The 70,535-nt window shown below is 46.8% G+C and overlaps 3 protein-coding genes and 2 long non-coding RNA genes across 16 annotated transcripts; 3 read left to right on the top strand and 2 right to left on the bottom strand.

The window, feature by feature from the left end:
- The first annotated feature begins 29,138 nt into the window (after positions 1-29,138).
- Positions 29,139-32,957, top strand: LOC125544728 (hexokinase-9-like). Of its 2 annotated transcripts, none has more exons than XM_048708474.1 (9): positions 29,139-29,536; positions 29,867-29,978; positions 30,097-30,279; positions 30,514-30,588; positions 30,680-30,835; positions 31,037-31,135; positions 31,220-31,350; positions 31,883-31,964; positions 32,055-32,957. In XM_048708474.1, exons 1-9 carry the CDS (start codon positions 29,274-29,276, stop codon positions 32,400-32,402), a joined length of 1,449 nt encoding a protein of 482 aa, XP_048564431.1. In that variant the 5' UTR covers positions 29,139-29,273; the 3' UTR covers positions 32,403-32,957. The 2 variants fall into 2 exon arrangements, with proteins under 2 accessions (XP_048564431.1, XP_048564430.1); XM_048708473.1 differs by having other exon boundaries at positions 29,140-29,536; positions 29,867-30,017.
- LOC125544729 (senescence/dehydration-associated protein At4g35985, chloroplastic-like) lies at positions 32,958-34,731 on the top strand. Its single transcript, XM_048708475.1, has 5 exons — positions 32,958-33,676; positions 33,758-33,894; positions 33,992-34,158; positions 34,256-34,340; positions 34,430-34,731. Exons 1-5 carry the CDS (start codon positions 33,104-33,106, stop codon positions 34,587-34,589), a joined length of 1,122 nt encoding a protein of 373 aa, XP_048564432.1. The 5' UTR covers positions 32,958-33,103; the 3' UTR covers positions 34,590-34,731.
- A 177-nt stretch (positions 34,732-34,908) lies between these two features.
- On the bottom strand, positions 34,909-37,082 carry LOC125544730 (40S ribosomal protein S24-1-like). The gene is made up of 5 exons (XM_048708476.1): positions 36,755-37,082; positions 36,621-36,662; positions 36,372-36,542; positions 35,277-35,363; positions 34,909-35,195 (listed from the first exon to the last, which is right to left on the bottom strand). The coding sequence occupies exons 1-5, from the start codon at positions 36,836-36,838 to the stop codon at positions 35,163-35,165; spliced, it is 417 nt and encodes a 138-aa protein (XP_048564433.1). The 5' UTR covers positions 36,839-37,082; the 3' UTR covers positions 34,909-35,162.
- Positions 37,083-37,684: 602 nt separating this feature from the next.
- On the bottom strand, positions 37,685-46,151 carry LOC125544727. Of its 11 annotated transcripts, none has more exons than XR_007299638.1 (7): positions 45,494-46,151; positions 44,906-45,352; positions 44,122-44,296; positions 41,665-42,449; positions 41,362-41,559; positions 38,395-41,281; positions 37,685-37,937 (listed from the first exon to the last, which is right to left on the bottom strand). It is a non-coding gene; the product is annotated as an uncharacterized LOC125544727 (long non-coding RNA). The 11 variants fall into 11 exon arrangements; XR_007299642.1 differs by having other exon boundaries at positions 39,226-41,281; XR_007299645.1 differs by lacking the exon at positions 37,685-37,937 and having other exon boundaries at positions 37,945-38,577; positions 39,226-41,281.
- A 4,239-nt stretch (positions 46,152-50,390) lies between these two features.
- Positions 50,391-51,545, top strand: LOC125548599. Its single transcript, XR_007301131.1, has 3 exons — positions 50,391-51,033; positions 51,122-51,286; positions 51,491-51,545. It is a non-coding gene; the product is annotated as an uncharacterized LOC125548599 (long non-coding RNA).
- The last annotated feature ends 18,990 nt before the right edge of the window (positions 51,546-70,535 follow it).

Genomic DNA, 70,535 nt, shown 5'->3' with positions numbered 1-70,535 from the left:
ATGAAAGGCGACTATAAGGTGTACAAATGCCTGTGACTAGCCACTCCCTAAACTTCCAATTTTTTGCAAATATAAATTTTTTATTTTTATTTTACATTTTAAAATATATGGCAAATATTTTTAAGTCTTACTGAATATTTTTTGCAATTGCACATTTTTTCAGTGCACAATGAAGATTTTGAAATACAGGAACACCTTTTGTGAAATATCACAACTAAACAAGTGCTTACTTTTCTTTTTTTAGTGAACATGGAACTGAAAGAGAAAAAAATGAACAAACAAAAGGAAAAAATAAAACAGGAAACCCAAGAAAAACTAACAAAAAACTAGACACGGGAAAATCACACAAAGACCTAACGATATGCTAGTGGCCCTTCTAGCGCGCTACATATACAAAATCATGTCCTCAAAAAAATTACAAAATTGTTGGCAGAAAACACTTGTCCTGCACTTTTGTGTCTCTATCCTGGGCCTATACTTTTTCTTCATCACCTTTTCTTTTTTATTTCAGAAACTTCAACACCTTTTCCTTGCGTGAGAAAACAAGCGAGGGAACATCCTAGCCCAAACACACAAACAAATAAAGAAACCCAGCTGAAATAAACAAACAAATAAGCAAGAAGGCCCAGAAGTTACATACGTGGATACAGGCATACAGCCCATCAGACGCCAAGTCAAAAAAGGGGCATATTCTATTGTTGGCGTCAGTCGACTTAGACTTCGCGAAGTCTAAGTCGACTGAGACCTAGACGGACCCTAAGATCACTAGTTAATGTGTACGTGCAATGTACGTTAATTTGAAAGTATATTAAATGCATGCAGATATTAAGTAGGATATTATTTATGTGTTATTATGTGGTTAGCACTATATTTGGCATGAAATTAACTGCACGCTAAACGCGTTGAGCGCTCGACATTGAAGCAGTCTAGGTCGTTGGATTGACATGATTTGATGGTCGAGATTAATTGGACCTGCCCCTTTGGGTCTTTTTATATATAGATGGACGGCTGGACTTGCATGATTAAATTTGACTAGAATAGAAGGTATCTTCGGACAGTGAAAAACTCAAGACATCAGTTAGCTGCTCACTTGCACCTTTCTTTAATAACTGCTCACTTCTAAGCGAAAGAATAAATTTTGGCAGAAACTCATTTGCCTCTTATGATGACCATATCTCCATATTTTCTTTCCAGTGGTTACGACTTGGCTACATAAATTTTAACATTTTCATATAGTTGAATAAATGCCTTTTTAAAGTCCATGTAAACCAACCAAGTGTCTTATAATTATTTCAATGGTTTTACAAGCTAACCTGAATAGATAGTGCTAAATCTTTGTAAGTTTTTACCAAAAAATTATTCTTTCAACATAAATATCAAAATTTCACTTAAAATATAGAAGACAAAAAGTTCCGCAGCAACGCGCAGAGCATCATCTAGTTATAGATACGTTGGAGACGTATTAAGGCGCCCAGGATCGCCAAGCGAGCTCCCAGTGGGGCGCGGAGGTAGTGTTGTGGAATTGACAAGATAGCATGACTGCGCTGAGTAGGTGACGTACGCGGTCTAGTGCCAACGAAGAACATCCGGAGTGTCAGAGAGATGGATTCCACGAAGCCGTCGTCGGAGATCAACGTATTCGACTAGAGTTGCCGAGCCGAGCGCGCCCTAGATGTCCCCGATCCACGCACAAAGCTGGAGGCCCTCATGGACTGTGCGGGACTTACGCCGGCAACAAGGCACCAGCGCCATGAGGGAAGGGGCATTGTCCAAGATGGCATGCCCGTCGAGCTAGTGATCATCCCCGAGACGACAAGCCTTGCCATTACCGAGAGTCCAAGCCGTGGCTGCTCGAAACACCGCCGACACCTTAGGGTCGCCAGGCAGATGCAGATGGTGTCATGCCCTGGATGCATCCGTCCGTTGGAAACCACATCCAGCGCATACGCAGAGCCACTCGGATGCGCTGCAGGTCCGGAATCCCTAGCCCTTCGAGTGACAGAGGGCGGCATACCTTCCGCCAATTAACCAGTGTAGGATCGAAAGTATGTCTAGAGGGGGGGTGATTAGACTACTTGACCAAATAAAAATCTAGCCTTTTTCCAATTTTAATTCTTGGCAGATTTTAGCAACTTAGCACAAGTCAAGTAAACAACCTACACATGCAATTCTAAGAGTATAGCAGCGGAATGTAAAACAATTGCATATGAAGGTAAATGGAGGAGTTTGGAGGGAGCAAACGCAATGTAGACATGGAGATTTTTGGCGTGGTTCTGATAGGTGGTGCTATCGTACATCCACGTTGATGGAGACTTCAACCCACTAAGGGTAACGGTTGCGTGAGTCCACGGAGGGCTCCACCCATGAAGGGTCCACGGAGAAGCAACCTTGTCTATCCCACCATGGCCATCGCCCACGAAGGACTTGCCTCACTAGGGTAGATTTTCACGAAGTAGGCGATCTCCTTGCCCATACAAACTCCTTGGTTCAACTCCACAATCTTGACGGAGGCTCCCAAGTGACACCTAACCAATCTAGGAGATACCACTCTCCAAGAGGTAACAAATGGTGTGATGATGATGAACTCCTTTCTCTTGTGCTTCAAATGATAGTATCCCCAACACTCAACTCTCTCTCATAGGATAGGATTTGGTGGAAAGATGATTTGAGTGGAAAGCAACTTGGGGAAGGCTAGAGATCAAGATTTATGTGGTTGGAATGAAGTATCTTGACCTCAACACAATTGTAGGTGGTTCTCTCTCAGAAAATGTATGTTGGAAGTGTAGGCATGTTCTGATGGCTCTCTCCAGGAATAAAGAGTGGGTGGAGGGGTATATATAGCCTCCACACAAAATCTAACCATTACACACAAATCACCAAACTCGCTGGGACCGAATCATACAACTCGGTCAGACCGATTTAGTTCATAATGTGACCATTAGGGTTTTCCGTGGGACCGACTTGATCAACTCGGTGGGACCGATATCATTAGGGTTATGGCATAACATAATCTCGGTGAGACCGATTACACAAACTCGGTGAGACCGATTTTGTAATAGACTAACCAGAGAGTTGTTCAGGCACTCTCGGTGGGACCGATTCGCTCTCTCTATAGGACCGAAACGTTACGAAAGGGAAACAGAGAGTTTGCATTGCAATCTCGGTGGGACCGATCACTCATCTCGGTTGGACCAAAACGTTATGAAGGAAAACATAGAGATTACAATCCCATCTCGGTGAGACCGAGATCCCTATCGGTGGGACCGAAAAGACTAGGGTTTGTGGCAGTGGCTATGTCAAGTGAACTCGGTGGCGCCAGATAGAGCAAATCAGTGGGGCCGAGTTTGACTTCTGGTTTGGGATATATTTGGATATGATAAAGTGATTAAGGGTTGTGGAGCATATCACTGAGCACTTTGAGCAAGAACCTCATTAAGCAACACCTCATCCCCTCTTAATAGTATTGGCTTTTTTCTATGGACTCAATGTGATCTTGGATCATTAAAAATGAAATGTAGAGTCTTGTGCTTTGAGCTTGAGCCAATCCTTTTGTCCTTAGCATTTTGAGGGGTCCACTTTCTAATCCGTGCCATGCCAATCATTGAGCTTTTCCTGAAATATTTATCTTGAAGTAGCATTAGCTCAATGAGCTATATGTTGTTAGAAATTACCAAAACCATCCAGAGATAGTTGCACTTTCAATCTCCCCCTTTTTGGTAATTTATTACAACATATAGATCAAAGCTTCGACAAATGATTGAAAAACATCGTCGCTTTGAGATGTATGTGATAAGCAAGAGCTCCCCTAAATTTGTGCATTATTTAAAATTTGCTTTTGAATGCAAATGCACAATCGATTAGGATCATGGGTTACTCTTCCATGTCACATACATCTTGGTGGAGCGCTCAAAATGATAAAAATTAAAAACATGCACTCATCACCAATCAAGTGAACAATCATATATGGGATATAAAGGATAGCATCATTCAACCAAACATTAAGGTAGCATACGATCAACCACATGATCATATAAGTATCTCACAAGGACATAAAGTATCTCACACAAGCACACAATAAAAGTAGTTCAACCAAAATAGCAAGAGAGATAAAAAGCAGCAAACACTCTCTCTCGAAGCCTATGATCTATATATTTTTCTCCCCCTTTGGCAACAAGTTACCAAAAAGTTTGAAAATGCATAGTGATATACGTCTCTCGGGCTTGATCTTCGGGAGGTGGTGTAGAGAGAACTCCAAGGACGAAGGCTTCCGAAGATGTAGTTGGAACTGATGGAGTGGGTGCTGGAGGTGGCACTGGAGCTGTAGCTGCTGGTGCTGACACTGAAGTTCTGGCATCTGAGACTGGCACTGCAGCAGACCTTGGACCTCGTGGCACACACTTGAAAGCATCAGTGGTTGCTGTTCCTCTTCTCTCCTCTGCTTCCTCCTGAAGCTGCTCAACTGCAGTCTAAATCTCAGTCATCTTCAGATCGAGATCTTAGAATTTTGTTTCCACAATCCTCTCCAGGCTCTCCTGATTCTGAGTCAGGGTGGCCAAGCCCTTCTCAATCCTCAGTGTAGCTTGAATCAAATATCCAAGCTGATCTTGCTTGCTCTTCAGGAATACTTGAGATGCCTCTTCAGCAGTTGGCATCCTTGCGGCTTTCTCTGCCCTTGCCTTTTCTCTCTTCTCATGTGCTTGCACTGACGATGGATCTTCCTCAGTCATCACAACGGTATTGTCTTCAAAATCAAGATATATGGGTAGATGCTCCTTGTCTAGCAAATAAGTTCTTGCGCCCATCTTAGAGTTGATGAGCTCCTGAATGTATGGAGCATACCCAGAACTTCTCTTCTGGTCAGCAGCAGTCCTCTTGATTTTTTCTACCATTAAGCTCATAACCTTGAACTTCTGAGGGACATCAAAAAATTGCAGCATGTTGATGGAGTGTCCTCGGATCATCTTGTGATCTCCTGACTTGGGTAGCAATGTGTGCCTTAAGATCCAATTGATCTTAGGCAAACCAGACAATAGATAGTGTACAGATCCAAACTTATGTGTTTATAAAGCCTTATCAGGGATCTCCTTGTACATGTTTGCCATTGAGTTGTGGTCTTTCTTCTTGGTGGCATATACATCCAAGTCATCTCCATGCTCTGCAGGGGCATTGATCAGCTTAGCCCATTCATCAACTGTGAACTGGTACCTGGTACCCTCAGACATCCAAACTATCCTCCCATCTGGATAGAAGTGGGCAGTGGAGTAGAACTTCATGATCAACTCATCATTCCATTTGGTGAGCTTTTGTCCAACGAATTCATCAACTCCACATGCCTTAAAGCTGTCATACACTCCAAGGAAGTGATCTTCATTTTCCCGGATGAACTCCCAGTCCACCCATTTCATGTCACACACTATGGGCTTCTTGTCAAGCAGAATGGTTTCATAGAAATCTTGTTGTTCCTTTGTATGGAACCTGTAATCCACAACAGTTCTCCTCCTGACAGCATATGGGCCAGATTGTCTCCATAACCTCAATCCTGCATCTTTCCTGATGTGCATGTCCTCAGCGACTGGGTAAGCATCATTGTGGTCAGGAATTTTGGGCTTCAACTTCCTCAAGACAAGAGAATCATCATCATCTTCTTCAGCTTCAGGCACTGGGGCCTTATTCTTCTTCTCAGCAAGTATACTCCTGGTATTTCTCTTGGGATTTGGGGGTTTCTGAGTGTAACACCACGGATATGACTTTCCCAATTTGTACTCCAACTCTTGCCGTTTCCGGCGTTAAGTTATTTTATTTTCTCGGGTTCGGGTTTTTGTCTCCGTGTGTTGTTGTCGTTGTCATGCATCTCATATCATGTCATCATGTGCATTGCATTTGCATACGTGTTCATCTCATGCATCCGAGCATTTTCCCCGTTGTCCGTTTTGCATTCCGGCGCTTCGTTCTCCTCCGGTGGTCATTTCTAGCTTTCTTTCGTGTGTGGGGATTAAACATTTCTGGATTGGACCAAGACTTGCCAAGCGGCCTTGGTTTACTACCGGTAGACCGCCTGTCAAGTTTCGTATCATTTGGACTTTGTTTGATACTCCAACGGTTAACCGAGGGACCGAAAAGGCCTCGTGTGTGTTGCAGCCCAACACCCCTCCAATTTGGCCCAAAACCCACCTAACCCTGCTTCATAATCTAGAGCGTTCAATCACGATCACGTGGCCGCAAACCGCACTCCATTTGGAGCTCCCTAGCTCCCTCTATGCCTATTTATACCTCCCCCATTCCCAATTTTCGGATCCTCTCCCCCCTAACCCTAAATTTCGGATCCCCGACGCCGTCGGACAAAAACCGCGCCACCGGACATTGTCCGTTTCCCCACCAGCCACCCATGGACCGCCACGTGGCAGGTCGCCGCCGCCACCGCCCGCGGCCCGCCGGGCCCGAGGAGAGCCCCCGCGGCCCGGGATCCGCCGCCGCCGCCCGGGGCATCGTCTTCCTCCGCCCCGCCGCCTGGATCTTCGCCCCGCCGCCCCGAAAGCCCGACGCCGGCGACGCCACCTCGCAGCCCCCCCCCCGACGCCTGCCACCTTGGCCGCCGTCGCCGGCTGCCGCCCGGCCTTGCCCGAGCCTCTCCGCGCCGCCTCTCCACCGCCCGGCGCCGCCCTCCGCTGCCCCGCCGTCCGGCCGGCCTACTCTCTCCGGCGAGCTCCTCCGGTGAACAGTCCGGCCGGTGAACCTCGTGCAACGTGCAGATCCAGATCTGGTGAACAGTAACCCTAGGTCGTTTTTTTCTTCTAAGTCCCTAAATTTTCAGATCCATGTGCCCATGTTCATAGTATCGTATCTCCGCATCCGTAGCTCCATTTTTGGCTTATAGCATATCAAAATGTTCGTCTCAGAGAGTACATCATTTCATTCCATCATATCATTTTCATTTGAGTTCATCTTGATGCCCGAAATGCTGTTAGAAGAGGGCTACTTGAGATTATTGTCAGATCCGATACTCCATTTGCATATTTATCATTTTTGCCATGATTATTGTGTGCATGCTATGCCCGGATGCTCTACATATGTTTTGTTAAGGGTTTTGCCATCTTTCCAGAGGTGCAACCCATGTATTTTTGTGATGTGTGTGGTGACTAGTGCAAGCTTGCAAAGTGAGGCACTTGGTACTGCTGATTTCAGGGACTTAGCAATTTCCACTAAGTCCTTGGGCTGTTTATTTCATATGGCCATATGTTCTTGTTGTTTCCGAGTGATCCGTGCCTCTTTTAAGGATGATCAGTAAGGATGTTATGTTAATCTTGTAGTGCTCTATCCATCCATGTCTTCGTTTGCAATTATGGAGCACCCTAGCTTGATTCAATCGAGCTCTACTTTTGCTACTTTGTGAATCTGGGCAGATTGTCAACTTGTTTGCAATTTTGCCGATGATGTTGTAGTTGATCCGTGCATGCTATGCTATTGTTCTTGCCATGTCTAGCTTGCATTTGTGTATTCTTGATGGGTGTATGCTTAGCTTGTCATGACTTGCTCCGTAGCGAGTGCATCGAGCTCGTAAACATGCCTACTTGTTATCTGTTTCCAGCATGCTCCAGTTTTCACTAAGTCTGTGATCTGATTATGTTTTTGCCAAGTTCACATGCTTGCAATTGTATTTTCTGATCCCTTGTGGCTCAAGGTCACTAAGGGACTTTTGTTAAGCTCTTTGAGTAGCTCCATGCCATGCTTTACTTTGCCATGTTTAGGTCCTGTAGCATGTAGTTTTGTTGCTCCGAAGAGTGCTACCTAATCTGAAATTCCAGACAAGTGTTAATTTCACTAAGTCTGAGATCTGTTTGCCATATGCATTTTTACCATGCTTGTTTGAACCTGTTAATGGATGATTTGGCCGTAGCTCAATGCTAGACTTTTTGTTAAGCATCTTGAATGCATCCCTGCCATGTATTTTGTTGTCATGTTTGGGTGCTGTAGCATGTTCATCTCATTGCATTTAGATGGCTACTTGCTGTAAATCGCAGACCGGTGTCATATTTGTTTCGCTTGCCATTTCCAAACCGTAACTCCGATTCCGGTGATCTTTATATCGTTTTCAAGCGATTTCCTCTCATCTTTCCAGTGGCACATTTGTATTTCCAAGTTGAGGCCAGGTCCATGCATCCCTTGTCAATTCTCGCATATGCATCCCGCATCGCATCCCGCATAGCATACCATCCTTGCATCATATTGTTTGATCCTTGCACGTGGTTGATTGTGTCCTTGTTGCTTGTTTGTCTTGTTTGAGTAGAGCCGAGAGACGAGTTCGCTAACGAGGAGCCCATTGAGTTTGTTTTCGAGGATCCAGTCAACTCTGACAACTTTGCAGGCAAGATGATCATACCCTCGAAATCACTACTATCTTTGCTATGCTAGATTACTCGCTCTTTTGCTATGCCAATGCTACGATGCCTACCATTTGCTTTCAAGCCTCCCAAAATTGCCATGTCAACCCTCTAACCCACCATGTCCTAGCAAACCGTTGATTGGCTATGTTACCGCTTTGCTCAGCCCCTCTTATAGCGTTGATAGTTGCAGGTGAAGATTGGAGACCGTTCCTTGTTGGAACATTTATTTACTTGTTGGGATATCATTATATTATCTTGTTATCTTAATGCATCTATATACATGGTAAAGGGTGGAAGGCTCGGCCTCTCGCCTAGTGTTTTGTTCCACTCTTGCCGCCCTAGTTTCCGTCATATCGGTGTTATGTTCCCGGATTTTGCATTCCTTACGCGGTTGGGTTATAATGGAAACCCCTTGATAGTTCGTCTTGATTAAAGCTTTTACAGCAATGCCCAACCTTGGTTTTACCATTTGCCACCTAGCCTCTTTTTCCCTTGGGTTTTCGGAGCCCGAGGGTCATCTTATTTTAAACCCCCCCAGGCCAGTGCTCCTCTGAGTGTTGGTCCACCTCGTCAGCCGCCGGTGGCCACCAGGGGCAACTCTGGGCTGGCCTACCGGGAGTTTGGACAATCTGAGTGTGCCCTGAGAACGAGATATGTGCAGCTCCTATCGGGATTTGTCGGCACATTCGGGCGGTGTTGCTGGTTTAGTTTTAACCTATCAAAGTGTCTTGAAGAACCGAGATACCGAGTCTGATCGGAACGTCTTGGGAGGAGGTCTATTCCTTCGTTGACCGTGAGAGCTTGTCATGGGCTAAGTTGGGACTCCCCTGCGGGGATTTGAACTTTCGAAAGCCGTGCCCGTGGTTATGGGCAGATGGGAATTTGTGAAGGAAATATGCCCTAGAGGCAATAATAAAGTTATTATTTATTTCCTTATATCATGATAAATGTTTATTATTCATGCTAGAATTGTATTAACCGGAAACATAATACATGTGTGAATACATAGACAAACAAAGTGTCACTAGTATGCCTCTACTTGACTAGCTCATTAATCAAAGAAGGTTATGTTTCCTAACCATGAACAATGAGTTGTTATTTGATTAACGGGATCACATCATTAAGTGAATGATCTGATTGACATGACCCATTCCATTAGCTTAGCACCCGATCGTTTAGTATGTTGCTATTGCTTTCTTCATGACTTATACATGTTCCTATAACTATGAGATTATGCAACTCCCGTTTACCGGAGGAACACTTTGGGTACTACCAAACGTCACAACGTAACTGGGTGATTATAAAGGAGTACTACAGGTGTCTCCAAAGGTACATGTTGGGTTGGCGTATTTCGAGATTAGGTTTTGTCACTCCGATTGTCGGAGAGGTATCTCTGGGCCCTCTCGGTAATGCACATCACTTAAGCCTTGCAAGCATTGCAACTAATGAGTTAGTTGCGGGATGATGTATTACAGAACGAGTAAAGAGACTTGCCGGCAACGAGATTGAACTAGGTATTGGAATACCGACGATCGAATCTCGGGCAAGTAACATACCGATGACAAAGGGAACAACGTATGTTGTTATGCGGTCTGACCGATAAAGATCTTCGTAGAATATGTAGGAGCCAATATGGGCATCCAGGTCCCGCTATTGGTTATTGACCGGAGACGTGTCTCGGTCATGTCTACATTGTTCTCGAACCCGTAGGGTCCGCACGCTTAAGGTTTCGATGACAGTTATATTATGAGTTTATGAGTTTTGATGTACCGAAGGAGTTCGGAGTCCCGGATGAGATCGGGACATGACGAGGAGTCTCGAAATGGTCGAGACGTAAAGATCGATATATTGGACGACTATATTCGGACATCGGAAAGGTTCCGAGTGATTCGGGTATTTTTCGGAGTACCGGGTAGTTACGGGAGAAGCAATGGCCTTGATGGGCTTTAGTGGGAAGAGGAGAAAGGCAAGGGCTGCTGCGCCCCCCCCCTCTAGTCCGAATTGGACTAGGGAAAAGGGGGCCGGCCACCTTTCCTTCTCTCCACTTCCTTCTCCTTCCTCCCCTCTTGGTGGACTCCTACTAGGACTTGGAGTCCTAGTAGGACTCCACATCCTGGCCGCACCTAGCCTTGGCCGGCCTCCTCCTCCTCCATCCTTTATATACTGAGGCAAGGGGCACCCCATGAACACAAGTTGATCCACGTGATCTTTTCCTTAGCCGTGTGCGGCGCCCCCAGCCACCATAGTCCTCGATAATATTGTAGCGGAGTTTAGGCGAAGCCCTGCTGCAGTAGTACATCAAGATCGTCACCACGCCGTCGTGCTGACGGAACTCTTCCCCGACACTTTGCTGGATCGGAGTCCGGGGATCGTCATCGAGCTGAACGTGTGCTAAAACTCGGAGGTGCCGTAGTTTCGGTGCTTGATCGGTCGGGCCGTGAAGACGTACGACTACATCAACCAAACGCTTCCGTTGTCGATCTACTAGGTATGTAGATCACACTCTCCCCCTCTCGTTGCTATGCATCACCATGATCTTGCGTGTGCGTAGGAATTTTGAAATTACTACGTTCCCCAACAGTGGCATCCGAGCCTAGGTTTTATGGTTGATGTTATATGCACGAGTAGAACACAAGTGAGTTGTGGGCGATATAAGTCATACTGCTACCAGCATGTCATACTTTGGTTTGCGGTATTGTTGGATGAAGCGGCCCGGACCGACATTACGCGTACGCTTACGCGAGACGTTCTCGACGTGCTTTGCACAGAGGTGGCTTGTGGGTGACAGTTTCTCCAACTTTAGTTGAACCGAGTGTGGCTACGCCCGGTCCTTGCGAAGGTTAAAACGGAGTCAATTGACAAACTATCGTTGTGGTTTTGATGCGTAGGTGAGATTGGTTCTTGCTTAAGCCCGTAGCAGCCACGTAAAACTTGCAACAACAAAGTAGAGGACGTCTAACTTGTTTTTGCAGGGCATGTTGTGATGTGATATGGTCAAAACGTGATGAGATATAAGTTGTTGTATGAGATGATCATGTTTTGTTGAAGTTATCGGCAACTGGCAAAAGCCTTAATGGTTGTCTCTTTATTGCATAAGATGCAAGCGCCAAATAATTGCTTTACTTTATCGCTATGCGATAGCAATAGTTGCAAGAGCAATAGTTGGCGAGACGACCGTGTGACGACACATTGATATAGATCAAGATGATGGAGATCATGGTGTCATGCCGGTGACGATAGAGATCATGACAGTACTTTGGAGATGGAAATCAAAGGCGCAAGATGATGATGGCCATATCATGTCACATATTTTGATTGCATATGATGTTTATCTTTTATACATCTTATTTTGCTTAGTTTGACGGTAGCATTTTAAGATGATCTCTCACTAATTATCAAGAAGTGTTCTCCCTGAGTATGCACCGTTGCGAAAGTTCTTCATGCTGAGACACCACGTGATGATCGGGTGTGATAGGCTCTACGTTCAAATACAACGGATGCAAAACAGTTGCACACGCGGAATACTCAGGTTATACTTGACGAGCCAAGCATATACAGATATGGCCTCGGAACACGGAGACCGAAAGGTCGAGCGTGAATCATATAGTAGATATGATCAACATAGTGATGTTCACCAATGAAACTACTCCATCTCACGTGATGATCGGACATGGTTTAGTTGATTTGGATCACGTGATCACTTAGAGGATTAGAGGGATGTCTATCTAAGTGGGAGTTCCTAAGTAATATGATTAATTGAACTTAAATTTATCATGAACTTAGTCCTGGTAGTATTTTGCAAATCATGTCGTAGATCAATAGCTCGCGTTGTTGCTTCCCTGTGTTTATTTTGATATGTTCCTAGAGAAAATTGTGTTGAAAGATGTTAGTAGCAAAGATGCGGATTGGATCCGTGATCTGAGGTTTATCCTCATTGCTGCACAGAAGAATTATGTCCTTGATGCACCGCTAGGTGACGGACCTATTGCAGGAGCAGATGCAGACGTTATGAACGTTTGGCTAGCTCAATATGATGACTACTTGATAGTTTAGTGCACCATGCTTAATGGCTTAGAATCGGGACTTCAAAGACGTTTTGAACGTCATGGAACATATGAGATGTTCCAGGAGTTGAAGTTAATATTTCAAGCAAATACCCGAGTTGAGAGATATGAAGTCTCCAACAAGTTCTATAGCTAAAAGATGGAGGAGAATCGCTCAACTAGTGAGCATGTGCCCAGATTGTCTGAGTACTACAATCGCTTGAATCAAGTGGGAGTTAATCTTCCAGATAAGATAGTGATTGACAGAATTCTCTAGTCACCATCACCAAGTTAGTAAAACTTCGTGATGAACTATGATATGCAAGGGATAACGGAAACGATTCCCAAGCTCTTCGTAATGCGGAAATTGATAAAGGTAGAAATCGAAAAAAAACATCAAGTGTTGATGGTAGACAAGACCACTAGTTTCAAGAAAAGGGCCGAGGGAAGAAGGGGAACTTCAAGAAGAACAGTAAGCAAGTTGCTGCTCAAGTGAAGAAGCCCAAGTCTGATTCTAAGCCTGAGACTAAGTGCTTCTACTGCAAAGGGACTGATCACTGGAAGCGGAACTCCCCCAAGTGATTGGCAGATAAGAAGGATGGCAAAGTGAACACAAGTATATTTGATATACATGTTATTGATGTGTACTTTACTAGTGTTTATAGCAACCCCTCAGTATTTGATACTAGTTCAGTTGCTAAGATTAGTAACTTGAAACGGGAGTTGTAGAATAAACAGAGACTAGTTAAGAGTGAAGTGACGATGTGTGTTGGAAGTGGTTCCAAGATTGATATGATCATCATCGCACACTCCCTATACTTTCGGGATGAGTGTTGAACCTGAATAAGTGTTATTTGGTGTTTGCGTTGAGCATGAATATGATTTGATCATGTTTATTGTGATACGGTTATTCATTTAAGTAAGAGAATAAATTGTTGTTCTGTTTACATGAATAAAACCCTTATATGGTTACACACCCAATGAAAATAGTTCGTTGGATCTCGATCGTAGTGATACACATAATCATAATATTGAAACCAAAAGATGCAAAGTTAATAATGATAGTGCAACTTATTTGTAGCACTGCCGTTTAAGTCATATTGGTGTAAAGCGCATGAAGAAACTCCATGCTGATGGGATTTTGGAATCACTTGATTATGAATCACTTGATGCTTGCGAACCATGCCTCATGGGCAAGATGACTAAGACTCCGTTCTCCGGAGCGAGCAACTGACTTATTGGAAATAATACATACTGATGTATGCGGTCCGATGAGTGTTAAGGCTCACGGCAAGTATCGTTATTTTCTGAACTTCACAGATGATTTGAGCAGATATGGGTATATCTACTTGATGAAACATAAGTCTGAAACATTTGAAAAGTTTAAAAAATTTCAGAGTGAAGTGGAAAATCATCGTGACAAGAAAAGTTTCTACGATCTGATCGCGGAGACAAATATTTGAGTTACGAGTTTGGTCTTCAATTAAAACAATGTGGAATAGTTTCACAAACTCATGCCACCTGGAACACCACAGCATAATGGTGTGTCCGAATGTCATAACTGTACTTTATTAGATATGGTGCGATCTATGATGTCTCTTACCGATCTACCACTATCGTTTTGGGGTTATGCATTAGAGACAGCTGCATTCACGTTAAATAGGGCACCATCTAAGTCCGTTGAGACGACACAATCTGAATTATGGTTTGGCAAGAAACCGAAGTTGTCGTTTCTTAAAGTTTGGGGTTGTGATGCTTATATGAAAAGGTTTCATCCTAATAAGCTCAAACCCAAATCGGAGAAATATGTCTTCATAGGATACCCAAAGGAGACTGTTGGGTACACCTTCTATCACAAATCCGAAGGCAAGACTTTTGTTGCTAAATTCGGAATTTTTCTAGAGAAGGAGTTTCTCTCGAAAGAAGTGAGTGGGAGGAAAGTAAAACTTGATGAGGTAACTGTACCTGCTCCCTTATTGGAAAGTAGTTCATCACAGAAATCTGTTCCTGTGACTACTACACCAATTAGTGAGGAAGCTAATGATGATGATCATGTAACTTCAGATCAAGTTACTACCAAATCTCGTAGGTAAACCAGAGTGAGATCCGCACCAGAGTGGTACGGTAATCCTGTTCTGGAAGTCATGTTACTAGACCATGACGAACTTGCAAACTATGAGGAAGCGATGATGAGCCCAGATTCCGCGAAATGGTTTGAGGCCATGAAATCTGAGATATGATCCATGTATGAGAACAAAGTATGGACTTTGATGGATTTGCCCGATGATCGGCAAGACATAGAAAATAAATGGATCTTCAAGAGGAAGACGGACGCTGATAGTAGTGTTACTATCTACAAAGCTAGAATTGTCGCAAAAGGTTTTCGACAAGTTCAAGGTGTTGACTACGATGAGATTTTCTCACTCGTATCTATGCTTAAGTCTGTCCGAATCATGTTAGCAATTGCCGCATTTTATGAAATCTGGCAAATGGATAAACAAAACTGCATTCCTTAATGGATTTACTAAAGAAGAGTTGTATACGATGCAACTAGAAGGTTTTGTCGATCCTAAAAGTGTTAACTAAATATACAAGCTCCAGCGATCCATCTATGGACTGGTGCAAGAATCTCGGAGTTGGAATATACGCTTTGATAAGTTGATCAAAGCATATAGTTTTATACAGACTTGCAGTGAAGCCTGTATTTACAAGAAAGTGAGTGGGAGCACTACATCATTTCTGATAAGTATATGTGTATGACATATTGCTGATCGGAAATAATGTAGAATTATTCTGCAAAGCATAAAGGAGTGTTCGAAAGGAGTTTTTCAAAGAAAGACCTCGGTGAAGCTGCTTACATATTAAGCATCAAAATCTATAGAGATAGATCAAGACGCTTGATAAGTTTTTTCAATGAGTACATACCTTGACAATATTTTGAAGTAGTTCAAAATGGAACAGTCAAAGAAAGAGTTCTTGGCTGTGTTACAAGGTATGAAATTGAGTAAAGACTCAAAGCCCGACCACGGCAGAAGATAGAAAGAGAATCAAAGTCATTCCATATGCCTCAGCCATAGGTTCTGTAAAGTATGCCATGATGTGTGCCAGATCTATTGTATACCCTACACTGTGTTGAGCAAGGGAGTACAATAATGATCTAAGAGTAGATCACTGGACAGCGGTCAAAATTATCCTTAGTGGAATAAGGAAATATTTCTCAATTATGGAGGTGACAAAAAGGTTCGTCGTAAAAAGTTACGTCGATGCAAGTTTTGACACAGATCTGGATGACTCTAAGTCTCGATCTAGATACATATTGAAAGTGGGAGCAATAAGCTAGAGTAGCTCCGTGCAGAGCATTGTTGACATAGAAATTCGCAAAATACTTACGGATCTGAATGTGGCAGACCCGTTGACTAAAATTATCTCACAAGCAAAACATGATCACACCTTAGTACTCTTTGGGTGTTAATCACATAGCGATGTGAACTAGATTACTGACTCTAGTAAACCCTTGTGGGTGTTGATCACATATCGATGTGAACTATGGGTGTTAATCACATGGTGATGTGAACTATTGCTGTTAAATCACATGGCGATGTGAACTAGATTATTGACTCTAGTGCAAGTGGGAGACTGAAGGAAATATGCCCTAGAGGCAATAATAAAGTTATTATTTATTTCCTTATATCATGATAAATGTTTATTATTCATGCTAGAATTGTATTAACCGGAAACATAATACATGTGTGAATACATAGACAAACAAAGTGTCACTAGTATGCCTCTACTTGACTAGCTCATTAATCAAAGAAGGTTATGTTTCCTAACCATGAACAATGAGTTGTTATTTGATTAACGGGATCACATCATTAAGTGAATGATCTGATTGACATGACCCATTCCATTAGCTTAGCACCCGATCGTTTAGTATGTTGCTATTGCTTTCTTCATGACTTATACATGTTCCTATAACTATTTCACAACGTAACTGGGTGATTATAAAGGAAACAGGTGTCTCCAAAGGTACATGTTGGGTTCGTATTTCGAGAAGGTTTTGTCACTCCGATTGTCGGAGAGGTATCTGGGCCCTCTCGGTAATGCACATCACTTAAGCCTTAAGCATTGCAACTAATGAGTTAGTTGCGGGATGATGTATTACAGAGAGTAAAGAGACTTGGGCAACGAGATTGAACTAGGTATTGGAATACCGACGAGTCTCGGGCGTCATACCGATGACAAAGGGAACAACGTATGTTGTTATGCGGTCTGACCGATAAAGATCTTCGTAAATATGTAGGAGCCAATATGGCATCCAGGTCCCGCTATTGGTTATTGACCGGAGACGTGTCTCGGTCATGTCTACATTGTTCTACCCGTAGGGTCCGCACGCTTAAGGTTTCGATGACAGTTATATTATGAGTTTATGAGTTTTGATGTACCGAAGGAGTTCGAGTCCCGGATGAAGATCGGGGACATGACGAGGAGTCTCGAAATGGTCGAGACGTAAAGATTGATATATTGGACGACTATATTCGGACATCGGAAAGGTTCCGAGTGATTCGGGTATTTTTCGGAGTACCGGGTAGTTACGGGAGAAGCAATGGGCCTTGATGGGCTTTAGTGGGAAGAGGAGAAAGGGCCAAGGGGCTGCTGCCCCCCCTCCCCTCTAGTCCGAATTGGACTAGGGAAAAGGGGGCCGGCCACCTCTCCTTCTCCTCCACTTCCTTCTCCCTTCCTCCCCTCTTGGTGGACTCCTACTAGGACTTGAAGTCCTAGTAGGACTCCACAATCCTGGCCGCACCAATTGCCTTGGCCGGCCTCCTCCTCCTCCATCCTTTATATACTGAGGCAAGGGGCACCCCATAGACACAAGTTGATCCACGTGATCTTATTCTTAGCCGTGTGCGGCGCCCCCTACCACCATAGTCCTTAATAATATTGTAGCGGAGTTTAGGCGAAGCCCTGCTGCAGTAGTACATCAAGATCGTCACCACGCCGTCGTGCTGACGGTATTCTTCCCCGAAACTTTGCTGGATCGGAGTCCGGGGATCATCATCGAGCTGAACGTGTGCTAGAACTCGGAGGTGCCGTAGTTTCGGTGCTTGATCGGTCGGGCCGTGGAGACGTACGACTAGATCAACCAAACGCTTCCGTTGTCGATCTATGAGGTACGCAGATCATACTCCCCCCTCGTTGCTATGGCATCACATGATTCTTGCGTGTGCGTAGGAATTTTTTTGAAATTACCTACGTTCCCCAACAATTTGTTAATGTCGGTTGTAGATAACTTGAACCTTAACTTACTTAAAATGAATCAACTGAGTGTGTTACCGTGATGGCCTCTTCTCGGCGGAGTCCGGGAAGTGGACACGGTGTTGGAGTAATGCTTGCGCAGGTTGCTTCTCTAGTTTCTCGCTCGCGCTTTGCCTCCTCTTCTCGCTCTCTTTTGCGAACAGGAGTAGCCACCATATATTGCTAGTCGCTTGCTGGCAGCTCCACTTATATTTACCTTGCCTTACCTATATGCTTAAATAGTCCTTGAATCGCGGAGGGTTGCGAGATTGCTTGAGTCCCTGTGGCTCACAGATTACTATTACACCAGATGCAGGGCCTTGACGATTCCGCTCCAGGTGACGCGCTCTCGAGCTCAAGTGGGAGTTTCGACGAGGGACTCTCAACGTTAATTATGTTTCTTTTCCTGATGAATCAGTAGTGGTGCCCAGTTGGGGGTGATCGGGACCGTGGTCGCAATGTTGGGTTATCTTTTATTTTTGGCGCCGTAGTCGGGCCATGAGTGTTTGGATGATGTAATGTTATTTAGGTACCTGATTGACGTGGCGAGTGGTAAGCCAACTATGTTATCTCCCTTTATTATTATATTAACATGGGATGTGTAAAGATTACCTTACTTGCCGACATATGCCTTCAATGCGATTAATGTCTCTAAGTCGTGCTCGACAAGTGGAGCTATAGTCGCATCGAGGTGTGACACTGAGCTTGAGTGTTGGGAGCAGAATTGGGCTTAGATGTTGCAGCCCCTGATTTAATTGCATGTCGCGTGAGCTTCTGAGCCTTAGGAGCTGGTGCAGCATCCTCTTCCTCTTCTTCTTCTTCTGGATCTCTCATTATGGATGATCTGCCAAGCACTCTGGCAGTGGTCTTCTTGACCCTTTCCTTCCTTTTCTTTCCTTCTCTAGCAGCCTCTTCAGTTGGCTTGGAGGTTTCAGCAGTTGAGGCTCTAACCTTTAAGGTTGGCACCCTCTTGGCAGGGGCCTTTTTGTGCAATCCAGGCTTAATTGATGCAACTGTGCCATACTCTTTCTTCAGCACCTTTTTCTTGGAGCTGACTTCTTCCTCAGCAGCCATATAATCCTCATCCTTAGAATCTGAGGTCTTCTTCTTCCTTGTTCTGATGGCTGCCTTGGGCAAGTTGCTTGGTGTGCTCCTGCTGCCCTCATCAGAAGTGCTAGAGGGACTAGTGCCCTCACTCATATGAACCTGCTCCTCAGACTTGTTCTGGCTATCACTTTGATCAGACATGTTGCAGGCAAAATGTTAGCAGACCCTGTGAATAGATTGTAGATGGGGTAGAGTAGATGAGCATCACAAAGTGCAGAATTTTTGCAAAACAGATGACTTAAAAACTTAGTTTTAGTTCTTCATAGAAAGCATTTCGGATCTACCAATTTGTAAACTCAGTGATACCGAAGCAGGTTTTCGAACCTAAACTAGTGAACTCGGTCAGACTAAGTGTGACGCCCGGATAATTAAGCTACAGTAAACCCTTGCTAATCATGCCAGGTCATCATAATTAAACTTTTGCTAAACCTCACTTGTTTCAAACCGAGATCAAATTCAAATTCAAATAACAAGTCAAATTATTATTTCATTAAACTATCAAATAAAAATGTTCGATGGGTGGAAAATATTCACTAAATAATGAACATGTTGGAACCAACCTCATTTGGTTTCCCAAATTGCCCCTGGAATTCATTTAGTAGAATAACAAGATTAAATCAGAGCATTTTAATTCAACTATAAATTAGAACAGTTCCAATTGGCCTCAAACTTTTCGCGCAACCTTATAGTGTTGGATAGGAATTATGTGCAAAGTTTCATAATCAACAACAATCACTTGACAGCTAAAAATAAATAGAAAATTATAAAGAAAAAGAAAAGAAAAAGAAAATAACAAAATAGTAAAGAGAGAACCCCCCCCCCCCCCCCCCCCCCCCCCGGGCCATGGCCCAGCTGGCCTTTGGGCCAACCAGGCCGGCCCGACCGGTGACTACAGCCTCGCTGGGGCGATCAAACCCTACCGACCCCCTCCCCACGCCCCCCACTCCTTCCCCCGATCCCCACTCCTCCCGCCCCCACGCTCCCCTCTCCCTCTCTGGATCTCGGGGGCGCCCGACGCGCCCGCGCCCTATGAACCGCCGCCTTCGCCCCGCGACCCCTCCCTTCATCCTTGCGCCGTCGTCCTCGCCGGACCGCCCCACTTTGCCCCCGACGCCGGTAACCGAACCCGGGGTCGTCCCGCCCCGAACGGTCGCTCCCGTTCTCGCCCGGAGCCGTCGTCGACCACCACCTCGCCGCCCGTCCTCGTCCTCCTCCTCGACCGGCCTCCTCGTGCCTCGTCGCCCCCTCTCCCCATCAACAATGGTGAGGCCCGGCCCTGTTCGCCTCTGCCCCCTCTCTTCCCTCGCACACGCGACCGCTGCGCGCTGCACACCGCCACCCCCGCGTCCTGGTCGCGGCCAGGACCACCACGGCCGCGTCCTCGCCCGCCTGCGCCTCACTACTGTCAAACCCGCATCGCCCCGCCGCCCGACGTCGGCACCGGCGCCCATTCCGGCCTCTTCCAGCCACCATGGACCGCACCACCGGACGCGGCCTCGCGTGCATGTTCAATGGAGCCAAAGAACGCCCGATTTGGTGCACCATACGAGAAACCTGAGCTCGCCGGAGTTGTCGCCGGAGTTCGGACTCACCGGAGAACTCCAGTGGCCGGCGTCCTACGTGGCTACCACCTGGCGCTGCGGGCCCCGCCTTTGTGCCACTGCCACTGGGACCCAATGGGCCCAGTTGACCCGGTCAACCACTGACGTGGCATGCCCGTGTCGCTGACATGCAGGCCCCGCCGTTTAAAATGTTATAAAAATAAATAAAATTGTTAATTAGGAAGTTAATTAAACTATTAGTTAAAATGATTAATTAGTTAGACACTGACAGTGGGTCCCACTGGGTAATGAGATTATTTAGTTAACCTAATCTTCTGTTAATTAGTCCAGCCTATGACAGGTGGGTCCCACCTGCCAGGGTTGACCAGTCAACAGGTCAGTTGACCTGTTGATGTCATGGTGATGTCATAATGACGTCATCAGTCACTATTCTGGATAATGTTGAATGAAAATATTTAAATAAATGCTAAAAATGATTTCAGTCTTTTAAAATCAATATAAAATAAACCGTAGCTTGGATGGAAAATCTTTGTACATGAAAGTTGCTCAGAATGTCGAGACGAATCTGGATACGTAGCCCGTTCGTCCGACACGCATCCCTAGCATAGCGAACACGTAACTTTCCCCTCCGATTCATCTGTCTGAAAACGCGAAACATCGGGGATATTTTCCCGGATGTTTCCCCCCTTCACCGGTACCACCTCATACCACGTTAGGGCACCCCTAGCACCGCTACTTATCATGTCATGCATCGCTATGCATCTTTTTGCTTAATATTTATTATTTCTTCCCCCTCTTCTCTCGCTAGACACCGAGACCGACGCCGCTGCTACCCAGTACGACTATGGTGTTGACGACCTCTCTCTCTTGCCAGAGCAACCAGGCAACCCCCCCCTTGATCACCAGATATCGCCTATTCTTCTCTACTGCTTGCATTAGAGTAGTGTAGCATGTTACTGCTTTCCGTTAATCCTATTCTGATGCATAGCCTATCATTGTTGCTACAACTGTTGATACCTTACCTGCAATCCTAAATGCTTAGTATAGGATGCTAGATTATCATCAGTGGCCCTACATTCTTGTCAGTCTTCCATGCTATACTATCGGGCCGTGATCACTCGGGTGTTGATCATGGGTATATACATACATATACACATACTATACAGGTGGTGACTAAAGTCGGGTCGGCTCGTTGAGTACCCGTGAGTGATTCCGATGTTGGGGGTTGAAGGGGCAGGTGGTTCCACCCAGGTAGTGGTGGGCCTAGGTTCCCGACGGCCCCCGACTGTTACTTTGAGGCGGAGTGACAGGGCAGGCGGAGACCACCTAGGAGAGAGGTGGGCCTGGTCCTGGTCGGTGTTCGCGGTTACTTCAAAATAACACGCTTAACGAGATCTGGGTATTTGATCTGAGTCTGGCTACTGGCCTATACGCACTAACCAACTATGCGGGGACATTTATGGGCACTCGACGTCGTGGTATCAGCCGAAGCCTTCGTGATGGCAGCGACTGAGCGGGACGCGCCGGGTTGGACTGGAACGCCTGCTCTTGTATAAGGGAGGCTAGGTCTGCTCGCCGGCCGCGTTCGCAACGTGCAGGTGTGCAATGGGCGATGGGCCTAGACCCCTGCGCCATAGGATTTAGACCGGCGTGCTGACCTCACTGTTGTGCCTAGGTAGGGCTGCGACGTGTTGATCTTCCGAGGCCGGGCATGACCCAGTAAAGTGTGTTCGGACAAAGGGGATCGAGCGTGTTGGGAAATGTGGTGCACCCCTGCAGGGAAGTTAATCTATTCGAATAGTTGTGATCTTCGGTAACAGGACGACTTGGAGTTGTACCTTGACCTTATGACAACTAGAACCGAATACTTAATAAAACACACCCTTTCAGGTGCCAGATACAACCGATGATCGCTCTCTAACAGGGCGACGAGGGGAGGATCATCGGTTAGGATTATGCTATGTGATATTACTTGGTGAACTTACCATCTACTCTCCCCTTCTGCTGCAAGATGGAGATTACCAGAAGCGTAGTCTTCGATAGGATTGGCTATCCCCCTCTTATTCCGGCATTCTGCAGTTCAGTCCACATATGTTACCCCTTTTCAATTTGATACCAATGCATACATATGTAGTGTAGCTCCTTGCTTGCGAGTACTTTGGATGAGTACTCACGGTTGCTTTGCTCCCCCTTTTCCCTCTTTATATACCCGATTGCTGCGACCAGACGTTGGAGTCCAGGAGCCAGACGCCACTGTCGATGACGACTGCTACTACTCGGGAGGTGCTTACTACTACATGCAGCCTGCTGACGACGACCAGGAATAGTTTAGGAGGATCCCAGGCAGGAGGCCTGCGTCTCTTTCGATCTGTATCTCAGTTTGTGCTAGTCTTCTTAAGGCAGACTTGTTTGCTTATGTATGTACTCAGATATTGTTGCTTCCGCTGACTCGTCTATGATCGAGCTCTTGTATTCGAGCCCTCGAGGCCCCTAGCTTGTAATATGATGCTTGTATGACTTTTTTATTTGTAGAGTTGTGTTGTGATATCTTCCTGTGAGTCCCTGATCTTGATCGTACACGTTTGCGTGTATGATTAGTGTATGATTGAATCGGGGGCGTCACACCGAGTCACAGTTCGGTGGCACCGAGACTGCTAGGGTTTCACAGAGAATCGAACTCGGTCACACTGATTTGCAATTTTCGGTCAGACCAAAAACGTGTGTGCAATGGCCTAAGCCAAATCGGTGAGATCGATTTCTACAACTTGGTCGGTCCGAGATGAGTTCGGCGGAGACCTAACCCTAAATTTTTCAAATCAAATCTAATCTACGGGATGCTTTCGCTAGACATGATAATTTCATACGTGACAAGAATCATGGCAAAGCAATGTGCTACGAATCGGAGTTAAGGAATATCACAAAGATCAAGTTCATACCCTACTTCGGCGGTGAACTTGCTACGGCGACAACGGCGGAGCAGATTGCCGTTGACGGCGGCGGAGACCAGCGGCGGGAGGTCGCTGGCGGTGAGAGGACGATCCAGAGACCCGAGGAAGCAGAGCAGTTCATGCACGGGTGAAAGGTTTTGGAAAATTTTCCAAAATTTGACCCGTCAGTATATATAACCTGACCCTATCGGTGTGACCGAGTGGAACAACTCGGTGGCACCGAGATGCAGAACTGCAAGCGGTTACTGCAACTCGGTGTGACCGAAAAGTTCTAATCGGTTGCACCGAGATTGAAAACCTAGATCAACTTAGTGATCTTGGTGTGACCGAAATGGATGACTCGGTCATGCCGAAATGCACAAAGAGGTTTTGGAAGTTTAAGTCTATGACGAATCGGGGACTCCGAGTGCTCCTCACACAAAGTGGTTCAAATCTGCCTTGATCAAACTTTGTGATGTAGCATGAATAGAGTTTGAGACGAGGAAAGTATAGATAGCTAGAGGGAGTTCTTAGGCATTTTTGTCCATCCATTTGGCAAAGAAAAAAGGCAAATAATCAAATAAACAAATGGATGTCCTTGAATGAGTAAAATATGCAGCCAACATGCTCACACAATAAGATGACAAATGAAATATGTGACAAATCATGCACAAACACTCTAGCATCTATCAAGCAATTTGGCGATGACTAGGTCATCTATATATGAGTATATTGACTTAGGAGTCAAATGAGAACATTTGATGGTAGGTCATACTCATCGTTTAAGCACAAGTGGGGTTGCCACTTTTACATAAAGCATTGTTGTGTTCACACCATTTGAGTTGCTTTAGCTCAATTGATTAGAGTAAAGTTCCCCTAGATGTGATATCCCCCCTAACAGGGATGAACTAACCTTGGGTTTTGTCGATGATGACTTCATGTAGGTGTTGAAGATGTAGATGCTCAATGTTGATGTAGATCCTTTGGAGCAATCCTTTGAAGTGAGTTGCACTTTCAATACCTACACGGGTTAGGCCCACAGGGAAGATACAAGGATATCCATAGACGTAGAGTGATATTCACATGAGATGATGTCCATGAATGCATTAGGTTACCTTGTCCCTTGTCTTACCAACAAGAGGGTTTGTGACTCCTTGAACTAGTGCAAGATATGGAAGTTGTTTGCACTTGTCCTCTCCAAAATGATATGAGTGAAGTGTGTTGGCGGAGTCTCCCTCAAGAACTCTCTAGTTATTCTTCTTCGGAATCCACACCATCTTGATGGGAATCCTTGGAGTTGTAGTCGTACTTGATGAAGTGGAACTTGATGTAGTCTTGGGAACCCACTTGACCAAGGCTTTGGGAGCTTCTTCAAATGCATCAATCTCCTCTTGAAGCTTGTACTTGCCTTTTTGCTTGTGGTCTTGTGGTGGAAGATCATCTTGAGCTTGTGTTTCTTGGAAAGAAATAGGATCATACTTCTCTTGTTGAGGAACAAACTTCGTCTTGGGGTATTGAGCTTCTTCCCACTCAACTCCATTGACATTGAACTTTCGTTCAAAACCAACACCTTGATTCTTCCGGTGTCTTCCTTGCTTGCGTACAATTTCCTCAAATTGCTTACTTCCGACAAGGCTCTTGTAAACACCTTTCTCTATAATTCCCTTCAATAAGATATTTTCTTGCTCAAGTGTAACTTGGCTAAGAGAATCATTAGTGGAATCAAGAGAACTACTAGAAGCAACATCATTGGGTTTAGCATGATTATTGTTACTACTAGAAGAAGAATCTTTCTTGTTCTTGTTGCTAGATTTAACTTGTGGCATGTAAGTAGACAAGAGTAAACGCTTGGCAATGTAAGAAGAACTTTTCTTGCGAAGATCATCATTGATCGCTTTTAAGAACCCATGCTCTTGTTCAAGGTTGAGCTTTTCGAAGCGTAACTTTTCATTAGTCTTTAAAAGCTCTCGATGATTTTCCAAGGTAGTTTCATGAGCTAACTTAAGAGTGTTTAGCTCTTTAGTTAGACGCTCAATCTCCTTCTTATCATTGTCATTCATTTTGTCTTGATTAGCATGATTAATAGCAAGTTCATCATAGTTTTCATCACTAGAATTGTCAACAAGTAAATCATCATCACCTAGCAAGTCATCTTCATCATTATTGAAATCAACATACTCGGGGTGTGATACCTTTGGGCCTTTAGCCATGAAGCATCTTCCAATCCCTTCATTTGGTGACTCAAATATGTCGTAGGAGTTGGCTGAAACAAGTGCTAGACCGGCAACACCTTCATCTTGAGTATATTCAGAATCAGAGTGATAACTTCTCTCGGAGTGATCGTTGGAGTCGGAGCCGGATACCCATTCACCAATGTGAGCTTGATGTCTTCGTTTTGTGTAGCCCCTTGATGATTTGTCCTTCCTTTCCGAATCCTTACTTCTTCGTGATGTTCTTTGTTCATAACGGTCATCTCTACTCCTTTTCTCTCTTGGTGGTGATTCTTCTCTCCTACTCCTTCTTTTGAGAGAACCTTCTCTTCTTTTGTAGGGAGCCGTACACTCATTGGAGTAGTGTCCGGGTCTTCCACAATTTTAGCAATTACGTTCACAACTTGAAGATCTTTTGTCATTGTAGGACCTTGACTTGGAACCTCTTTCCTTGCTTCTACTTTTGTAGAACTTGTTGAAGTTCTTCACCATTAGGCTCAATTCTTCATTGAAGTTTTGTTTCTCACTTGATGATGTGGGAGCATCACATGAGGCTTTGTAAGCACCACTTGACTTGTTGTGAAGCTCTTCCTTATCCTTAAGTGACATCTCATGAGCAACAATCCTTCCAATGACTTCCGTTGGCTTGAGATCTTTGTAATTGAGCATCATTTGGATCAATGTGCACACGGTATCATATTTTTCATCCAAGGCTCTTAGGATCTTCTTGATGATGAATCTATCGGTCATCCCTTCACTTCCTAAGCTCGCAATCTCATTTGTGATGAGAGCAAGCCTAGAGTACATTTCAGCGACACCTTCACCATCCTTCATTTTCAACTTGTCAAGTTGACTTTGAAGCACATCCAATTTGGATTCCTTGACGGAGTCGGTACCTTCGTGCATATCAATCAAAGTATCCCAAATTTCCTTTTGCATTCTACAGACGGCTGATTTTGTTGAATTCTTAGGGGCACAATCCGTTGAAGAGAATATCACAAGCTTAAGCATTGTATTGCAGCATCTTCAACTCTTCCGCGCTAGCTTCACGGTTCGGTTCTCTTCCATCAAAGAATTCACCTTGCAAGCCAATACACACAATAGCCCAAACAGCGGGGTTATGTCCAAGAATATGCATTTTCATCTTATGCATCCGACTAGCAAAATTAGTACCATCAAAGTAAGGACCTCTACGGCGGTAATTTCCCTCGTTAGATGCCATACTCTCCTAGGTTGTGAAACCAAGGCTATGACCACCAAAAGTTATGAAAATCAAAGCAAATGAAGACCAAAACTCTGATACCACTTGTAGGATCGAAAGTATGTCTAGAGGGGGATGATTAGACTACTTGACAAAATAAAAATCTAGCCTTTTCCCAATTTTAATTCTTGGCAGATTTTAGCAACTTAGCACAAGTCAAGCAAACAACCTACACATGCAATTCTAAGAGTATAGCAGCGAAATGTAAAACAATTGCATATGAAGGTAAAGAGAGGAGTTTGGAGGGAGCAAACGCAATGTAGACACGGAGATTTTTGGCGTGGTTCCGATAGGTGGTGCTATCGTACATCCACGTTGATGGAGACTTCAACCCACTAAGGGTAACGGTTGCGCGAGTCCATAGAGGGCTCCACCCACGAAGGGTCCACGAAGAAGCAACCTTGTCTATCCCACCATGGCCATCGCCCACGAAGGACTTGACTCACTAGGGTAGATCTTCACGAAGTAGGCGATCTCCTTGCCCGTACAAACTCCTTGGTTCAACTCCATAATCTTGACGGAGGCTCCCAAGTGACACCTAACCAATCTAGGAGACACCACTCTCCAAGAGGTAACAAATGGTGTGATGATGATGAACTCATTGCTCTTGTGCTTCAAATGATAGTCTCCCCAACACTCAACTCTCTCTCATAGGATAGGATTTGGTGGAAAGATGATTTGAGTGGAAAGCAACTTGGGGAAGGCTTGAGATCAAGATTTATGTGGTTTGAATGAAGTATCTTGACCTCAACACAAATGTAGGTGGTTCTCTCTCAGAAAATGTATGTTGGAAGTGTAGGCATGTTCTGATGGCTCTCTCCACGAATGAAGAGTGGATGGAGGGGTATATATAGCCTCCACACAAAATCTAACCATTACACACAAATCACCAAACTCGGTGGGAGCGAATCATACAACTCGGTCAGACCGATTTAGTTCATAATGTGACCGTTAGGGTTTTCGGTGGGACCGACTTGATCAACTCGGTGGGACTGATAATATTAGGGTTAGGGCATAACATAATCTCGGTGAGACCGATTACACAAACTCGGTGAGACCGATTTTGGTAATAGACTAACCAGAGAGTTGGCCAGGCACTCTTGGTGGGACCAATTCGCTCTCTTGGTAGGACCGAAACGTTACGAAAGGGAAACAGAGAGTTTGCATCGCAATCTTGGTGGGACCGATCGCTCATCTCAGTTGGACCGAAACGTTACGAAGGGAAACAGAGAGATTACAATCCCATCTCGGTGAGATCGAGATCCCTATCGGTCGGACCGAAAAGACTAGGGTTTGTGGCAGTGGCTATGTCAAGTGAACTCGGTGGTGCCGGATAGATCAAATTGGTGGGGCCGAGTTTGACTTTTGGTTTGGGATATATTTGGATATGAGAAAGTGATTGAGGGTTGTGGAGCATATCACTAAGCACTTTGAGTAAGAACCTCATTAAGCAACACCTCATCCCCTCTTAATAGTATTGGCTTTTTCTATGGACTCACTGTGATCTTGGATCACTAAAAATGAAATGTAGAGTCTTGTGCTTTGAGCTTGAGCCAATCCTTTTGTCCTTAGCATTTTGAGGGGTCCACTTTCTAATCCATGCCATTGCCAATCATTGAGCTTTTCCTGAAATATTTATCTTCAAGTAGCATTAGCTCAATGAGCTATATGTTGTTAGGAATTACCAAAACCACTCAGGGATAGTTGCACTTTCGACCAGGCAATTACTTCCATTCGCGTCGCGCCGTCCGTGCCAAAGAAAATCGTGCATGATGAGGATCACAGGGCATAGTGCCATGGTCAAGAGAAGGTGCAGGGGCATCGCGGCTAGCACGTGTCAGACAAGCGCCAATCGTTCCCCACGAGAAAGCAGTGATGCTCGCCAGGTGGAAAGTCTGCTCTCCATATGCTCCACCAGTGATAGTAGAGAGGAGTCCGAGCCCTTGCACATAGAGAGCGGCAAGCCTAGATAGAAGACCCGAAAAGTTGAGACGGTTGAGGCGAGCTCCATGGAGATATCGTCAATCTCGGACTACAATCAGCCTTTTAAAAGCCACGGCCCAACCAAACACTCACTAAACACAAACGAAGGAAAGTACGCTCGTTACAGTGTTTGATCGAAAGTAACCATGTACTTCTCTCTATCAAAATATAAAATGTTTTTCACATTAACGTCTTATTTTTTATGCAGATGGAGTATTTTGCAACGAAGGTACAATGTGCAAATCAATTAGCTTTCTCCCTGCAATTTCTTTTTATCTTTGTCTGAAAAATACATTAAACGAACCAATCCGACGAAACGTCCCAAGTCTCGTCGTTGTTGTTTAGACTTCAGATTCAGGCCGATTGGCCGAACGACGAATTGGACCAGCTTTCAGTTTACTGTAGAAGTCAACGGTTGACTCTCACTCTTTCACGAGTATAGTCACAACTCACGAATACCACCGAGGGCGAAGCCGCGAAGGGCAGGCGAACCCAGCGGCATCGATGCGGAAGGCAGCGGCGTTAGCGGCTGCGGCGGTGGTCGCGGCCGCAGCTGCCATTGCCGTGCGCCAGAGGCTGCGGGAGGCGAAGCGGTGGGCGCGCGTGGCCGCCGTGCTGTCGGACCTGCAGGAGCGGTGCGCGGCGCCGGCGGCGCGGCTGCTGCAGGTGTCGGACGCGATGGACGTGGAGATGCGCGCGGGGCTCGCCTCCGAGGACGGGAGCAAGCTCAAGATGCTCGTCACCTACGTTGACTCCCTCCCCTCCGGGTAAACCCCCCCCCCCCCCCCCCCCCCCCCCCCCCCCCGGGAGAACCCCCCCCCCCCCCCCCCCCACCTCTTCGGTCAAGATCGATTATTACGAAATGTGCGTTTTTTTAGGGGAAATGTGTGCTTTCCTGTTCCTTCTTGTGCCTGTAATTATACAAAATGGTGAAACAGAACTATATCAAGAAATTTAATTGTACAATTGCAGCAGAGGCATTCACCAATATTGCATAGCATTAGCATATGTACTTGTGTGACTGTCCTATGTTGCAACTGTTGAATTGAGCTGCATTTTCAGTACATCATTTAATCTCACTTATGCAACCATTTTAGGGATGAGAAAGGGCTATTTTATGCACTTGACCTCGGAGGAACAAACTTCCGTGTTTTACGAGTTCAATTAGGGGGCAAGGAACAGCGAGTTATCAAGCAAGAATCTGTAGGGGTATCCATTCCGCAGCATTTAATGTCCAGAAGCTCGCATGTAACGATCATGTCCATTTGCCATAATGTTCATCTCTCCTTTTTTTTGCTAACCTTGCATACTTGGCGTAAATTTTCAGGAACTATTTGATTTTATCGCCGCTGCTTTAGCAAAGTTTGTTGCCTCTGAGGGTGAAGATTATCATCTTCCGGAGGGCACTCTAAGACAACTCGGTTTTACATTCTCCTTTCCAGTGAAGCAAACTTCGATTTCATCCGGCACACTTATCAAGTGGACAAAGGGTTTTGCAATTGAGGAAATGGTCAGTTTATTGTACCTAGCCTATTTGAAAACCAAATCAAAGATGCTAACACATGAACGTGATTTTTTTTTTCAAGTTATACAAAACAATGTCCAGTATCATCCCGTATCAAAAAGTTTAAATGGGGAAAATCCTGTAGTTTCTTTGGACTTTCAGTTTGGCGATATGCTTATATGATTTGTCACTGTATAAATAGCTATGAATAATGTACCTGCATGTTTACTTTGAAGTCAGGTTGGCAAGGATATCGTGGCTGAATTAAACGAGGCTATAAAACGTCAAGGACTTGTTATGAAAGTCTCAACATTGGTTTGTTTCTTCTTATATGTACATTATGCTTACTGGGTTAAATGTCAGGTCTATCTGTTAATATAGACTGAAATATAGGACTATTCTGTAGGTGAATGATACCGTTGGGACTCTGGCTGCTGGAAGGTATGTAGATGATGATACTATGATTGCCGTAATACTGGGAACTGGTACTAATGCAGCATACACAGAGAATGCACATGCAATTCCTAAATGGCATGCCCCCCTGCCCATGTCCGGAGATATGGTGAGTGTCTGTTCTGTACCCATGAATGCAACTTTGCAAGGCTGCATAGATCGCACAAACTATTTTGCTTCTATTACTTACAGTGTCACAAGAACAAGAAATGGTGATAACAGTGAAGAATGGCTTTTACCCCATTGATATGATGATTTTAATCCCCTCGAAAAAAAGATATGATTATTTTAATTAGTTGGTTTGTAACAGGTAATAAACATGGAGTGGGGAAATTTCAAGTCCGCTCATCTTCCACTCACTGAATTTGATCAAGCTTTGGATGCAGAAAGTTTGAATCCTGGAGAACAGGTATGTGGTGTCGCCCTTGATATAAAGTAATGGCACTTCCCTGTTTTATGGTTGATGAGCGTGGATAAGACAATTTCCTTCCAGAATTATGAGAAGTTGACCTCTGGTATGTATATGGGGGAAATTGTCCGGAGAATCTTGCTACAGATGGCTCAAGAAGCTGCTCTTTTTGGTGATAATATACCTCCAAAACTAGAGACCCCATACATTCTGAAGTATGTTGTTCCCGTTATCATCCACTACTTTATCATGCAAAGAAAGTCCTTCTCCTGAATTGCTTACAAATATGCTTTGTTGAATTTATTTCTTAACTGTAGTTATTGATGAGTAAAGCTGTAAATTCGACAAAAAGAGCACCTTAAACAAGAAAATCGTGGGACCTTATATTTACTGTGTCTTGTATGGATATGCTACTAGTAAAACTACAGTCACTGCATTTTTTTTCGTGCCAATGGCTAAACTAGAAGACCTCTGACCAGAAATATCTTGCTAGCCAATTCCATGAGAGTATATCTTCAGTTTTTGATTCAGCCTGCAGTGCAAACTTTGCAGAGTACTAAGCGGTCTTAATTTCAAAAAAAGCAAGTCAATGAAAATGAATGGAATGGTTCTTCCCTTAGCGTTTTTTGACTAATTTTCCATCTCACTTTGCGTTTATACATGAGCTGGCAGCTATTCAAACCAAACTTAACTGCTCAGTATTCGCACAACTGTCATCAAAAGGCTTGATTTCTTTTGTGCTACCAGGACATTTCACATGTTGGTGATGCATCATGATGTATCACCTGATCTCGAAACAGTTGGTATCAAACTAAAAGAAATCTTCCAGGTACCCTCGTCAATGAAAATTAAGTGACAGTGCCATTCTTTTTAATCCCTACCGCCAAACAACTCCTTTTCTGACTTGTATGGTTTTCAGATCGAGAGCACCTCAAGAAAAACAAGAAAACTGGTCGTGGATGTTTGCGAGGTCATTACCACACGTGGTGCACGGCTTGCTGCTGCCGGGATACATGGCATTCTCAAAAAGCTCGGTCGGGCTACTGACAGCCCCGATAAGCGAAGGACAGTAATCGCCGTGGACGGCGGAGTCTACAAGTACTATACTTTCTTCAGCGAGTGCATGGAGAGGACTCTGAGTGATATGCTTGGGGAGGACCTGGCACCCTCGGTTGTGATTAAACCGGCCAATGACGGCTCGGGCCTTGGGGCCGCTCTCTTGGCGGCTAACTATTCTCAGTACCTCCAGGCTGATGAAGATTATTAGCTCAATCCGATAGTTCCTTTGATTCAGAAGCCATGGCAGCAGTATACCACAACATTCATCAAACTGCCTCAGTGTGATGCTAATTCGGTTATGAAGCTGAAAATAGACATTGCATATGGAATTCGTGGACGATTCGCTCATGTCAGCAACTCAGCATCGCTTCCAAAGTTCGCACTGGAGTCATCGACAGAGTGTTAGAACCATATGGAGAAAAACTTTCATGTTGTGGTAGAGAAGACGAGGAATCGAAGGAGCGCACTCTGACAGCTTGCATCTGTTCTTCATTCACGTCGGCAAAAATTGCAACCCTCATTCCGTTTCGTTGCTCGCTCTCGCCTGTCGACTCCTCGCCTTTGGTGGGAGTGCAACTGTTGATGCGATAGCTATCTTCATACTTTTATTATTCCCTTTTCTTGTCAGAATATTATTGTGTACATATATGTGTATGGCTTGTGCAGACAAGGAATGTGTGTCCAAGGTGTCTCCGAATGTATTAACCCTGAAGAATGGAATAAAGGCGGCCGCAAAGGAGTGAGAAAGTTGCAGAAAGATTTATTCCGTGCGCGTCCTGTTCGTTCTTTCTCCCGGCCGACATGATATATATGCATCTCAGAGCCAATGCGTCCCGGGCAGCCAGCTTGCTTGCCAGTTCTCCACAGCCGAATCGCTCATCTTAATCTGTAGCGGCTAGATAGAAGTTCATGGGCTGCTGCGGTGGGGGCGCCATGTCGTCGTCGTCGTCGTCGAGGCCGAGGGGCGGCATCCGGGAGGAGACGCTGCTGCGCGTCCCGGGCGCGGCGGTGCACCTCGTGGCCGGCTCCGAGGGACCCCTCGAGCTCGGCCGCGGCGAGCTCTCCGTCGTGAGGATCTTCAAGGACGACGTGGCGGTGACCACCGTGGTGCGCGTCGGCCGCGACCTCGGCTGGCCGCTGGCGAGGGACGAGCCCGTGGTCAAACTCGACCGCCTGCACTACCTCTTCACGCTGCCGGACAAGGACGGCGGGCTGCTCAACTACGGCGTCTCCTTCGCCGACGCCGCGCTGCTGCCGTCCTTCGACGCGCTCCTCAAGTCCAACTCCTGCTTCTCCACGCCTTCCGCGCCGTCGAGGGGCTCGAGGCCGCCGCCGCCGGCGTCGGCGTCGCCCGACGCGTACTGGAACGACTTCTCGCCCAAGGTGGAGAGCTACAACAACGTGCTCGCCAAGGCCATCGGCGCCGGCACCGGCCACCTCGTCAAAGGCATCTTCATGTGCAGCGAGGCCTACGCCAGCCAGGTACGTACTCCCCTCTGCTTCGTCCCTTCTGTCGTTGTTTATCTACCACAAGGTGACCGCTCTGAATCCACTGCCGTGCAGGTTCAAAAGGGAGCCAACCTGATAAACCCTCAAGCAGCCGGCGGCGCGAGCAAACGCTTCGGCGGCACCGGTGGAGCTGACGGGAGCAGCCAGGCAGGTCCGGCGAAGCGTGGAGGAGTCAACAAGAGCCTCAAGAGGTAGTAACTCGACTAACAGTATCTCTTTCATCCTGGTGTGAGTTGCTCACTTGTTCATCACCCATTCATCACTACTGATCTGATCTTGGTTGCTCAGGGTGAGGAAGCTGTCGGAGATGACGGAGAAGATGAGCAAGACGATGCTGGACACGGTCATCTCGGTGACAGGGTCCATGGCCGCACCGCTGCTCCGTTCCAACCAAGGGAAAGCCCTCCTCTCCACCGTCCCCGGAGAGGTCGTTATCGCCTCTCTCGACGCCATCAGTGAGTACTCTAGTGCCCTGGAAACACCCACGGGACCTCGCCGTAACGACCAAATCTTTTGAGAGATTACATCGGTTGCCTTCTTCCTGTGTGACAGATAAAGTTATGGACGCGGTAGAGGCTGCCGAGAGGAGGTCGCTTGCTGCAACCTCCAACGTTGTTTCCGGTGCAGTGTCCAAGAGGTAACAACATCAGCACCTCAAGCCAGGCCATATGGAAAATCAGATCAGCATTTGGAACGCAGCAGTTGACTGACTAGCTTCTGCTGCAGGTATGGAGAGAGCGCAGGGGAGGCGACCGGAGACGCGTTCGCGACGGTCGGCCACACCGTCGGGACGGCGTGGAACATCTTCAAGATACGCAAGGCCGTCACGCCCTCGTCCTCCCTTCCGGGGAACATGGTCAAGAGCGCCGTCAGGAACAGAAACTGAGGCCGACTCCGCACCGCAGCACGGCCAGCGTACCAATACGTACATAGGCTGTGCTGCCTGCGGAGGACCATCAGCATACCTAATGAAGACATGTAATGCTACTCCACAGTTATGCAGTGTAATAATATTTCTACTTTGGCAATTTCGGATGCACTGATATGTCATAAATACCAACAACCAATGCGAGAAATCATAAATCAGTTGCTTACTACGAATCAGGGATGCTGCGACAGCATGCCCTAGCCAAACACGACTTCAATTAAGCATGCAGGGAGAAAGTGCATAATCAAAATGAACAAGTGCATAAATGGAGTGGACAGACAACAAAAGAAACTGCATATTACACACTAATTTGGACGAGAAAGCTGCCTTGTTAAAGTTTTCATGAACACTTTAGCTCTAACCTCAAAGCATGGATGTAAATGTCAAAAGGCGTTATTCCAAACCAGCTAGGTTCACATCCAGGAACGAGAAAAACCTCACTTCAGTGAGGAGGAGAAAAAAACTAATAAGGACATAATGATGCCGCCGCCACTAAACCGCCGAGAGTGTAGATCTAATGTGAATGAATGTTTACTTCTTCTTCTTCCCGGCATCAGCCTTGGTCTGCACAAGCCAAAAATATCAACACAAACGATCATAGTGAGCACTAGAAAGTAGCCAACAGATCATGCATAAGTAACTCACCTTCTTGACACCACGGATCTTCTTAGATCTGTTCTTACGCTCCTTAATTTGCTTGCGAGACTTTTCAACCTTAGTAGCAAGACCATTCTGGGAAAGGGAACAGAGGAAGTTATTTAGTTACAGGAATAACATTCGTGGCAGAATATAAAAATAAATACCACCATGCATTGAAAATTCAGAACCAAACACACCAACAGCTGTTTTATTCCTCTTCATAACAATTACAAATCCAGCAACATCAATTAAAAACTGCGTAACTAAATATTTACATGCCTTTTTTTATTGTCATGTATTACTCTTTAACACCATCGATCAACAAAGGAATATCAGACCTAATTGTTGTTGCCGCATATATACTAGTCCTAGGAGATTGAGACTTACCTAATTGATGATTACTCTTTTTAGTGTTGCAAATTTGCGTTAAATGGAATATCCGCACTCTACATCTGTATGGGCTTTAACTAAAATGTGGAGACAACAGAACACAGAGCGGTTCAATGCAAGAAAACATGATACAAAATTATGCACATGTATCCCCCATCCATAAATTTGTTTCTGAACATCACAGACACCATACCATAATATAAATCTATGATGCATGGCAGTCACTATGCTGTTGCAAACAGGAGGCACAGAATACAACAAGTCAGGAACACAATTTACAACAAGTCAGCAGTGCCCCAAAGAAATCTAGTGCCGCAGCAATAAATTTGTCATCTAGATACGCACATGAAAACAGTATGACCAACCTGAAACATCTAGGCAGTGAAAGCCAAATAACTACTACTCCCTCCGTTCAGGCCGTTCACTATTATAAAATGTTTTGAATATTTGAATATGGACTAGATACAGACTGAAATGAGCGAAAAAACACACTGAAATGTGTCTACATACATCCGATTTATAAAAAAGTTAGAACATCTTATAATAGTGAACGGAGGGAGTACTATTCTTTTAGCAGATTAGCATGCATTGCTACACATTGTGATAGCGATACTAATGATGATTAGGGCTGGACTACACGTGGCAAAGAACGATCGAGCCTGATAAAAAAGCATCTGATTCCATAACTAAATCAGCGCAATGGCAACATACCCTGATCAGGCGGTACTTGGGCTCGAACTTCTTGGCTGCTTCGAGGTTGTCGTAGATGAGACCGAATCCAGTGGACTTGCCGCCCCCGAAATGCGTGCGGAACTTGAACACGAAGATGCAGTTGGCGTCCTTCACGTCGTACATCTTGGCCAGCTTATCCTTGAGCTCCGCCTGCACAGAGAAACCCAGACGATGAGATCGCTAGATCGCCACCTGAACAGCCTCCATTTTGTGTGATCGATGTCTCGCCTTGGGGACGTTGGCCTTGCCGGGGTGGATCACCTCAAGCACCTGAAAGTGAAAGGTGGAGCGCCGGAAAGAGTTAGGGATTTGAGAGATGCGATGGATCCTGGGAGCCCCGGTGACGAGGGCAGGGTGCGTACGAATTGCTTCCGGGAGAGGAGGCGGTTGGTCATGAACTTGCGGGTGCGGAGGGTGACCGCCGCGCTGGCCTTCGTGTCCGCCATGGTTGGAGTTGGCCGCCGGCGGAGAGGTGGGAGACGAGAAGGTGTGATCCACAGGATGCGTTCGGGTTTGTTCCGCCGCTGGAAAACCCTATGGGGGCACTTGGCTTATATAGCGTGGCACTGTGGGCTTCGCTCGGATAATAGATGGGCTCGAGGAGTACAGTTCGAATGAACAACACTCAGAATCCCCTCAGAGTTCTCAAACAAAAAAAAAACTTATAATCACCTCAGAGTTACCAAAAAAAACTTAGAATCCCCTCATCCCCTCAAAAACAAAAGAATAAACACTTAAAAATTAAAAGCTTCGTGAGATTGCCTAAAAAAACTTTAAAAAATAAAAGAAAAAAAATGGAAAATGAGAATAAAAATAAAAATAAAAATAGAACTAGTAGATAAACAAAAGGAAAAATTGGGCGTGACGTCAATGCTATACTGGGCCAGCCCATGAATCGGCTGCCTTCAGGCGAAGCAAGCTACTGACGTCAATGCTATACTGGGCCAGCCCATGAATCGGCTGCCTTCAGGCGAAGCAAGCTACTGCCTCACGGTTGGCGGGACATAGCCGCGCCACTGCCCGTGGGAGTTACGAAATCAGTAGTTAGTTATGGAGTGCCCTTTGCAAAGGTCACTCCTATCTTCTTCGATGGTGACGAATGATGAATTACATGCGCGACACTTGTCACAACTTAGGAGTTTCAACATAGATTCGTTTTTCAAAAAAAATTATCACTTCAGCGTGTGTCCAAGTCACTAACCATTGTCACTAGTAGAGTGCCCGTGCGTTGCCACGGGCTCTTGAAATAGTATGCAAGAGTTGCATGATAAATTTCACATGTACAAACAATATAACACAAACACAATTATTAAATAATTAAAGTCCATTTTTGCAATGTAAATTGATAACAAAAAGAAAGATTAACAACATGTCCATGTAACAAACTGAGCGATGTTCCAACTAAACATCTATTACAAAACTATTAATATCTAGATGATGCGCTTAAGAAATTCTTTCATAAATATCAAGAAAGTTGCCTTTAGCTTCATTCCCACGATGTTTTAGCAAGTATAATAAAAACCGCTTCCTCAACTCATACCCATCCTACACAAACAATATATGTAGTTAGTATGAAAATTTCACGCAGAAGGTCTTAAAACATGTAACAAATGTGTTGCCACTGGCATTTCAAAAAAATACTGGTTGCATATATAATCATAAGGCATATCAATTTTCCAGCTTGGCATAGAAAGTGAGTCTAAAATAGTTGCTTAGTTATTCTGATAATCTTGCTAGTACAATTATGATAGTTACGATAATCACCAAGGAGTTTTAATTTTTGAAAGGAAAAAACAACAACAACCATTAGACCCTTAAGAAATTACGACATGATTCTAAATCTGACCAGCCACAAGATATATCCTTCCTAATATTCAGTTCTAGTGGGAAAATCTACTACCCAACAATATACATATAATATAATCGACAATATTTTCTGCATTTGCTAAATAATCATGGGAACAAAAAATGACTTCAGGCTTCAAGATCCAATAGTATATACATAGGCTCGATGTGATGATGCTGGCGAAGAACATCGAGATGGTTTGAATGTAGGATTTGTCTTGATCCAATAGTATATACATAGGCTCGATGTGACGATGCTGGCGAAGAACATCGAGATGGTTTGAATGTAGGATTTGTCTTGATTAGAAGCAACATAAATGGCTATGATGCCAGCTGCTACCTTTTTGTGATCATCATGCGGAATTAGATCATCATTACAAATAAGCATTATAATGTTCACATAAATGATGCATTCCAGTAAAGGTTCTGTGATTGTCACAAGAACATAATAATAATAGACGTGCATATATTTCCATGTGATAGAATACTACTAATCTACACTGGACCAACAAATTAAGGGAGGACAAGACAAAGAAATATATCTAGCGTTGCATATTATAATTAAACGTCCATGGTTATATCTATTCAAGCTATACGTACGAAGACGCCATCTAGTCAAGCACTACGAACTGAGAGAAATAATTACATCTTCCAGTATAGCTTCAGACACTTAACCTATCTTTAGGGCCTGTTCGGCAACAGCCTAGCTTCCCAAACTCCTCAACTTCTACTCCTCACTTCGGTTTTCTAGTTTCTCACAGTGATGGGAAAACGTTCGGCTGCGCACCTCATGCTTCTCATCGCTGGCATGGGTTGACAACCCATTTAGATGGGCTGAAGCCCGTTTGGGAGGGAAGGGAGCAAAGCCCAGCTCAGTAGGCATACAATGGCACCTTTCTTCTAATTAAAAAATGTACAACGACCACTACGGAGAGGAGATATGAGCTGTTGGGGGGAGAGACAAAGCGAATCGGTACGCATAGCTCACTTGGCGATGGCAGCAAATCATAATAACGCTCAACTCCAGCTTCTTCGTTTTCATAGAGCCGGGAAAAGGCAGCTTCCCCAACTCCTTCAAATTTGCACTAACAGAATAGCAAGCTTCTTGATTTGAGCTCCACGGAATTTGCTCGTTCGCCTGAACTTCACTGCGGAGTTAATGGAAGTTGAGAGCCGGAGCATTGCCGAACAGGCCCTTAGTACAAACAGTTGCCAAACTTGAGAGCATCAGAGTCATAAGGTTCATAACTGAAAGTCAATATAACATGTTAGTTGCAACCTTATTTGGTTTCATCATATCTGAACATACATATGCACTTGCTCTCTTTTTGCACCATGGCACAAAATTTGTGATATAAGCAAAAGGAGTTTACTTCCATGGTTTTGTTCTGGCGCCATTCTCAATGCGCCGTTCATTCACACGCAATGGAATTATCTATACCATTATATATGTACAGGATGCATAATGAAGTATAAGCATAATCTTTCTTTTTGTTAAAAACATTGGCTTTGTGTACATAGATTAATAAAACATATATCATATAAACTCATATATGCTTCAAACTTGTTTCATATAAATTTAATAATTTGATGCAACAATTCAATAATGAGATATTCAAACAAAACTTTGAACTTTTAATAGTGTTTCATTCTGCTTTAGAATTTGATTTTTTTAGAACATGCTGAAACACATTCAAAAGTGGTATTGTTTTGAAGTTCTCCTCGTCATAATCACAATATGCAAACGGATCATAAATTGTACTTTTGGTTTGAAAGATAAAATTGTCTTAAAGTTGGAAATAAAATAACAAAGAATGGGATGGTGGAGCATAGGCTTGCATGTGGTCAGAGAAAGATCTCACAAACTACAAACGGTATTAATGAGAAAAGGATTAAGAAGATCAAAATCAGCCGAATAAGAAGAATAGTAATGCAAAGAGCACCCAGGGGACTCACCTGTGCCTTATGGCATGTTCGTTCCCTCGCATCATATATCCCACAGGCTAATAGTAATGGAAAGTTAATGCAAGCAGATATAGAAGACAATGGACGCTACAGTTCCTGTCTCATATGTGGTTGTCTTGCTGAAATTAAAATAATATAAGAGGGGATTAACAAAATACATGCATACTGTAGGGATTCTCCTCACGGACATGGAGGAAAGGGGCAGCGGGCACAAGCGCCTTATGCGGTTGGATGCGTCGGGAGTCAGGGCCCCTGGGACGGGGAGCGCTCAGCGCACGGCACTACTTGACCAGCCGCATGGTGAGCGAGCACGCATAGGAGGGTCTGGTAGGACAGGCTAATCACATCGTGGCACCCGCCGTACAAGTCGATCTTCACGGCACCAACCGAGTGTGGAATAAGGAAGTTAGGAGGGGGGGTGCAGAGGGGGCAGTGAAGCACGCACTTGTCGAATCTCATGGCAAGCTCAACTATGGGACTGTACGCCACCCTCGCCGCGACCATGGCACCACCATCTCCTCCGGCTGCCTCTTGAGAGCCGAGCTCTCGCTTCACCTTGCCATTCGGTAGGTCCGCATGAGGCGGACAGAGTCGGCGGTGTGAGAACCCTAGAAGAGACAGGGCTGAGACTCAGAGAGAGATCGAGGAAGAGAGGATTCATGTGGACTGTGGAGTGACTCTTTCTGTCAGCTAGCAAAAAAGGGTTGAAAACTGGGAAAGAATCGTTAGGAGGAGGAGTCTTCGAGGTAAATCAAGCAGTTAGGGAGGAGGGTAACGAACAAAATGAATGATGAGGTAACGATATGAACGAACGAAACGGCATACCTAATCCCCTTTAATAGTAGAGATATGACTATATGGCCGTACAATTACCAACTACAATCAAAATGAGAACATACTAAATTGAAAGTTGGACATGAAAAACATACCTCACTCTGGCTGCCATGCAATTTCTAATATTTTCTTCCACTTATTAGGCTGCCTCAATCTCAATAGAATTCATATTCTTAAATCTGCAATCCACAAGTGACCAATATATGAACGTACTACATTAGCTCGCTATAATCCAACCCAAAACCCTGCAAATATGAAAAGCATAAATAATTGCGCTAAAGCCTTTTGGTTGTCTGAACTCTGAAGTAGTGGAATTAGGACTCACTGAAATAGCAGCTTCAATAAAAGGAGGCAATATGACTTCCATCCTGGTTCTGCCAACTGCTGTTGCTAGTCCTAGCTCATGCACAAAAATCATCATCCTTGCCAAGCACAATAAAGCCTTTCCTCATTTCAAGAACCTTCTCTGGATATGGGATAAAATCCTGTTCTATAGCAGCTGCTACAAAACCAGAATTGCAGACTGCATGAAAACATCATCATTGTCAATTTATAAGATAATTCAAGGGCTAAATAGTTGTCCAAGTTTTGACATATAGATTAGTTATGAGTAATGAACCATACGAACCATGCATGTATCTTGCAGCTTATGAGGACTGCTCTGCAAAAGCTTGACTAATCTGCATATCAAACAGGTTCTAGATATGGTAGGATATCTTCACCCATAGACGTTGATATGTGTACAACCTTCTGCTGCCTCGGAAGCACACGATGCACATCATCGAAACATCCGAACTCTGAAACAAATCAGAGCATGCCACAGGATCCTCGGACCATCCACTATTTTTAAAGCTTATAAAACATCTTCGAGGCATTCCGCCAACTTATCCTTAAATCGTTTCCACCATCGAAATTGAAAATAACCGCAGAACTCAATAGATATATACTCCCTGTACAGCTCAACATGCCCTGCACAACTCCACATGTGTGCTCTCAAGACAGAACAGGAAAATAAAAACATGTCCATGGAGTTGGATAGTCAAAGATACATAATGAACCAAAAAGAATCAGTAGCAAATCATGACTAATGCATATGGCCAAGCTAATTGGGAACGGTTCATCACATGGACAAACATTAATACAACATGGAGAGAGATAAATTTTCACAATGAATCTCTATGTGCTCAGATGGCAAACCTTATCCTTGTACTTCTCGTGTGGGACAGGGACGTCCCATTTCAAATCCCTGGTGATGCAGCGAGGCTCCAACCCTTCTTTCAATCAAGCATCTGTGGTGGTGCGAAGCACGTTTGGGCTCCATGATCCAGTCGCCGAGGCCTCGTCAATGTACTTCTCCAGTTTCTCCTTCAGCCAGGGAAGTTCGAGGAACAAGTGATCCATGTCACAGGACAACTGACACATAGAAATTGATCAATGATCAAAGTGTATTGGGTCAAAGGGTCATTAACTATTCCTCGCAGATTTTCAACACGATACCTTACAAGTTTCGTAGAATTTTTGCTAAAAAAATGTTCAGCTAAATTGACAATGGATATACTTTATTGTATCAATTCCTGCACATTCAATACGCCAAAAAAGTGGCTAAGACTTATGAACTTGTGGCTAAGACTTATGAACTTCTTAACCGCAGACTCTGCTTTAACAGTAGTTCTTTTCCAACTATAATAAATAACCAATTTGCATGATTTTGATTCCTGAACGCGCTCTACTATTAAACTGAAGCAGGCTGGAGCTTTATTAGTCGATGTATGTTATGGATTCTGGTAGGCAGCTTCATATGGAACTAAGGTTTTTGTTGGTTCTGTGTGTGATCATTTGGCCTAATATTTGTTTGCTGGGTTGATTGTATAGACATCATCAATTATAATGGACGGGACAATTTATGTGATTTAATCCTTTCAAGTAAAGGTTTATGCAGTATATAGATTTGCTATGGCTGCCTATTGCATGTTCGATTTTAAATGCAAAAGATAGGTAGCATGAATGTACCAAAATATTCGTTAGAGATTTATTCCCTCTCTATTGAAGACAACAATAGGAGTTATATTATATTAAAATATATTTGCAAGTGGTAACAGGATAAACTAAATTGACACAAATAATATAGGCTAACTTGGAATTGAGCCTAACTTACATACTTACATATATAGGTCACTGGAAGGATTAGCCACCTCTGTAGGTATTAGGTAGGTACTCTTTTTTCAAGCTCATAGTCCAATGCAGCAGCACATGACTTTTAACCATCAATTAATTTTTTTCCAAAGATTTATGGTCAAAGCATGAAGTTAAGTAATCAAATTATACCTTTAGTAGTAGAGGTTTTGGAATGTCAAGAGTTTGGTTTACCCAAGAAAAACAAACTAAATATCTCGCTTCGCAATACATGCGTTGCACCTAAATATCTAAGCTAAATTCTCCTAAGAAGAGAGTGTAAAATAATCTAGGTGGACAAGCTATCAACATCTCTAGTAATGCATGGAGCATCATTATCTAGTTATTCTATATATACAATCAAGCAGGTAGTAAAAAGGAGAAAATTTGCAGTACATACAATTTGATATCATGAAATTTTATAATCTAAGAGACAATAATTTTATAATTTAAGAGGCTGCAGTATATGTGTGTTGTAGTATGAACTATGACATAAAAGGGAATCGAGAACCTCTTATTCCAGCATCATCGCTTGTCTGTTCTAAAGCATCTGGAAAGGGAACAACATGAACGTATTTCATGACCATGATTCATAGCCCTAAGCTTCACCTCTGGGATAATCGTGCTAAGGATTCCCAAAAGCCACACTGCAACAACAGAGTATAAAATTCTACTATGCCTTCTAATTTAGGCGTTTCTCCCTTGTCCGCAAATATAAAACTTCAATTATTCGCATATGCCCTGAACCTTTTGTACTCATTATTTCAATGTTCAGGTCAGCAAAATACATGTTGTAGTTCCTCTAAAGAAATTTTTGAATGGGTGACAGTAGTTACAGCAATGTTGTCCTTGAGATCAATACTTGCCATATAAATAAACCTATAGACTGTAAAAATTAAACAGTGATACATACCGACAATAACTCTTTAGTCCATGCGAGAGCCTGAGTGCAACTTCATGTTAGTAGCTGTGAAGAGTTGCATGTATTATTGCAGTGCTCCTTGCCAAATGAGATGAAACTCTTCTACTTGAACATTCAGACAAAGGGGGCATGCTATAGATGACACATGTCAGTCCTTTGTACATTTCTGGACAACACAAACAAAAAGCAAATCACAAACTGGGAGACTGAATAATGTATAATTTCCAAAATATTTTTTCAGCATCTGCATTCGGACTTGCATTTTATTAAGTGCACATACTGATAGTTGTGCTTCTAAAATCGTTCAAGCAAGGATAAGATCTGTTACTAATAATTTTGCTTAAAGAGCGGTAATCAAGCCGAGATTGGACTTCCAACTAACATGTAGCATGATGGCATAGCCGCATAAAAGCCCTTTGCTTCTTCGCACATGAAGACTACTTTGTTGCACATATCTGTAGCGCATTTACAGGACAAAATGGCATGGTTGTAGCACATATGTGTATGGAAGATAGCAAGGGAAGATGCATGCACATCGGAATAGAAATAAGAGAAACAACCTTAAATAAATTCAGAGAATATAGCAGTTGTTTCTGCCTGTTTCTGAATCAAACAATGGAGAAATGCCAGGGTGTGTTGAGTTTGACACGAGGGTGCTCTGTCATTCTTGGTTTCTCCTTACTACATCGGAGAGCTGCTATTTGTTTCAGAAACAAATAATGTGGACGCATCAGGGTCTGTTGAGATTGATGCGTGTCTCTTCCAAAGCACGTACCGGGACACGCCGGGGTGCGAATACCCTCCTAACTCCAAGCTGCAGCAGCTCGACGTCATGGCTGGTCCTCGGACCTTGGATGGAGACCATCTCCTCTCCCACACCACCTGTGGCACCGTCGTCATCTCGAGCTCGCCAGGGCTGTTGTGGCTCCTTTTTTCTTCTCCCAGGAGCTCACCAGGTTGAGCTCGCGCACATCAGATGCAACACACACATACCCCACTTGCTATTTAAAAGTCTAACTACAGAAACAGCATCACATTTTTAGTACATGGCTGACCATGTCAATCTGAAGAAACTGAGATTTTTTTTGATAAAATGAAGAAACTGAGATGATGTAACAATACCTGTCAAGCACGACCAAGGTTACCTGAGTTCGCACGGGTGCCGACCTCGAATTTCAGCAGGTCGGCGGCGCGACGATGGGCTTGTCAGGCGCCTTCAAACCTGCGTCATAGACCCACAGATATAGTTGATCTTTTTCACAAATCTAAGATCGCCTATAAACTCCCGCGGCATGAATTTTCAGAAAAACCAGCGAAGGGATCCAAACTCAAGGGTTTGCAGAGGTTGCGGGCAGGTCATCACCTTGGCCTTGGGGATGAGCTTGACGGCGACGGCGTCCCCCTTGCGCGCCCCCTTCCTGATCTTGGCGGCGCAGGTGTAGCCGAAGTGGCCCCTCCCGACCTCGTCCCCGAGGTCGTACTTGGCGGCGAAGCCCTTGTTGAAGCCGAAGCCCTTGTCGAGGCCCCTTCCGCCGTCGCCGTCCTCCTCGGGGATCGCCGGGCGCGGCGAGACGTGCCTCCTAGCGAGCGCCTGGCGGATGTGCTTGGCGGGCGAGGGCGGCGGGAAGGGCAGGCGCAGGAGGCGCCTGGCCGGGGTGGCGGGCGCCGGGGACTTGGGGCCCGCCGGGGCGGGGGACTTGGAGGAGGCCCTGGGGGAGGCCACGGAGGAGGAGGAGAAGAGGTGGTGCGCCGGGCCGGGGCTGGGCGTGGAGAAGGGGAAGAAGGGGGACGACGTCCGGTGCTTCTTGGAGGCCGGCGTGGATACTGGGGACGGCGGCGCAGGCGCGGCGGCGGCGGGATTCGGACAGCGGAGTCGATACGGGGGACGGCGGCGCAGGCACGGTGGCGGCGGGCGGCGCACGGCGGGGCGGAGCAGGAGGTGGCGGCGAGATGGATGTCGAGGTGGGATCGAGGAGGCAAAGGTCGTGCGGGACTGCGGGGTGGCTGGGCTATTTTTTTTTCTTTCGTAAACCGGTGGACGAAGGCATGGCAGCGGGGATGTGACGAAAAAAAACCAGCGAAAAAAAATCAGACGAAAATGGTGGGACGAAAATAAAACCTAAAACGTGACCTGAGAACTTTGTTTTTAGGACAAAAATCAATAATAATAATAATAATCTTTACCTACTAATAAAGCACCTACTGTTTCTGGTGGTACGTCATTTAATTTACCCCATAAGTTGACAAAATTTACCCACCGATGCCACCAGTAAGTTAAAAAACTATTCGGTTCCACCAAATTCGCCGCGGCGCTCCGTTATTTAAGATGATGATGCTGAATATAAATGAGATGCATGGAGACAGCGGAGTGGCTAAAGCCTCTCTATTCTACCTTGCACACCAGGATTCGATCCCCAAGTGCCGCATATTTCCTCGGCCTTTTTTGTCAGGCACCTCCCTACCCTCCCAGTGCGCGTTAAGTGGGCCGGCCCGCAGGGCGTGACGCCTCTTTTTTTTTATTTTTTTTTTGCATTTCGTCTTCTGCTTTTTTTTCTCATTTCTTTTTTTTCCTTCTTTAAATTAATTTGAGATTTCCAAATTTCAAAAGATTGCGATTTTTTAAAAACATGTATGAGAAATCATAAAATGTTTGTGATTTCAAAAATGTGTGGGAAATCATAAAATGTTTGCAGTTTCAAAAATATAATTGATTTTTCAAAAGTGTTCGCAAATTATTAAAAAAAGCACAATTTGGAAAAAATGTCGGGAAATAAAACCATGTACATGAATCTGACAAAAATGTCCATGAGATTTTAGAAAATATTGAAAAAACTCAAAAAAATTGCAAGTTTGTGGTCGATGAGATTTGTTTTTAAAGTGTGTCGTGCAGTGGCAAGCTCGGATTTACCAAGTCGACTACATTGCGATCACGTGGACATCACATCCATCATTAGCGAGGGTGGGAAGAAAGATAAGTGGCAACATGGTGAGTCACTGTGTCAAAATAGAGGACGCTCATATGTCAAGGTTTTTTTTGAACACTCATATGTCAAGGTATTGAGTCATACTTATTTGGCTAGAGTGTAATTTTTTATCTCCAGGTTCTGCAGATTTCCCCCCTCTTTTTGTGACGCACCTCCCCCCCAGTGCGCGTTCATGGGCCGGCCCGAAGGGCATGACTCCCCTATTTTTTTCATTTTGTCTTTTGTCTTTTCTTTTCTTTTCTCATTTCTTTTTTTCTTCTTTAAATTAATTCGAGATTTTCAAATTTCAAAACATTGCGAGTTTTGAAAAACATGTTTGAGAAATCATAAAATGTTTGTGAATTCAAAAATGGTGTGGGAAATCATAAAAATTTCGCAGTTTTAAAAAATATTAGTGTTTTTAATGTCAAGAGAGGTCGGGATAGACTGAATTTAACATGAGAGGAGTCCGTTAAAAAAGACCTAAAGGATTGGAGTATCACCAAAGAACTAGCTATGGACAGGGGTGTGTGAAAGCTTGCTATACATGTGCCAGAGTCATGAGTTGGTCGCGAGATTTTATGGGTTTCACCTCTAGCCTATTGTTGTTGTTTAAAAAAATATTAGTAATTTTATAATTGTTCGCAAATTATAAAACATGTTTGCAACATGGCGAGTCATTATGTTAAAATAGATGACACTCGTATGTCAGGGTATTGATTCAAACTTATTTGAATAGCGTGTAAATTTTTTCTCTCCCGTTGCAACGCACGGGCATGTTTGCTAGTAATAATAATAATAATAATAATAATAATAATAATAATAATAATAATAATAATAATAATCTTATAATCTATACAAGGGGCTATTACTTTTGGTGGTACGTCATCGATATTGCCTCCAAAGTTATAAAAATATTACCAAGCAATGCCACCTATAAGTGATAAAAAAATCCCACAGGGGAATCTTCGCTTGGGCCGGCCCATACAGTAGGAACTTTTCTATACTGCACTATGCACGCCAGGTGAATTCTGAAAGCAATATCCGGGCGGCCTGTTTAGCCCGGCCCTTTATCCGGGCGGCATGATTTTTAAATTTCGTTCCTTATTTTTTTTCTCTACTTTAAATAATTTGGGACTTCAAAAAAGTTCCGAAAATATATAAAATGAGAATTCTGAAATAAAATGTTAAATAATTCATAAATATTTGTGTATTCAGAAAATATTTGCATTTTTTAAAAAATGTTTGCATATTCAAATAATATTCTCAATTTAAAAACAGGTAAAAAAAGTTCAATATTTTTTTTAAGTTTGTGTGTAAAAAATGTTAATGAAATTGAACAAAACTTCACCAACTGAAAAATGTTCATGAATTGAAAATTATCCTAAAAATTCAAAAAGTCTTCGTGACTCACAAAATAGTTTATTGATTCATAAATTGTTCGTTGATTCAAAAAAGATCATGGATTTAAAAAAAATGTTCGTTAAATCAAACAAAATTCGTGAATTTAAAAAATTGGTCCACCAAAACAATTTCCAAAATCGATTCTAAAATGTTCGCCTATTCAAGAAAAATAATTTTAAAAATGTTCAAAATAAAAAAATGATCGCAAACAGTATAAAATGTTCATGATTTTAGAAAATGTTCGAAAATCTGTAAAATTGTTCATGAATTTGAAAAATGTTAATGAGTTTAAAAGTATGTTCATGATTTTTCAAAAATTGTTCATGATTTTTACAAAATTGTTCATGATTTCACAAAAATGAGAGTGATAGTGTATCACTGGTCATGGCCATTGGGAATTATGATATTTCTTTTCTCCCGTTGCAACGCACGGACGATTTGCTAATCTTTGCTTGAGTACACACCCACGGGGTGTCCGACAGGGGCTCCTTTGCCCGTTCTGCAAGACGATGTAGGCACATATAAGAACGCCTCGACCCCTCAACGGAAACCCCCTGCTCAATTGCTTCCCATGCTCGACTTTGCTACATTGCCGTTTTGCTAACTTTACCAGAATCTCGTCGTTTTGCGACTTCACTAAAATTTCGTCCGCCTGTTCTCCACGCATGGTACGAAGGTTCGGTGCCTTCTGGCATATTGGTGTAGATAGAATCATACTGCTGATTTCTTATAATTTCATCATCACGAAGATGTGTTCTATTTGTTTAGTTAACGACTATTTTGATGCAGGCCTTAGTTTGGTTTTTTATGGCTGCAGGTTCATAATAATCTGGGTTGCACCAACTGCTTTTGGTTGGTGATGACTGCCATGCAGTTCTCGCCATGTTTGAACCACTCTTCACATGGACATCCCTATGCTCCTTATCTTACTGGTCATCATTATTGTTGATTATTTCTCCTTCCGTTCTTTTATGTTATCCAATGGATATTCTCTTACTACATATATTTCTGGAGGACTAAAGAGCATGCCATCCCTGATTAAACATTGGTTGTGTTGATAGATTAAACCCCAATGGTTTCTATATGAATGTTCTTTCATCCAATTAATCATTTGTTTAGTTTCAGATATTAGACCCAAATTTGTTTATGCATTGGACTAGAAATAGCACAACTGCAATATTTTTTTATTAAATTTCACAGTAAATTTTTTGCAGCTGATGTCCCACTGTACGCAGACACCACATTCTGGTTAGCCTCATACTATGGAGATGGTTGACGAGATGTACGGCAATAGTTTCAGTAAGTTCGTGTGATCGATTTTAACATGGTAGATATGTCAATGTGTGCTTCTCAGTACTGTACGTGAGGTACCATGCAGGGTGGTGAGCCGAGATGTGCTGGCAAGGCCAAAGAGTCGGTTCGCTTAGATCAGGCTGCTGGAGGCTCTTGCACTCGCATGTCTGCTGGAGGTAAGTTTTGTAGCCTCTTTTTATTAGTAGATGTTCTTGGTGTCTTGAGTTACCATTCAGACTGTGTCTTCAGTGGAAGTTGCAGCTATGTTGCCTGGCCCTACTATTCCTGTACCGTCTCATGCATTAGGTTTTGTGAAGTTTCAGCCAGCCCTATGCCATGTTCTTTGTTAGTGTTTCAAAACATATTATGTCTGTGCTCTCCTTTCTCTGTTAAAATATCCATTATGCCGTCCTTTTGGTCATATCACCGTAAAAGTCTGCGAGAGATGTTACAACAATAGTGATTATTTATTGCAAATTTCATCGGCATTCAAATACAGAGAAAACTACATGTTTCTAAGAATCAGATGTTTATGAAAGACTCTTTTTCCTGAAACTTTCTAAAGTTTTTCAATCATTAATTAATGGCAAATAGATTGATTTCACCCTCCTTCTGTCGTGAACATTCATTTCCAAATTGTTTACATATATGGAAAGGATGAGATTTCACATTTCAGACAATTCTCCAGCAAATGTATTTTTGTGTCTTTTGTTTCAAAATTAGACATGAGTTTTGCAATTTCACGGCTTAGACAGATGATTTGTACGATATGTTGTTTCATTCGAATGGCACGAGTGGTTGCACCATGTAGGCAACTAGGCATTCGACCTGAAACAAAGCTAGGATAATTTATTGAGATGTTAATTGCCTTGGAGCTTCTGGCTTAACTTGATCTCAGGCTGCACAACCCACACGTGGAAAAGCATGTTATACAACATCTCATTTTCTACTAAGGTTAGGATCATAACAACGAGGCACAACCCTTTATGGCTTTTCAATGACTATAGCAGAATGCAATGTATTTCTAAGAATTGAAAATAAATTCGTTCATGTGCTTATTATCTTGTCTGGGGTACAGATACGCAGTAGGAAAGCATTGACCTATTACGCTTGATCTGAAGTCATCGGCTTTTGACCCAAAGGAGAAAGTATGGACAAGGTTCCCACTGGAAGGCTCAGAATACACCCCTCCACAGAGTTCTTGTGATTTCAGATGGAAAGATTACTGCCTCCAAGTATTCTGGTTGGTCATCACTTCAGTGTCTAGATTAAGGTTTATCTATCAACAGTTACAATTCACATGCAAATTTTCTCATGAAATGAATTGCAAGACATTGCGCAGGTTGTTCAAGGTTGATGCAACAGATTGTATGCTATCCCTTTGTGGGGACCAGGCTCTCCGAGGGCTCTCATCCCCTGGTAAGAGTGGAAGCTTCTTTTATCTCACGAGCAATTATCATTACATGAGAAAGACGATGAAGAAATAGGGAATAAAGGTTTGTGCTTTGTTGTTGTCTCGTTCTAAATATTTTTCTGAACTTCAAAGACACTATAAAGTTTATACAGAACACACGGAACACTTTTTGTCGTGTAGATATTTCTGAAGATGTTATTTCATGATCTTTGCTCATCTAGAGCAACATATCTCCTTTGCCCAATGATTATTGTCCAAAACTTCTCATGTTATTTTCTATCTACAGGTACTATGTTGCCTATTCAGGGACCTCACCTTCATGAGACTGGGGTAGATGTTAGAAAGGAGAGATGATGTGAGTTTCTGAAGTTCACTGTAGAAGGGCAAGATGTGGGCTGTGCAATCGCGATGTATTGATCGGTGCACCAGGCACGTATATATAAGTACAGAGGTGGGCCACAACCTCAACTATACAGAGGAAATAGGAGGTGGGCCCTATGCACAAACATATACGTACACAATATACTCAACACCCCCCCCCCCCCCCCCGCAGTTGAAGCGATGCCAGTGACGCAGAGACTGGAACGAAACTCCTCGAAGGTGGAAGTCGGCAGTCCCTTCGTCATCACATCGGCGAACTGTTGTGCAGTCGGCACGTGGAGAACCCGAATGCGTCCAAGGGCCACCTGCTCGCGCACAAAGTGAATGTCCAGCTCAATGTGTTTAATCCGGCGATGATGAACGGGGTTGGCGGAGAGGTACACCGCAGAAACATTGTCGCAGTAGACAACTGTAGCCTGGGAGATGTCATGATGCAGCTCCTGAAGTAACTGTCGTAGCCAGGTGCACTCAGCAACAGCGTTAGCCACAGCTCGGTACTCAGCCTCCACGCTGGAGCGCGAAACCGTGGGTTGTCGCTTGGGCGACCACGAAACGAGTGAAGGACCGAGGTAGACGCAGTAGCCAGAGGTGGACCGACGAGTGTCTGGGCAGCCAGCCCAGTCCGCGTCGGAGTAGGCCATCATCTCCAGAGAAGTGGACGCCGTGAGGGTGAGTCCAAGGGTCATAGTGCCGCGAATGTAACGGAGGATCCGCTTCACGAGGGTCCAATGGGACTCACGAGGGGCGTGCATGTGGAGACACACCTGCTGAACAGCATACTGAAGATCCGGTCTGGTGAGAGTCAGATACCGAAGAGCACCAACGATAGACCGGGAGAAAGGAGCATCCGACGCTGGAGAGCCCTCAAGAGCAGAAACCTTGGCCTTCGTGTCAGCAGGAGTAGCAACGGGGTGACAGTTGAGCATACCAGCACGCTCAAGAAGCTCGTGCGCATACTTCTGCTGATGAAGAAAGAAACCGTCTGGGCGACGAACGACCTCAATGCCAAGGAAATAATGTAGAGCACCCAAGTCCTTGATGGCAAACTCGTCACGCAGCCGAAGAGTAATCTGCTGAAGAAGAGCTGTGGAGGAAGCCGTTGGGATGATGTTGTCGACGTACAGGAGCATATATACAGTGGTGTCATCGTGGCGATAGACAAACAATGAGGCATCCGAGCGAGTGACGCTGAAACCCAGTGTCTGAAGAAACCCGACGATCCGCTGGTACCAGGCGCGGGGTGCTTGCTTGAGCCCGTAGAGAGACCGGGACAGCAGACACACATGGCCAGGAAGAGATGCGTCGACAAAACCGGTGGGCTGCTCACAATACACCTGCTCCTCAAGATGGCCGTGGAGGAAGGCGTCGGAGACATCCATCTGATGAACTGGCCAGCCTCGGGACACTGCAAGCTAGAGGATGGTGCGGATCGTGCCCGGTTTGACAATCGGGGCACACGTCTCTGTGAAGTCAACTCCAGCGCGCTGTCGAAAACCACGAACCACCCAGCGAGCCTTGTAGCGCTCAAGGGTACCATCCGAGCGGGTCTTGTGGTGAAAAACCCACTTGCCGGTGATGACATTGGTGCGAGGAGGCCGGGGAACCAGTGTCCAGGTACGGTTCCGCTGAAGGGCGTTGAACTCTTCCTGCATCGTCGCAAGCCAGTGAGGATCACGGAGGGCTGCGCGAGCGGACGCGGGAAGAGGAGACGGCTTCGCGATGGAGGCGGCGAGGAGGTACTCATCGCTGGAGTACCGGAGGCTCGGACGGTGAACGCCGGCTCTAGCCCGTGGAACAGGGCCAGGCGGCAACATCAGAGCGGTCGGCGTGACAGGCGGCGAAGCCATCGGCGAGGCGGCCGGCAACGGGGCCGGCGAAGAAGCCGGGGAGGCGGCGACCGATGTGGCGGCGGCTGAGGCGGCCGAGCCTGGAGTGCCCGAGCACGCGACGTCCGAGCCTGGAGTGCCCGAGCCCGCGACGTCCAAGCCCGTGGTGGCCGAGCCCGCGGCGCCCGAGTCGGGGGCGGCGGGTGAGGGAGGGGCGCCAGCCGCGGCGTCGGCCGAGGAGGCCGAGGGGGCAGGCGCCAGCGTGGGGGCACGCGACGCAGCTCGTCCCACGTCGCGAGGACCGCCAAAGCCCGGAGGCGGTCCAAGGGCCGGGCGGGGCAGTCCACCTGACGGAGTCGCCGAAGGGCCGCCAGTGGCTGGCGGTGACGAGGTGACAAGGGGTACCTGCTGCTGAAATAGAAACATCATCTCATCAAAGTAAACATGTCGGGAGGTGAAAACACGATGGGAGACGGGATCATAGCAGCGATAGCCCTTGGTGTTAGGTGGGTAGCCGAGAAAGATGCAGGCGACAGAGCGGGGTGCAAACTTATGAGGCGCAGTAGCGGCGATGCTAGGGTAGCAAAGGCAGCCGAAGATGCGAAACTCATCATAAGAAGGTGGTGCACCGAAGAGAAGGTGATGAGGTGCAAAGTTCCCGCGAGTGCGACAGGGATGGATGTTAATGAGGAGTGAAGCGGTGGCAAGAGCGTCAGGCCAAAAGCGCGGAGGCACATTGACATGAAAAAGAAGAGTCTGAACGCAGTCATTAAGAGCGCGAAGGATACGCTTAGCGCGACCGTTCTGCTATGAGGTGTACGGGCAAGTGAGACGAAAAGTCGTGCCATGTGTGGTGAGAAGAGTGCGAACAGCGAGGTTGTCGAACTCCTTCCCATTATCTGTCTGCAATGCGAGAATGGGACGACCAAACTGCGTGAGAACATAGGAGTAGAAGGCGGCGAGAGTGGATATAGCATCCGACTTGTGGCGCAACGGGAAGGTCCACAAATAATGCGAGAAATCATCAAGTATGACAAGATAATAAAGAAAGCCCGTGTTACTGGCAACAGGAGATGTCCAAACATCACTATGAATTAACTCAAACGGGTATGATGCAACATGAGGAGAAGCCCTAAACAGGAGACGAGCATGTTTGCCGAGGCGACATGCATGACACGAGTGATCCTCGTTCCTATTACACGTGAAAGAAAAACTCCGAAGTATATGACGAAGGGTGGCAGGATTAGGATGACCCAAGCGAGCGTGCCAAAGATCCACTCCGGTGGCGAGAGCGACAGGGGCGGCGGAAGTGGTGGAGGTGGCGGAGTGAACGGGGTAGAGCTCGTCGGGGCTGTCACATCAGTGGAGCACCATCCGCGTGCGAGCGTCCTTAACATAAAAACCACACTCGTCAAACTCAACGGTAACATGATTTTCACATGTAAGAGAACGAACAGAAACAAGATTTTTAATAAGTTCAGGGGAAACTAAGACATTAGACATGGATATTGGAGTGGAGTTAGACGGAAAATATGCATGACCTATGTGGGTGATAGGAAGAGAGGAGCCGTCACCGACGGTGATGCGGTTGGAAGTGTGGACGGGATAGGAGGTGTGGAGGTTACCGGGATAAGCCGCCATGTGGGCGGTGGCTCCAGTGTCCATGTACCAGTCGCCGCCGCCGGTGTAGCTGGATGGAGAAGGGGCGGTGTAGAGTGCCGCCAGGAGGGCCAGGTCCCACGGTGTCGTGGTTCTAAGCCTGACAGTAGAATAGGGGGTAGGAATGTAGAGGCAAGATCCTAGCTATGGAGGAGTTGTACACGCGAGTTTTACGAGTTCAGGCCCTTCTCGGAGGAAGTAACAGCCCTACATCTCGGAGCCCAGAGGCGGTCGACTGGATATATGTGTGTGAATTACAGAAAGTGCGAACCCTTGTCCCAGAGGAGGGGTGGCGTATATAGAGTGCGCCAGGACCCCAGCTCCCCTCCGTTACACAGGGTTCAATGTTCATAAAGGAGGAGCATTACTGGTAACATCCGAAGTAAAGTGCTATAAATGTCCATAAAGCTATGACTTAAACCCCGACCGTTGCGGAGTGAAGGGCTTCTCATCTTCTGGTGGTCGAGTGTCTTCAAGGTGGTCGAGTGAACACATCTTCATGGTCGAGTGGATGATGGTTTCTCTTCGACTGCTTCTGATTCTTTGCAGAGATGTCCTTGGGGAGGGTATGTTGGATAGATCCATGACCCTACCCTAGGTACATAGCTTCATCATTAGCCCCCGAATGGATCAGGGTTTGAGTGAGGAAGGAGTTGGGAACACTTCCGACTCATTCTTTGTGCTATGAGTATATCTTGTTCTGGAACAATGAACTAAGGAGACGACGTCGACTCCTTTTTCGGTCGCCTTGGTCCATTCTTGGTTTTTGTCGAGTGAATTTTCACGGTAGAATTCCGAATGATAATGTAGAGGGCGTTTTCAGTCTGGCAAGTTGTTCTGCTCCCCGTGGATTTTGCGGGATTTGAATTTCGGGAAGCGCGCCAGACGGGCGAGACCGTGGTAATCAGGACGGATTAGGCAAGTCTCCTCGATCTCCGTGCCGCCTTTTTCGCCGCGTACTACACGCACGACTGTTGCGGGATTTGTTTAGATCGTCTGGGTCCACTAGTCAGTCACTCGGGGAACGACCTTATAAAAGGCACCGGACCAGGCCTCTGCCCCATGCGCTCCCATTCTCTTTTCTTCTTCCTCCGACCTCTCCACCACGCTCGCTTCTGCTCTCATCGCCGGACCCTCGCTCGAACTCGATCCGTCGCCATGCGGAAAGAGAAGACGGTGGCGCTGGAGCGCGCGAAGAAGGCGACCGCGAAGGCGAAGGGCAAGCGGACCAGCCGGAGCGGATCCTCGTCGAGATCCGGCCTACCGCCGGGCTGGATCCAGGGCAACTGGATCCGCTCGACGATCAGCCAGGACGACCTCGACGACTTGGTGGAGGGGGGACTGATCCCCCACAAGTCGGCACGGCTCCCAGGGAACGAGACCGAGCCACAGCCAAGGGAGGGTGAGTGCGTTCTCCTCGCCACCCACGTAGATCGCGGATTCTCACTGCCTCCCCATCCTTTCTTCCGGGGCTTTTTGAACTTCTTTGGGGCTCAGCTCCACCATTTCACTCCAAACACCATAGTCTATCTGGCTGCTTTCGTGTCAATGTGTGAAAATTTCTTGGGCTGTCGACCGCACTGGGGTCTTTTCAAACACATCTTCACCTGCCGCTCCCAGTCGGTCAAAAAGGCCAATACGAGTGATGAGAGGACGCATGTGATCCAGATGTGCGGGGGTCTGGGGATCCAGATGAGGAACAAGAGCACCTTCCCGACAATGATCCTTCCCGACTCGGTCCGGGGTTGGCAGTCGACTTGGTTTTACTGTAAGGACCAGTCGACCCCGGGTCAGTCGACTGGACTTCCTCCCTTTTCTTTGGCTCGAGTGGAGAAGCCCTCCCCCCTGAAGGTGGTCCCAGAAGAGAAGGCACAGGTCAAGGTGCTGGTCGAGCGGGTCGTCCAACTCGTCCATGACGGGGTGACTGGGATGGACCTGCTGGAGGTCTTTCTCGGTCGACGCATCCAACCGCTTCAGGCACGTGATCATCCGATGTGGATGTACTCTGGGCTCGAGGACTCCACTCGGATCCACCCAGAGGACGTCAGCGAAGACACCTTGGAAAAGTGGCTGATGGGAATCACCAGCAACAAAGACAACCCTCGGGGGTCTAGGAGGGTGATTCCATTCGACCACTTGCGTCAGCCGGAGCAGGTGCGATTCTGTTTCATCAAGTATCTTTCTGATTCACTGTGTGACATCTTGTTGATGGTCAACTGAATTTCTTTTGATCGTTGTCTTTTCAGGCCCTCATCGACATGTACTCAATGCCCAATGGAGTGCAGGAGCAAGACGTCGAGGAAGGAGCGAGCGGCGGCGAGAGCGGTGAAGAGCAGTCGGATGCCGAGGAGGACGAGAAGAGCGACGAATCGACTGATGACGAAGAGGTTGACTCGCCTCCTCGCAGGGAGAGGAGATCCAAACACGCTCACGACCCGGCGAGTGCTCTGGGCCTGGTGGCCGTGCCGATTGGGAAATCTTCGAAGCGTCCCAGGACGCCTTCCCCAACGCCGATTGAGAAGGCTCCGAAGCAGCCCAAAGTTGTGCCGCCTCCAGCACCGAAAGCCACCTCCTCCAAACTGCCAAAGGCTTTGCCCAGGATCAAAGTGACCATCCCTACTATCTCCGGGTAATCATCTAACTTGTTATTTTCGTCGACTCGAGTAACAGAACGTAACCGACTGGATGCGGGTCTTTGCAGTGCTGCTACGTCGAGAACCTCTTCTCTCCAGTACCGAAACAAGGAGATGGAAGACACGGTTACCTCTAACCCAGGTAGAAACTCTTATGATCTTGTTCTTGATTCCCTGATTGATTGCATTCTAGTGGTTCACTTGGGGTCGAATGATTTGTCTTGCAGCTCTGCCCAATGTCATCGATCTTCCAGATGACGATGAAGATGTGGCTCTTAAGCCCAGGAGGAGCAAGAAGGTAGGACCTGGCAAGATGTCTTAGCAAGGGCCAACAACAACACCACACGTCCGTGAACCTGAAGACACGGGCAGGGCCTCTATAACCTTCGCTGCACCCTTGTCGGGTGTGCACCCCGCACCGTCGACTGCACCGGTGATTCCTTCAGTCGTCCAACTCCACGCCACGGAGCTCCAAGCTGCCACGCCTGGGTCGTCTGCTCTCTTTTTCACCAGCTACCCCGTCCCGGACAACCAGTCGGAAGCGGCTGCGGAAGCCATCTGACAGGCTGACGTGATGATGGAGCGGGTGAAGACGGTGCATGAGAATAGCCAGGCTGCCTACGACGCCAGCGCTGCTCTTCGGGTCAATGTCCAGGTAAGTAGATTTTCCGACTGCTCTTGTTCTATGAGGATATGCTACTCGAAAAAATTTCTTCTACACAATCTCCTGTTGTTTGCGTCGAATCAGAGCACCCACTGGGTGTTTTGTTGTCTTTGGTAGTTGCATTCTTCCACTCGGTCTGGGCGAGTAGGATCTGAACCGGTGGGGGAACGCTAAGCGCACCCACTGAGTGTAGTCCCCGGGACCGCGGTCGACTGCTGCCAGTCGACTGGGGTCTGAGTTCTACCTTCCTTTCTTTTCTTCCACTCGACTCGGGCGGACCGGTCGAGTAGGATATGAACCGGTGGGGGCACGCCAAGTGCACCCACTGGGTGTAGTCCCCAAGACCGTAGTCGACTGGGGTCTGAAGAGCTTTTTTTGATTTGGCCCGGGCGGACTGGTCGAGTTGGGTCTTAATCAGCAGGGGCACGCCAAGTGCTAGCGAGGTATGCCATCTACACCTTTTACAGGATGTTAAGCTTTTTTCATAGTTTGACTCTATGCGGGATCTAAACTCCCTTACCTTTGACAGGCTTGGCGGGCGATATCCGGACCGATTAACTATCCGGCTCCACTGCCCGAAGACCCAGCCCCGGCTCTACTAGCGAAGCTGCTGGTTTCGGCGCCTTATGTGGTGCCGGAGAAGAAGGCCAAGAAGAAGAAGGCCACGGGGACTCGAAAGAGTACCTTTAATGTGGTGGTGTCGGACTCGTCATCCGACGAGTCCGAGACGCTCTCCTCCCGTGAGAACGAGGAGGAGGAAGAAGAACACTCTCCCCCTCCAGCGGGGGGAGGAAAGAAAAGGAAGGCCGCCCCAATGGGGGAGGCCGAAGGGTCCAGGAAGAGGAAGACCCCTCCGTCGAACTACTCCCCCGACGCCAAAGAGGACTAAGAGGAGTGGCCAGATAGGGCCAAGCGTCCGGCGAAATCGTAAGTATTCGGATATCAAAGTAACTCATGACATTGCTTTGTTGCACAGCCTTCCCTAATTTCAAACATAATTATGCAGCCCGCCCCGGGCCGAACTCAACGAGTCGTCAAGCGGCTCCATGGATTCATCGAACGTGAACTCAGTTCCGCCCGCTGTCTCCCCCCGCACTGCGGATGACGCCGAAGTGGCGTCGCAACGAGCTCCGGGGCAGGAGGAGGTGGTCCTGGAGGAGCCGCAAGGCGACCTCCCGGATTCCAGGAGTAAAGGGGACAAGACCCCCAGGGCTCCAAGTCTGGCTTTGTGCCGGACACCGCGCCGGAATCTTCAACAGTTCCGGACCACGGTAGGCAAACTCCTTCCAAGAGGAGCAAGCCTTCTGAGCCGGCGGCCTCCGTCCAACCGCAGGTGCTGGACAATCTGCTGGAGGTGCTTGATGGTGCCTCCATCGACGAGGAGCACCGTACTATTATGAGTACGGTGATCCAAAAGGTTCGGTCCGCCAAGAGCGGACTGAGTGAAGCTTGCGCTAGCCTTCTAACAGGCTTCGAGGTAAGTAAAAAATATGTAAGAATATAACCGCATAGACAGTAGCCCCTGATGCTCTGTTTGGCGTTCGGAAAGAAAAGCCAAATAGAGGATCTATTAAATTTCGCACGAGTCTAACAACAAAGAGTCAATATGCGTATGCAGGCTTCGCTGCTAGCCACCGCTGCACTGACTGCGGAGGTGGGTGCCCTGAAACAGGGACTCGAGCGGACAGAGAAAGAGCTCGGCCTTGCCAATCGGCAGCTCGAGGAGAAAGAAGGTAAGAAATACCTTACAGAAAAAGGTGCCTACAAAAAGATGTGGTTGCAAAAAATAACAGGATTGTACTGCTTATTGTAGGGGCCACGACTGAGGTGGCGACCCTCAAGCAGGCGCTGTCCGAGGCCGAAAAGAAAGAGGCCGCGGAGCGCACCGAGCGAGAGAGACTTGAGGCCCGTGTCGGCGAGGTGCAGCAGGAGCTTCAGGCTCTCATGAAAAAACATGAGAATCTGGAGCTTGAGTCAAAGACGCAAGCGTCCGAGCTCGTGGCGGCCCTTGAGACTGCCAAGTCTGCCAAGGCCGAAGCCCAAAAGGCCCTCCAAGAGTTGGAGGAGGTGAAAAAGATAGCAGAAGGTAAGGCATTCTTTATGCAAAGCAGAAATATAAAAGTAAACTACTTGTTACTTACCCGAATCCGGAGCTCTCCAGGGGCATTCGCAGATCTTCCCCGCAGCGTATCCGACGCCACCGCATTCTACCGAGCTGAAGATGGCAGCTCAACGGAGAAGGTGTTCTGGTCTCAGTATGCTGAGGCCGGACACCCTGTGCCCTTGAGCGACCAGCTGAAACAGCTGGTCGAGCTCCACAAGGTGGCCGAACAGGCCATGAAGGGCTTCATAGTTCGGCTGTGGCCCGGAGAGGCCCTGCCTGGGAGCTACTTCGGGCTGGTGCGGCGGCTGGTGGAGGCCTGTCCAAGGCTCGAGGTCATCAAGCGCTCCGTCTGCATCGAAGGTGCCCGTAGGGCCCTTGCCCATGCAAAGGTGCACTGGGGTAAGCTGGACGGTGAGAAGCTTGTTAGGGACGGGCCGCCGCCGGGGAAGGAGCATCGCAAGCCCGAGAACTACTACAAGGATGTTCTTGCGGGTGCCCGCCTTGTGGCGGATGAGGGCACCAAGGATGTAATTTTTGAATGAACTCGCTCGTGTTTATCCTGTGCGCTGAAAACTTGTTCATATGCGCTAAGCAATGCTTATTGAATTTAAAATATTACTTTCTGTGCGGCCGTTTATCAAAAATTGAGAGATGGCCAGTCGTCGGCTTCTGCCCCCATGCCACTAGTGCTGGGGTGTTCGGGATAAACCTGAGCGCTCTTTTTCCCATAGTTGGGTCCTTCGAGGGAGGCGCTCAGCACAACGAACCAGGCAATCGGACTATAATGCTTGAACACTCTCACTTAGCCATAGAACTCTATAATTTTAAATTTCGGCGAAGCCCCTAGTTCGGAAGACCGAGTTCGGGGCGCTATCCACGCCTTCGCCGGACAAAGCCAGCTCCTCGCTCGAAGCGGCATAAGCCTTTAGGGTCTCGAAAAACCTCTCGAACAGCGACCGGTCTCTCGCCACATCATGACAGTCAGTTTTAGCTTTCTCCACTGAGGTGCTTAACCCAGCTGAACCGGGGCACAATCGCAGTGGTTCTCCTAGTGCTACCTTAGCCGATAGAGCGGAATGTAAGGCACCAAAACATAGGAGCTGGGCAAACCCAACTATTGACCCAAATCATGATTCGGAGCCGATGCATATAGTGCTATAAGTTCGGGGTGCCGTACTTGTGAAAGTGTACGGACTTCTCACACCATTATGATGGGTACTGAAGCCCCTGGCGTGTTTGCCGTACCATGGTGTACGGGTGCAATCATGTCATTTAATAAACATAAATGTGAAAAGAAGATAATGCAAAAAATAGACAGGAAGCTAAGCATTGTTTATAGGGAGGCTATTTATCAAAGCCGAACGATACAAATAGTGCGGTAAGCAAAAGATATTGGACTATTTAGTATGTCCTGACCAGGGGCAGGCCGCGGAATTGTATTTAAAACAGGTATACCGCTCGTAAGAGAGACCACCTGGGAGTTCCATAATGCGGCATGGCTTATCTGCCTCCCTGGATCTTGCATCGTTTGTGCGGCAGTCGAATTGCCGAACAGGTCGTCCGAAGTATGGAGTCCTGAAAGTAAGAAAAAATTAAAAAAAGAATCCGACAGCCCCTAGTACGTTTTAAGCCGTATTTTGGGCGTGCCGTTATTGTGCCCCTTCCCCTATGCCCATGGTATTTCAAGGGTGTAGTTATGTACACGAGGTACTGGTTTCGCTATGTCGCGAAAGCTGGGGTTGGGGCCGCATTGCTATGCTTGCTCAGAGTGTGCCAGGCGGTCCTGCTGTGGGTTACTCCGGGCGCGCTTGGCAGTGTCTGGCTTTTTAATGGCCGGACTGGAGAATTGCCTGAGAAGGCTACTTTGTACCTCCGCTGCGAGAGCCGCCGTATGCTCCTCCGTACAGAGGGAGCGTTCAGTGTTTCCGTTGACCGTAATTACTCCTCGAGGGCCTGGCATCATGAGCTTGAGATATGCGTAGTGCGGCACCGCATTGAACTTTGCGAATGCGGTTCGTCCGAGCAAGGCGTGATAGCCACTGCGAAACGGGACTATATCGAAGATTAACTCTTCGCTTCGGAAATTGTCCGGTGATCCGAAGACCACGTCAAGTGTTACTGAGCCTGTACAGTTGGCTTCTACACCTGGTATAACACATTTAAAGGTCGTTCTTGTGGGCCTAATCCTTGAGGGATCTATGCCCATTTTCCGCACTGTATCCTGATAAAGCAGGTTCAGGCTACTGCCGCCGTCCATGAGGACTCTTGTGAGATGAAATCCATCGATGATTGGGTCGAGAACCAATGCGGCGAAGCCGCCATGACGGATGCTAGTGGGATGGTCCCTTCGATCAAAAGTGATCGGGCAGGAGGACCATGGGTTGAACTTTGGGGCGACTGGCTCCATCGCGTATACGTCCCGTAGCGCACGCTTCCGCTCCCGCTTGGGAATGTGGGTTGCGTATATCATGTTCACCGTCCGCACTTGTGGGGGAAAGCCCTTTTGTCCATTGTTGTTCGGCGGCTTGGGCTCCTCGTTGTCGCTGTGCAGCCCCTTGTCTCTATTTTCGTCCCTTAACTTGCCTGCCTGCTTGAACACCCAACAATCCCTATTAGTGTGATTGGCTGGCCTTTCGGGGGTGCCATGTATCTGGCACAAGCGATCGAGTATTCGGTCCAAACTGGACGGGCCCTGAGTATTCTTTTTGAATGCCTTTTTCCGCTGACCGGATTTATAGCCTTTGAATCCGGCATTGACTGCCGTGTGTTCATTGTTGTCGCTGCTAACGCGGCGTTTTTGCTTATTCCGACGTGTCCTGCCACTTTTGTCCTTGGTATCCGAATTACCAGGGTTCTTTGATAAGTTGTTACTGCAAGCTAGCCAGCTGTCTTCTCCCACGCAAAAGCGGGTCATGAGTGTCGTGCGGGCTGCCATGGATTTCGGCTTTTCCTGTCCCAGGTGCCGGGCAAGCCACTCGTCGCGGATGTTATGCTTGAAGGCTGCTAGGGCCTTTGCGTCTGGACAGTCGACTATCTGGTTTTTCTTTGTTAGGAACCGTGTCCAGAATTGTCTGGCCGATTCCTCTGGCTGCTGGATTATGTGGCTTAAGTCGTCGGCATCCGGTGGTCGTACGTAAGTGCCCTAGAAGTTGTCGAGGAATGCATCTTCCAGGTCCTCCCAAGAATCGATTGAGTCTGCTGGCAAGCTGTTAAGCCAATGCATGGCCGGTCCTTTAAGTTTGAGCAGGAGGTATTTGATGGCGTGTAGATCATCGCCACGTGCCATGTGGATGTGAAGGAGATAATCCTCGATCCATACCGCCGGATCTATTGTGCTATCGTATGATTCAATGTTTACGGGTTTGAAACCCTTTGGGATTTTATGATCCATTACTTCATTCGTGAAGCATAGCGGGTGTGCGGCGCCTCTGTACTGGGCTATATCACGACGCAGCTCGGAAGAGCTATGTCTGTTGTGTTCGGCCCGGCCGGATTTGTTGTATCCGGAGTGAAGATCATTGTCACATGTCGTAGGGCGCCTACGCGATCCGTAGATCGATCTTGTTTGTCTTGCCTTATCCTCCAGTATGTCTCGCAGGTCAGGCGCATTTTCCGGTGCCTTAGTTGAGCGGCGTTGGGGCATGGCTTGGGGGGAGGGCCGAGAGGCCTCTCTGTCACGGCCGCGAGGTGGCCGGTCTGCCATGTCATGCGCCGGTGATGTAGGTGCTTCCTCCTCTGATCGGGGTAGCGGCCTGCGCTTTAGGTAACTCTTGGAGGGGCGTTCGAGTTCATACTCTTCGGCCGCAAGGACTTCAGTCCATCTGTCAGCTAGCAAATCTTGGGCAGCTCTAAGCTGTTGCTGCTTTTTCTTGAGGCTGCTTGCCGTGGCTAAAAGCCTGCGTTTAAAACACTCTTGTTCGGCGGGGTCTGATGGTATGACGAATTCGTCATCATCGAGGCTTGCCTCGTCTTCGGAGGGAGGCGTATAGTTATCATCCTCAACCTCTCGGTCTGGCGCTCTCTCATGAGGGCTGGCTTTTCCATCTTCCTGTGCCGAATCTTGCAGAGGTGGGTGTTCTTCGGTGCTATCCGGGGTAGTATTATCTCCCGTGCCAGAATCACCGTTTTTGATTTGGCGGGATTTAGAGCGGCGCCGCTGACGCCGACGCTTTGGCTGTTTCTTGGGGGCGTCATCCCCCACTGTTCCATCGCCATCTCCATCTTTTGGAGTATCCACCATATATATGTCATATGACGAGGTGGCCTTCCAGCGCCCTACAGGTGATGGTTCCTGTTCGTCTCCTACATCGTCGTCCATGCCGTTGATGTCTTCGGAGCTGAAGTCAAGCATGTCGGTTAGATCATCGACACTGGCTACAAAGTGGGTGGTGGGTGGGCTTTGAATTTCCTCATCGTCCGTATCCCACCCTCGCTGACCGTAGTCCGGCCAGGGCTCTCCTGATAAAGAGAGAGACTTAAGAGAATACAGGATGTCGCCAAAAGGCGAATGCTGAAAGATGTCTGCGGCGGTGAACTCCATTATCGGTGCCCAATCGGATTCGATTGGCAGGGGCGCGGGGGGTTCGGAGTCCGGGGAGGAGTCCGGATCCTCGGTGTCACGGGTCGTGCAGAGTGCGGGGCTAGCGTTCGGCTCGATCGCCTTTGAGATCGAAGCCCCCGAGGTGATGTCCGACCGCTCACCCTCGATTGGCGCAATAGGCTCCGAGTTAGGGGTCGGAACCGATGCGTGTGCGGCCTCCAGGACACTGTCCGGAGGCAGAGCTAGATCATGCCCCTCGAGATAGTGCGGCGCGCTTGGCCATGGCTCGAACCCGTCGAAGATCAAGTCTCCGCGGATGTCAGCCGTGTAGTTTAAGCTTCCAAACCTGACTTGATGGCCAGGGGCGTAGCTTTCGATCTGCTCCAGGTGGCCAAGCGAATTGGCCCGCAGAGCGAAGCTGCCGAAGACGAAGATCTGTCGGGGAGAAAAGTCTCACCCTGGACCGCATCGTTGTTGATGATCAAAGGAGCCATCGGGCCTAAAGGCGACGACACAGAGGAACTCTCAATGAAAGCACCAATGTCGGTGTCAAAACCGGCGGATCTCGGGTAGTGGGTCCCGAACTGTCTGTCTAGGCCGGATGGTAACAGGAGACAAGGGACACGATGTTTTTACCCAGGTTCGGGCCCTCTCGATGGAGGTAATCCCCTACTCCTTCTTGATTAATATTGATGATATGGGTAGTACAAGAGTAGATCTACCACGAGATCAAGGAGGCTAAACCCTAAAAGCTAGCCTATGGTATGATTGTTGTATATGGAGTTGATTGCCTATGGACTACAACCCTCCAGTTTATATAGACACCGGATAGGGTTAGGGTTACATAGAGTCAGTTACAATGGTAGGAGATCTTGAATATCCGCATCGCCAAGCTTGCCTTCCACGCCAAGGAAAGTCCCATCTGGACACGGGGCGAAGTCTTCAATCTCGTATCTTCATAGTCCAGGAGTCCGGCTGAAGGTATAGTCCGGCTACCCGAACACCCCCTAATCCAGGACTCCCTCACTCTTCGACACGATGTACGAAGATGCCTGAAGGTGCTTTTCAAGGGCGCTGAGGCTCCCGCATCCGCTACCGAGGATCGCGGATTCAGCGCGCAGCGTCACGCTTTCGCGGTAAGCTGTTTTTTCCTTTTATAGGGTATCAGTTTTTCATAGTTTAACTCCATGCGGGATCTAAGCTCCCTTACCTTTGACAGGATTGGCAGGTGACATCCGGACAGATCAACTGTCTGGCTCCTTTGCCCGAAGGCCCAAAGGATGCTCGCTTGGCGAAGCTGCTGGTTCCGGCACCCTATGTGGTGCCGGAGAAGAAGGCCGCGAAAAAGGCCGCGGGGACTCGAAAGAGTGCCCGGCGCCAGGAGTTGTCGGATCCATCATCCGATGGTTCCGAGGCGCATTCCTCCCTTGAAGACGAGGAGGAAGAAGAAGAGACCTCTCCCCTTCCAGCGGGAGGCGAGAAGAAAAGGAAGGCCGCCTCTTTGGGGAGGCCGGAGGGTCCAAGAAGGGGAAAACCCTTCCTCCGGACTACTCCACCGACGCTGACGACGGCGGAGAGGAGTGGAATCCCAGGGCCAAGCCCCTGGCAAAATCGTAAGTATCCGGATACCAGAGTAATTCATTGTATTCGTTTATTGCACAGCTTTCCCTTACGTCGAATATGTTTATGCAGCCCACCCAAAGACCGGCTCGACGCATCGTCGAGCGGTTCACTGGACTCCTAGGATGTGAACTCGCTTCCGACGGCTTACTGCCCCCGCCCTACAGACGACACCGAAGTGTTGTCCCAACAGGTTCCAAGCCGGGAGGAGGTGGTCCTGGAGGCGCCGCAAGGCAACCTCCCGGACTCCAGGAGTAAAGGGGATGAAACCCCCCAGGGCTCCAAGTCCGGCTCTAGGCCGGACACCGCTCCGGAACCTTCAAAGGTTCCAGAGTCCGGCGGGGGACCTCCTTCCAAGAGGAGCAAGTCCACCGTGCCGGTGGCCCCCGTCCAACTGGAGGCGCCGGACAATATGTTGGAGGCGCTCCAAGGCGCCTCCATCGACGAGGAGCACCGCACTATTATGAGTGCGGTGGTCCAGAAGGTTCAGTCCGCCAAGAGTGGACTGACTGAAGCTTGTACTAGCCTTTTAACAGGCTTTGAGGTAAGTAAAGGATGTGTAAATAATATTACCGCATAGACAGTAGCCCCTGATGCTCTGTTTGGCATTCGGGAAGAAAAGTCGAATAGAGGATCAAATAAAATTCGCAGGAGTCTAACAAAAATGAGTCAAAATGCATATGCAGGCTTCTCTGCTTGCGTCCGCCGCACGGACTGCGGAAGTGGACACGCTAAAGCAGAACCTCGAGCGGTCCGAGCAAGAGCTCGGGCGTGCCAAGAAGCAGCTCGAGGACAATGAAGGTAAGAAATACCTTGTTTTTAAATATATATATAAAAAGGCGCAATTGCAAAGAATGACAGGATTACCGTGGTTATTGTAGGGGCCACGTCTAAAGTGGCGACCCTTAAGCAAGAGCTGGTCGAGGCCGAGAAGAGGGCGGCCTCGGAGCGGACCGAGCGGGAGAAGTATGAGGCCGAGGTTGGCAAGGTGCGGCAAGAGCTCCAGGCTCTCATGGAAAAACATGAGAGTTTGGAGCTTGACTCAAAGACGCGAGCGTCCGAGCTCGCGGTGGCTATTGAAAATGCCAAGTCTGCCAAGGCCGAATCCCAGAAGACCCTCCAGGAGTTGGATGAGGTGAAGAAGATAGCTGCGGGTAAGGCATTCTTTATGCAAAGCAAACACATAAACGTGAGTTACTTGTTACTTACCCGAATCCGGAGCTCTCCGGGAGCGTTCGCAGATCTTCCCCGGAGTGTGTCCGATGCCGCCGCATTCTATCGAGCTGAGGAGGGAAACCCGACAGAGAAGGTGTTCTGGTCTCAGTATGCTGAGGCCGGACACCCCGTGCCCCTGAGCGACCAGCTGAAGCAACTGGTCGAGCTCCACAAGGCGGCCGAACAGGCCATGAAGGGCCTCATTGTTCGGCTGTGGCCTGGAGGGGCTCTGCCTGGGAGCTATTTCAGGCTGGTGCGGCGGCTGGTGGAGGCATGTCCAAGGCTTGAAGTCATCAAGCGCTCCGTCTGCATTGAAGGTGCCCGTAGGGCCCTTGCCCATGCTAAGGTGCACTGGGCAAGCTGGATGCTGAGAAGCTTGTGAAGGACGGGCCACCGCCGGGGAAAGAGCATCGCAAGCCCGAGAATTACTATAAGGATGTTCTGAAGGGTGCCTGCCTTGTGGCGGATGAATGTTCTAGGGATGTAATTTTTGAGTGAAACTTGCTCATTTTGTCCTGTGCGCTGAAAACTTGTTTATATGCGCTAAGCAATGCTGTTGGAATTTAAAATATTACCTTCTGTGCGGCTGTTTATCAATTCTGAGAGATGGCGAGTCGTCGGCTTCTGCCCCCGTGCCGCTAGTGCTGGGGTGTTCGGGGATAAACCTGAGCGCTTTTTTCCCCATGTTTGGGCCTTCGAGGGAGGCGCTCAGCCCAACGAACAAGGCAATCGGACTATAATGCGTGAACACTTTCACTTAGCCATAGAATTCTATAATTTTAAATTTTGGCGAAGCCCCTAGTATTCAGAAGACCGAGTTCGGGGCGCTATCCACGCCTTGGCCGGACAGAGCCGGCTCCTCGCCCTAAGCGGCATAAGTCTTTAGGGACTCGAAAAACCTCTCGAACAGCGACCAGCTCTCGCTTCATCATGACAGTCAGTTTTAGCTTTCTCCACTGAGGTGCTCGACCCAGCTCAACTAGGGCACAATCGCAGTGGTTCTCCTAGTGCTACCTTAGCCGATATAGCGGAACGTAAGGCACCAAAACATAGGAGCCGGGCAAACCCAACTATTGACCCAAGACATGATTCGGAGCCGATGCATATAATGCTATAAGTTCGGGGTGCCGCACTTGTTAAAGTGTTCGCACTTCTCACACCATATTGAGGGGTATTAAAGCCCCTGGCGTATTTTGGCCGTACCAAAATGTACGGGTGCAACATGTCGTTAAGGAACATATATAAAGAAAAAAGATAATGCAAAAATAGACGAAAGCTATGCATTGTTTATTAAAAAGGGCTGCGATCAAAGCAGAACGATACAAATAATGCGATAAGTGGAAGGTTGGACTAGTTAACATGTCCGTTCCAGGGGCAAGCTGCGGAATAGTATGCGGAACAGGTATACTGCTCGTGATAGAGACCACCTGGGAGTTCCGCAATGCGGCGTGGCTTGTCTGCTTCCCTGGTTCTTGCATCGTTTGTGCGGCAATTGAACTGCCGAACAGGCCTTCCGAAGGATGGAGTCCTAAAAGTAAGAGAAAATTAAAAAATCGGCAGCCCCTGGTATGGTTTAAGCCGTGTTTTGGGCGTGCCGTGATGGTGCCCCTCCCCCTGTACCCATGGTATCTCTAGAGCATAGTTACATACGCGAAGTACTGGCGTCGCCTTTTTGCGAGGGTTGGGGTTGGGGCCGCATTGCTACGCCTGCTCGGATCATGCCAGGCGGTCTTGTTGTAGGTTACTCCGGGCACGCTTGACGGTGTCCGGTCGTTTAGTGGCCGGACTGGAGAACTGCCTGGAGAGGCTGCTTTGTACTTCCGCTGCAAGGGCCGCCGTGTGCTCCTCCGTTTGGAGGGAGCGTTCGGTGTTTCCATTGACCGTAATTACTCCTCGAGGGCCTGGCATCTTGAGCTTAAGGTATGCGTAGTGCGGTACCGCATTGAACTTAGCGAATGCGGTTCGCCCGAGAAGTGCGTGATAACCACTGCGAAACGGGACCATGTCGAAGATTAACTCCTCGCTTCGGAAATTATCCGGAGATCCGAAGACCACCTCAAGTGTGACTGAGCCTGTACAGTTGGCCTCTACACCTGGTATTACGCCTTTAAAGGTTGTTTTGGTGGGCTTAATCCTCGAGGGATCTATGCCCATTTTCCGCACTGTATCCTGGTAAAGCAGGTTCAGGCTGCTGCCGCCGTCCATAAGGACTCTAGTGAGATGAAATCCGTCAATGATTGGGTCTAGAACCAATGTGGCGAATCCGCCATGACGGATGCCAGTGGGATGGTCCCTTCGATCAAAGGTGATCGGGCAAGAGGACCATGGGTTGAACTTTGGGGCGACTGGCTCTACCGCGTATACGTCCCTTAACGCGCGCTTCCGCTCCCTTTTGGGGACGTGGGTTGCGTATATCATGTTCACCGTCCGCACTTGTGGGGGAAAACCCTTCCGTCCACTGTTGTTTGGCGGCCGGGGCTCCTCGTCTTCATCGCTATGCAGCCCCTTGTCTTCATTTTCGGTGTTTAACTTGCCTGCCTGCTTGAACACCCAACAATCCCTGTTGGTGTGATTGGCCGGCTTTTTGGGGGTGCCATGTATCTGGCACAAGCGGTCGAGTATTCGGTCCAAACTAGACGGGCCCCTAGGATTCCTTTTGAATGGCTTTTTCCGTTGACCGAATTTAGAG

Source organism: Triticum urartu, chromosome 3 (genome assembly GCF_003073215.2).
Source record: "Triticum urartu cultivar G1812 chromosome 3, Tu2.1, whole genome shotgun sequence".
Taxonomy (NCBI): Eukaryota; Viridiplantae; Streptophyta; class Magnoliopsida; order Poales; family Poaceae; genus Triticum; species Triticum urartu.
Note: the sequence above shows the minus strand (reverse complement) of the source record. Positions and strands in the feature narration are given on the sequence as shown.

Excerpts from the sequence above, each read along its gene's own strand:
- LOC125544728 (XM_048708473.1), top strand. The coding sequence starts at position 29,274 with ATGCGGAAGGCAGCGGCGTTAGCGGCTGCGGCGGTGGTCGCGGCCGCA. Across the intron at positions 30,018-30,096 it reads TAATGTCCAGAAGCTCGCAT|GAACTATTTGATTTTATCGC; the intron begins GTAACGATCATG and ends GTAAATTTTCAG. Across the intron at positions 31,351-31,882 it reads GAGACCCCATACATTCTGAA|GACATTTCACATGTTGGTGA; the intron begins GTATGTTGTTCC and ends TTGTGCTACCAG.
- LOC125544730 (XM_048708476.1), bottom strand. The coding sequence starts at position 36,838 with ATGGCGGACACGAAGGCCAGCGCGGCGGTCACCCTCCGCACCCGCAAG. Across the intron at positions 36,543-36,620 it reads GCAAGGCCAACGTCCCCAAG|GCGGAGCTCAAGGATAAGCT; the intron begins GCGAGACATCGA and ends TTCTCTGTGCAG. Across the intron at positions 35,196-35,276 it reads AGATCCGTGGTGTCAAGAAG|ACCAAGGCTGATGCCGGGAA; the intron begins GTGAGTTACTTA and ends TGGCTTGTGCAG.
- LOC125544729 (XM_048708475.1), top strand. The coding sequence starts at position 33,104 with ATGGGCTGCTGCGGTGGGGGCGCCATGTCGTCGTCGTCGTCGTCGAGG. Across the intron at positions 33,677-33,757 it reads GCGAGGCCTACGCCAGCCAG|GTTCAAAAGGGAGCCAACCT; the intron begins GTACGTACTCCC and ends ACTGCCGTGCAG. Across the intron at positions 33,895-33,991 it reads GTCAACAAGAGCCTCAAGAG|GGTGAGGAAGCTGTCGGAGA; the intron begins GTAGTAACTCGA and ends TTGGTTGCTCAG.